The 69,865-nt window shown below is 40.8% G+C and overlaps 2 protein-coding genes across 3 annotated transcripts; both read left to right on the forward strand.

The window, feature by feature from the left end:
• The first annotated feature begins 634 nt into the window (after positions 1-634).
• moxd1l (monooxygenase, DBH-like 1, like) lies at positions 635-7,398 on the forward strand. The gene is made up of 13 exons (XM_053336686.1): positions 635-904; positions 1,110-1,256; positions 2,111-2,266; positions 2,436-2,519; positions 2,819-2,974; positions 3,118-3,220; positions 3,627-3,799; positions 3,920-4,008; positions 4,173-4,269; positions 5,025-5,084; positions 5,547-5,668; positions 5,790-5,850; positions 7,243-7,398. The coding sequence occupies exons 1-13, from the start codon at positions 635-637 to the stop codon at positions 7,396-7,398; spliced, it is 1,674 nt and encodes a 557-aa protein (XP_053192661.1).
• A 562-nt stretch (positions 7,399-7,960) lies between these two features.
• Positions 7,961-29,548, forward strand: rps6kc1 (ribosomal protein S6 kinase polypeptide 1). Of its 2 annotated transcripts, XM_053337136.1 has the most exons (16): positions 7,961-8,107; positions 9,081-9,116; positions 9,957-10,077; positions 10,541-10,656; positions 10,739-10,832; positions 10,935-10,988; positions 11,104-11,511; positions 12,287-12,411; positions 12,834-12,932; positions 15,045-15,092; positions 15,700-15,832; positions 17,358-19,007; positions 20,099-20,188; positions 25,472-25,554; positions 27,244-27,339; positions 27,974-29,548. In XM_053337136.1, exons 1-16 carry the CDS (start codon positions 8,006-8,008, stop codon positions 28,073-28,075), a joined length of 3,357 nt encoding a protein of 1,118 aa, XP_053193111.1. In that variant the 5' UTR covers positions 7,961-8,005; the 3' UTR covers positions 28,076-29,548. The 2 variants fall into 2 exon arrangements, 1 of the variants encoding a protein (XP_053193111.1); XR_008323302.1 differs by lacking the exon at positions 27,974-29,548 and having other exon boundaries at positions 25,472-25,938; positions 27,244-27,333.
• The last annotated feature ends 40,317 nt before the right edge of the window (positions 29,549-69,865 follow it).

Here is a 69,865-nt window from a genome sequence, read left to right on the forward strand (position 1 = left end):
TGACACCTCTGTAATCAAAGACATTCATTTTTGAGGAAGTACTTGACTTTGAAGCTAAAATTAAAATCATCACAAAAACAGAGTGTGACTTAGTTTACAGCAATTACAGCAGTGTCATAAAATGATTAGCTACTGGGAGAGGAAATAAGAACAAATTAAGCTTTGATTCACAAATATGTTTTCAGTTTTTGGACTTTTTCTCTGATCTTTTTGAAATTAAAAATTAAAACGTGAAGTTCAGAGGGAAAAATCACTATTTGCTGGAGCTGTTAACATCTGAGAGACATCTGAAATGTGACTCCGACACACTGCTTTATGTAAGATGTCAGAAGCCAAAAAAGTTGGAAACTAGTGGTGGAGTGGAAGTATAAAGTAGCATCAAATGGAAATACCGAAGTAAAGTACCTCAAAATTGTACTTAAGTACAGTACTTGAGTAAATAGTACATAGTTTCTTTCCACTTCTGGTATTTGTTCCTCTTCCAGGACAAATGCTAAATGACTGAGCACTTCTTGCCTACTGTATATCACTTGAGTTCATCTAGCAGTGCAGGTGTGTCGGAGGGTGGGAGGGTATTTGGTAACTCCACAGACAGTCAGCTCCACTAGAAGCAGTTCAACTACACAGAGACATCATGCTCTCTCTGCTTCCTTTTCTCTATCTGTCCCTGGTCTGGACAAAAGCAGCAGGGGCAACAGATCATGCACTGCCTTTCATGGAGTACCTGGACAGCAACGATCTGGTCTGCCTGAAGTGGGGTTTTGAATCTCTGCAAGGAATTATTACATTTAAACTGGTGGTCAACACAACTGGCTGGGTGGGCTTTGGCTTGAGTCCGAATGGAGGCATGAAGGGGTCAGATATTGTCATAGGTGGACTTGGAACCGATGGATCCTACTTCTCAGTAAGCTGTTACTTGATGTTCATTGTATAAATTTGTTTATATTTTGTTCCATACTTGACCCCCCCCCCCCCCACACACACACACACACACACACACAAAACAAGGGTACAAAGTTGATTTTTTCTGTGTTCAAAAGCACAACTGACTGTTCAGCCACTATTAGACTCTCTCTGTACTCTCTTAAGTTTTATCTTTTGTCCATTAGGATCGTCATGCCATAGGGAACTCTATGCCTGTAGTGGACAAGAAGCAGAGCTACACTCTCCTGTCTCTAACTGAGAGCGAAGGACAAACCATCATGACCTTCAAAAGGCCTATTCAGTTGTGCGATGATCAAGATTTCCACATCACTGTAAGACATTCAATTTTTCTCCTCCCTACTATTCTTCTGATGATTGTGAGTAATTAGATGCTGCCTACCACACCAACATCATTTTAAGTAAAGAAATATTGTTAAAGAACAGCAAGAGTTACTGTTGCTCTAAAAATGTTCTGTATACCTGAGTATTTAGGGAATTATTTGGTTTTTAGAGTTTCCTCAGGTGAAATTTTGTTGCTAAATTATTACTTTGAATTACTGATGCTTGATGTGAAAGAGTGGAAATCCTCACACTATATAACATACGAAAACTGATTTGTACATGTCAGGCTGGCTGAAACTTTAGACAGTAAAATCGCAACCATGTCTAATTTCAAAACTGCAATTATAAAACAAAACGCCCCCACCCCCCAACCCCCACCCCCACCGACGCTGCTGTTTCCATGGTAATAAAGACATGCCAATACCATTCATCAACTTCTTAAACTTTATTTGTTGTGTTAGAGATTTAACCCAAGTCACGAGTTCAATCTCTTTGTGTTCCTTTTCTTCACTGTAGGGTCTCATTATTTGTAATACTATAGTCCTTTGTATTGTTGTTCTTAAATTTCCCTTTGTCACTCTCACCTGAAGGTTCCTTTACAGTGATGTCAGATATGGAGACAATGGCAACAACAGAAATAAGCTCACAAGACTTTTCTTTCCACTGAACATATGAAATGCTATACAGTTTTGGTAATAAAACCTGAGTGCACCTGTTAAGATTTACATCAAACTATCACTGTGTGTATTGCTTCAATCAACAACAGCTTAATCCCCTAACCTTAACCCTAACCCTAACCCATATGATATATTACATGTTCACTACAATTGCCATCTTTTTATAGGCTAAACCCATTAAGCTGATATATGCCTATGGAACATCAGATGAGATTGCTTACCACGGGGTCCGCAGAGGAACCAAGCAGGTCAACCTGCTGAATTACATGCCCAGGACGACCCCACCCAACCTAGACAACTATCTCAGCGCCATAGTGGACAATGTAAGATTTTCCCTAATTGTCTGACAGGAAAAGTGAAAAACATTACAATTGTTAGTTAATTTTTTCAACAGTTTGAATGAATGTGTTGAACTATTACAAAATTATTCTGAGTAGTTGTCCAAATTAAAACATAGACAAAATGTGTTTTATTCACCTTCATCTTTTGCAGATCACTGTCCCTTCCAGTCACACCTACTACCACTGCAAGGTCATGAAGTTCCCATACTTAAATACAAAGCATCATATATATCTGGTAATATACATCAGATTTTTTTAACTCACTCAAGTGATTTTGGGGTGATTTGAGATTTCAAATGCAATACCAACCTGTACAGAATAGTAGTTAGAGTTTTAAAAAAAAATCAACTTTAATACTGTATCATTAAGTATCACGCAAGGTATATAAGATATAATATATACATTATTTTCCATATTTAATTACCCTTTCTTTCTTTCCTTTCTTCTTCTTCTTCTTCTTCTTCTCCTTCTCCTTCTCCTTCTCCTTCTTCTTTAAACCTTAAACCTTCTTAATCAAACTGTACTTTACCCCAGATTGAACCAGTGATTGAGCACCTTGACATTGTTCATCACATGCTGCTCTACAGCTGCCCCCCCTTTGTGACGCAACCATACGACAAGCCATGTTTCATGGGTGACATAGGGGACTACTGCTTCAATGTGGTGGCTACCTGGGGAGTGGGAGGAAGTGTGAGTGAGGATGAGGTTCTCTAGTCCTAGTCCATCTCTGAATCATCAGATTAATTTTGTTACCCACCCAGTTCATATCCATGTCAGTCATGTCAGTGTTGTGTTTGTGCAAGCTGATCTCCACTTTATCCCTAAAACTTCAGGTATTTGAGCTCCCAGAAAATGCTGGTATTCCTATCGGAGGTGAGGGCAGGGATACATACTATAGGTTGGAAATCCATTACAATAACCCAACCAATGAAACAGGTACATACTCCTACTGTCTTATATCACTGTAACATTAAATCTGTTTCTTGAATTATGATATTACAATACATGTCATACTTTGATTGACATTTATTAAGTCTCTGAAGGTTTTGAGGTATTATTGGTCTGTACAATAAATGTTACGAACACATATTGGGTACCCAAGTGATTTTGTATTGCATTTCCATAAAGTTGGGGACTATGCTCAAAATGTACCCTATAGCTGCACAATATTCACTATTTATAATTACACACACACACACACACACACACACACACACACACACACACACACACACACACACACACACACACATACACAGTATTACATAGAGTATAGTGCTGGTGCATCTTAATTTCATTATTCTGTCAGCTTCTTAACTCTTTCTCATCTATCTCTGTACAGGCAGGACAGACAGCTCAGGACTGAGACTGCACTACACAGACCAACTCCGGCAGCATGATGTGGGCACCCTCTTCACAGGGCTGCAGCCAATTGGACCTATTTCATACAATATCCCTCCAGGAGCACCTCAATTCCATAGTTATGGTGTGTGTAATACTACTCTCTTCTCTGAGGTATGTAGTGGTTCAGTGTGGATTTCAAAGGCAGAGTTGAATTTTAAGAGACAAGTTAATTTTTTAAATTAATTTTTGTTCATAACTGTGTAAATAATGGTCACTGCTTTACAAACCTAGTTCATGAATCATGGGACAGACATCCACGTGTTTTCTGTGATGTTGCACACTCACGTGGTTGGGAGGAAAGTCAGAGTTGGCCACTTCAGGTAAGAAAAAGAGGTTGGGTTTTAGCTTTATGTCAGTCAATATCTAAACTAAAAAAATTAAATACTAGAATGAGATATACATTTGAAACAAAACCAAGAGATAGTCTGCTTATGTAAAAACTCATCATAACAAATTGTTGGTTATTACTTCTTGATATTTGTAGAAATGGAAAGCAGATAGACTTCTTGGGCTTAGACGAGAACTACAACTTTGAAATTCAAGAGGCTGTCCGTTTGGGAAAAATCAAGACCATCAAGCCGGTGAGCCTCCATGAAGCTCCATGATTTTATTTCACTTGTTATTTCCCAAGAATGCACAGGTGCAACAAACTCCATTAATGATGATTGTTATATGAACAGCAAGCACTTCCTCGTTACACTTTGCAGTGATACTGTATGTGCACAAGTACTTAGTTACTTACTTACTTAGTTAAGTTAACTCAACTTACTTCTCAAGGAGTAGAAGAATAAAAATACTAGAACACCTATCCTAGTGTAAATGCTGCTACACTGATGTGCAAAATCTATTTTGTTTTTTTCCTTAAGTGCAATACCTCCTTTCAACTGTTGTTCCAGTACTTCATTAGAAACTCAGTCAGTAAACGTCTTAGCTGCTGCACATGTAAAACTCTGGTATCAGCATTTTCCCTAATTCTTTTCTAATGTAGCTTAAGTTTATTCAACTCAAGTTCCCTTTCTCTCTGCATCACCACCAGTGCCCTGTTCTTGATAAGAATAGTTATTGCAGATGGGAAATAGACAAAATAAGCTCTGATTATAAACCATTTTGAGTGGGTTACAAGTATATATTACGTCATGCGAAAGTGCAATTATTCACAATATCAGGGAGCAGAACTGCAGCATCTAAATGAAATACAGCCATCATGAAAAATGTCTGTTTTGAAAAAAGGTTGTATGCTATGGATTTTTGTTTTTTTTAGAAAGTTATTAGTTGAAACTATACAGTGTTATCGGTGTATAATTTACGATGCCACATTACTTGTCTTACACTACAGGGGGATGATATTGTTGTGGAGTGCACCTACAACACTGTCAATCGTACAGGATTCACAAAGGTGGGTCGACTAAATACTCTATGACCTAATGTCATCATTCAACATTCTGTGTGCTATAAATGAAATCAGTGATGTCCAAGTAATATCACAGAACTAACATGAATCAAATTGGCAGATTAATATTTTGCAATAAAATATGTACAAGTCAAATTGTAGTTATTGAAATTAAAAGCCGGGGATTGCACACATTAACACTGAACACCTGCCTCATTTAGTGAAGTTTGATTGAATAATGCTGCAATGAATATTGTGCACAATAGTATTCTTTGAAGACTAATTAAGTGCATTAAGCTGATATACAACACATGTAATATTCGAATATTAGAGAACATGCGTCTTGTAAATATATAATGCTGTTTTACACTTTGTGTTGAATTCATTCCCACATGTAAAAAAAAACAAACAAACATAAATAATCTCAAATCTGTACTTACTGCCCTATTTCATAATTTCTTCCTTCAGATGGGGTTAGCAACTACTGATGAGATGTGCCTGGCCTTCCTGGTCTACTATCCTGCAATCAGTATCCAGTCATGTGTTAGCTACCCAAATATGACACATCTATCAATGGACAAAAGCTATGAGTAAGACCTGATGCAGTCCATCACAGTTCTTCTGTCATTACTGCTGAGAGTAATCTGGCTCCAGTGCTGGTTTACAATCACTTTGCGAATAACATACATTATGTTATGTATCTTTTTGAAGAATTGCTGAGTATGAGAGTTTGCTGAAGGCTTTGCCACAAGTTCAGACGGTCTTTGATGATGTAAGTATTTCCTTGCTAAATCCACTCTGATAAAATATATTATAATGTTTTTCATCATATTTAAAACACATTAACACTAAACTTAATATTTTATCATTCATAAATGATCAAATCCTTTTCATGGCTTTAAAATGTTATAATTTCTTTAATTCAGTTCCCCACAAGTTTATTTAAAGTATTTTTTTTGTCTATTTCCAGAACCTACAATTTCAATAAAAAGCCAAATGTTTTTGTCTATGTAGTCTTTCAGCTATGCTTGTGCTGCTTTGAATGTGTCCAGTACATTTTTATTCTTTGTCCCACATAGAGTATAGAAAGTTTTAAACATTTATCTAGTGATTACGGATGCAGAGTTAAAGTATTATCTACATATACAGTACTGTGCAAAAGTCTTAGGCCATCAGTATACCATCATACAAACAGAAAATACAGGAACTATGTACACATAATGTAACATTAGTTATGAATTATTATGATTAATGAAGGTTCCATTCCATTTAAGTTTAAGAGAGCCAGGTTCCTGCTATTGCTTAAGTGTAAGAAGAGGTCCCACTAAATATCTGCCACTTTTCTTTTCTATTTTTTTCTTTCCGTTTTTTTAATACTGCATACATATTCCATGTATTTTATGATTGCATTCTATTAAAGAGACTGAGAAATAATTATATATGGTCATTATAGCATTGATAAAACAACAAATCTAATGGTGGCCTAAGACTTTTGCACAGTACTGTATATCTGCGGACTATAGGCAAAGTGATGAGGGACTTTGAGGTGTGTCAGCAGAAAAAGATGATGTGGAAATATAGATATTTAACTGAATTTGACAGATTTTCCTGCTATTTACAGATAATAATAATAATAATAATGATAATAATAATAATAATAATAATAATAATAATAATAATAATAAATTTGGGGGCCGGAGACACACAGTCCTCTCTGACAAGTCTTACCATTAGATGTGTTGTTTTAGCAATACTATAATGACCATATATAATTATTTCTCAGTCTCTTTATCAGAATACAACCAAAAATACAGGAAATGCAGTATTAAAAAACAGAAAAGAAAACAGCTTCTATAGGCTAAAGTGTGTAAGTATTCAGACCTCCCCTTACACTTGAGCAATAGCAGGAACCTAGCTCTCTTAAACCTAAATGGAATGGAGCCTCAATTAATAATATTAATTAAGAGAATTGTACATATTTCCTGTATTTTCTGTTTGTATGATGGTGGCGGCCTTTTGCATAGTACTGTATATGGTATTTAAGCCTCTGACAATAATTATAATAATAATAAGTAGTATTTGATGGTGTTTGTTTGATAGTTTTCTGCAGTATCATAAAAGCAATATTTTACACCCCTTTCCCCCCAATGTTTCTTTTTCACAGGCCAAACTCACACAGTACCCGAATGGCATGGTCAGGGAGTTGATGAAAACGCCGACTTTCACTTGTGAGGATTCCAATGGGTCCAGCAGACTAGGCACTTTCTGGATTTTGAACCCAGCAGCAGGAGTCATACTTCTCTGGATTGTATTAATGTGAAGTGCTTTTAGAAGCAACAGATCCATTACATTGCAATCTTTTCAATCACATCACTTGTTAATTAACCAGTTTCATTGCTGATTGTCATACTGATTTGATTGATTTACTTTGCTGTCTTACATCTCTGATTCATACAACATTCTTTAAATTACTTAAATTTCACCACGTATGAGGAGAATTATAAGTTCATTTTTAATCACACATTGTTTATTTAGGCTAAGATTTTTTTCATTGGCCAAATGAATGTATTAGAAAGATTACATAGCACTAATACATTTGCATTTATCGTTGTGTGTGTACTAGCATTTTAATTGTGACCAATATGCACTGTATGCATTCTTAAATACCCACGTTTTTGTGTGTAGATGAATTATATGGCAGAGACCAACAATCACTCATTCAATAAAAGAAATCTCGCAAACAATAAGACTTTATTATTTTGTAACAATCTTGAAAAATGAACAATATTAAGCACTTCCACCTGCAGTTCCACAGACTCTCCTGTGGGTGGAGCTCTCACTCCTTTGCCTGCTTGTCATTTTGCTGTCAAAGAATGAATGTGTACAGCTAGCCGGCTGGTAGCTTTGGCAATGTTGTTATTATCAGAATGATATCGCAGCGGGACAGCGGAGAACTTGCTCGGTTTTATACTGTCACAGACCCTAAGAAGCACCAGAAAGGCTATACTGTGTACAAAGTCACCGCAAGGGTAAGTAGAGAAAGAGAGAGAAGGGGATGGGGACTCTTTGACAGCTAGGCTAATGCTAGGTGTTGTTAGCTGTTTAGCTTGAGCTAAGCTAACAGTGGTAACCTCTTGGTGATTAGCTGACAGTGGAAGCAGCCTCTATGAACACCGCAGATGTAGCCAACAGACATATTAAGACCTGCTTATGTTTTAAAATATGGGTTTCTGCTCCTTGTGGGATGTCTGTAGCTGCTAACGTTACACTAGCAATATGAACCAGAATAACTGAATCCGTCCTGTACCGTGTTAACTGATAGATAGCTGACTAGTTTACGACAGGCGATTGCTATTCAAAACACATAACAATAACGAAGATAGCTTGTTCATATTGTCATTATTGTTTGAGGCACGTTTAAATGCATTGAAATAAGTGATTGACGTCCTTAAGCTGTCATAGTCTCAACATTATTAACATAAACTAAGTAAACTGTAGTTGTTTTGGGTATCTGGGCTATCATTTGTAAGAACAGCCCACCCATACTCGTAACCTAAAGCAATTCATAGATCATGTGATGGTAATTGAGGAAGTTGCTTCCCTGTGCAAATGAGTGTCATGTCCCTCAATTCATCTCTACTTGCACTTTTGGTTTGTGTGTGTGTGTCTGTGTGCTGTGATTTTACTTATGTATGGGCATAGACCCTGTTAAATAACTTAAAACTTCTGGACAGGATGAGTTTCTTTTTGGCTCCGCCTGCCTGCCACCCTGCTTGTTATGAATGTTGGTGATGTCTCCCTCTTACACTCAAGACTCCCATCACTCGCTTTATAATGCACTCATTGTCACACTCAGAGCTGTGTCCCTGCTCATGCTTTTCACAGCCCCACAAGAAGGTCTTTGCAGCAAAATCAGCAGCACTCACAGCTTTGCACTGTACTTGAAGGTAGGAGTTGCTCACATGGAAGTTTGTAAAGATTTCTTCTCCCACTTCCACACAGATAATCTCCAGGAAGAACCCAGAGGATGTCCAAGAGGTAGGACATGAAGCCATTATTTTATAGACTTTCCAAGACCAGTGTAATGTCACATTGCACTATTTGTAGTTTTATTAGCTCATATTTTATCATTTATAATAATATATGTTCGGCTCAGTTCCTCACAGATTAGAATTTTTAGCGCAAAGCTTCATTTAACTGTAGATGTAAGGGGAATTGTTGCATTGCTTATTTGCATGTGTTCATGATGAAATGTTTCTATTCTAAGGTATTTGAAGGCTTTTTTCACATTGTAAGTTCACTGTCTATATATATTTATACACTCCAGATCTTTAAAGTATTCCCCTTTATGATGGTGTGACTATATATAAAATATAGAAGAAAACACACATACAGTACATATCTTTATTTGACACACACACACAAACTCACAGAGGAATGCAGTCTTGCCTAGAAGCAGCGCTAATGAATCAGGCATGATGTCTATTACTGTCTGAGAAAGACAAGAGAGAAGCATACCTCCACTGCTGAACAGGATTCCTGTTTGCAAGTGGTGTTCAGCCTAGTTTGCCTCACACCAGCCGCCAAGACTTGTATTTCAACTTTAGGCATTTAACCTTTGTGTAAAGACCTTTTTGTTTTACCATGTTTGTGTTAGGATGTTGTGATTTGTATTTATAATTTTACTGCACAAGATGGTGGTGAAAAAAGTTAATGAAAAAAATGTTTTAACGTTGCAGCAGCACAGGAGCATAGCTGATTCATTTTGTTTTCATAACATAGAGTGGTTTAAATTAATTTTTAAAATGTTTGTAGTCTTGTTTAACACAACATAAGAATTGTCCTATATATATCTCTCTCCTCTCCCTATTTTTGTAGATAACGGTGTGGAAAAGATACAGTGATTTCCGGAAACTTCATCAAAACCTCTGGCAGCTGCACAGGAATGTATGTAGCCAGTCAGAGCTGTTTCCTCCCTTTGCCAAGGCCAAAGTCTTCGGTAAGGAATTTAATTTAAAGAGCACATTGCAGTAAACCTGCAAGATCATTTTAATCTGTATACTGCACTTGTATACAACTAATTTTATTGCATTACAATAATAAAGAATGGGGGTTTTGGGTTTAGATCTTGGAAACTACATATTTGTTCACTTTCTATTTCACGACACAGATGTGCTCTGTTTGGTGGAAATTTATGGTTTTGGTTTAGGTGATTGTTTAAAGACCAAAAGTCAGTTATATTATATTTATGTGTATGTTAACTGATGAAAGTAAAACTGTAGTAGTCAGAAGCTTTGCTCTAGGACAGTAACTTGAAAAGTAGGGATTACCTTGCCCCCTTGAGACAGCTCTGTGCACTGCTTCTACCAGCATCATCTGCTCTCACTTGACATTTGTTTAAGTTCTGTATTACTGTGTATGTGAGCCCATGTGTGTCTTTGTATCCATGTCTGTATGTGTAGGTCGTTTTGATGACTCAGTGATTGAGGAAAGGCGACAGTGCTCTGAGGATCTCCTACAGTTCTCTGCCAATATCCCTGCTCTCTACAGTAGTCAGCACATCCAAGATTTCTTCAAGGTAGATGAACACACAAACACATAAACACATACACAATCTGTAGACAAACTATGACTGGAAGGTTTTTTTAATTGTTTCCCAGGGAGGCGAGGTCCACGACAGCTCAGAGCTCATTGGACCTGCTGAGCCCTTTTCTGACTTCCTGGCAGACAGCTTGTCAGACTGTAGTTCTGATGGTAGGCGACATACAATTATTCCTCCTCAAAATCATTATTCCTCTTAATTTATTATCACTGTTAATTCGAACATGTTCAGAGATGTGTGGACATTTTTTTCAGTTCAAAGAGACATCAGCGGTGCAGATGATTTGACTATCACATCAGAGTATGGAGGTAGAGTAGTCTGAATCAGTTAGATTTCCTATTTTTTTCTTCATATATAGAGCTTGCTGTTAAGTGTGCATGTAATTATATGTCTGTATTAACAGTAACATTCTCTTCCCCCCAGGCCCGTCCAGTGACAGCGATCTGACCTCCCTGGCTGTGGACACAGACTCTTTGGCAGAGCTGGATGATGGCATGGCCTCAGGCCGCACCTCCCCAAACCAGCCACAGGGGGGAGCCACCAACATTAGCAGCAGCTACAGCCCTCGCTTGCCCTCCCTGCATGATCGACGCACCCCATCCCCTGCCGCAGCTTCTGCCTCCTCAGCCCCTAACCCAGAGGTCAGCTGGCCTGGCCGGACGCCACTCTTCTCTGGCAGTCTGAGGAAAGCCAAGGAACTGAAATCAGATTACCTAGACAAAGCCAGTGAGCTCATCACTTTGGCTGTAGAGAAGGAGAAAGTACAGGACTACCAGGCAGCTTTTTCCTGCTACCGTAGTGGAGTGGACCTGCTGCTGCAAGGAGTGCAAGGTCAGTTTGCTCGAGAGCTGCTTACTCTTTCAGTGGTGTCCATAAGAACGCTATTTAAGACCAAGAATAAAATACATACTTTGTTATTCTTTTTTTAGTTAGTATTATTATATTTTTTTAGCTAACCCACATAACTGACCTAAAGTTCAAAGAAAGAAGGGATAGTTATTCAAGTGCAGACGCATTATTGTTAAAACAGTATACAGGAGTTCTTCAGCTCTTTATATCTTCAAACTGAATTTGAATTACTTCAATAGAAATGTGCAGCAGTGACACAACTTTTTTGCAAAACAATTACAGTTTCTGGCACTGTAGGCCAGAGTTTAATGAAAAAGTCTCTGGAGCAGCACTTAAATTCATGACCAACAGTTATTTTACAGAGTAAGCTTATGTAGTGGATCCTTCCTGCCTAGTGAACATCCACTTCTTTCACACTTCATGTGTCAATTTTGTAATGAAAGTTTGTGGTCTCCAAGTCCAGATTCTCAAAGATGATGAAGCTCCCATGATAGCCGATGGTGATATCATACAACAGTTTTCATAAAGTAATATTCCACGTAGCTAAGAAGCACAATAATCTTCCAGCCCTGACCTCGCAAAGTGTGGAGAGGAAAACCTAAAAGACACCCCTTTTCTTTGGGGGTTCATTAGCTTGTTACAAAAATAACCTACCATTTTGTCAGTTAATATAATTCTAGTACAGAAACGTTCAACCCTGCTCTATTAAAACTGCTCCATAAACAAAAACTGTTGATCTCATTCACCCCTTTTTCAGGTGAACCCAGTTCCACGCGGCGAGAGGCGGTGAAGAAGAAGACTGCAGAGTACCTGATGCGTGCAGAGCAGATATCCAGTCAGCATCTGAGAATCGACATGGGTCAAGGGTCAACACAAACAGTGGTGAGTGGGAGGGAAATATTACTGGCCCATGTGCATCTATGTTAGATTATGCCAGTGTGTTTTATATGCATGAATCCACAAGTGTCCTCAAGCCACTTAAAACAGTGTATCAGAGTGGTTGGGTTTATTACAGGGGACAGCATCAGTGCACCTATCAGGAGATTGCTCGGCCTTACTGAAGATACAGATAATATCTTTGCCTTTTGCTTTTACACAACTTTGTTAGATAACCTACAATCTTGTCTCTAACAATTTTAATTTATTGTACATCTTGTTCTTAATAAACTTGCTCTCAAGACTACCGTATCAGTCATTGCAAGAGAGGGTCAAGATGCCTAATGAGTATGACATAAATGCATACCATAATTGCACTGTGAAATCTTTTTTGTTTGTTTGTTTGTTTGTTTGTTTGATTTTTCAAGGCAGTGGGGGCACAGTGCTGCCCCTCCACCAGCAGAGGAGGGCAGCAGAGTCCATCTGAGGAGTTGAGAACTTTCAGGGTGTTGGGAGTCATAGATAAGGTTGGTCTTATAAAAGTCTTTCAACTTTCAGCCAAACTTTGTGATTTGACTTTTCCCAGTCAATAATCACAGTCAACAATTTATACCCCCTGAGACAGCGAGTAAAGGACATGAAAAGAAAAATAAATGGATCACAATGTTAAGATCAGTAATCAGTGTTGTATGTGGCTTTGTAATGACATTCTTGTGGCTCAGCGTGCTATACTGCAATGATAATGGAAGGACCGAATGGAGAATAAATTTGATTTTATACCAGAATTATCTTCTTTCATATTATTGTTATATGGAAGGAGATCATTCTTATGGTGAAAACAAAACAATAACTGCGGCTTAACAAAATTAGGCCCAATTACACTTGGGTCCTGTGATTGCAGACATTTATCTATTTATTCATTGCCCCAACAGAATATGTGTGGATTGTATCCATCTTCAAATTTCTCCTCCTGGTGTCCTTTCCTTCTTCGAGCATCTCTTTTATCTGAAGTGATAAAACGTAATAGATTTACTGGATGGTATAGTAAGGGCTGAGTGTGTGTATGTTTAGCGCCAGTTATGACTACCACAAGGTCAGTTCAGGTTGCTGGTCCTCTCAACCAGCTGCCGAAGCAACTTCACCACTCAGCCATGAAATGACTTGGCAAGCAGCTCAGAGAGCGGCACACAACATTGAATCAATGATGCTCGTCCTACACACACACACACACACACACACACACACACACACACACATACATACACACACATACACACAAAACCCTAAGGAAAATGTTGACACAATACCAACATGTGTTACTCTACAGAGGTGCACGGAAAATCCACAATATGTTAAAAACAAAGTAGACAGACAACAAAAAAAAAACCCAAAACTGTCATGAGCGGAAAGTAAGCTATCCAGAAATGTCCCAGCTTTTCCTCTCCTCTTTCTCCTCCTCCTCCTCCTTTCACTTTTAATGGGGACAGAGGGGACAGATGGAGAGAGCTCCTCACCCTACTACCCCCCCCCTGCCCCTCCTCTCCGCTTCCCCCCTTCCCTGATGTTTGTGTCTTAATTATATTAGTGCCCTGGCTAGCACAGCCACTCTGTTTACTCACAGCTCCATTCATATCCATTTAGCCTGCACCTGTTTGGTCCCAGCCAGGGTCACATGGAGAGAACGCACCCACAAAACATACGCATGCACCACACCGTACACAAACACACACACACACACACACACACACACACCCACAAACACTGGGTCACACACATATGCTCAAGCTCCCCCCTGAGACGGTGATGGAGCACGAGAGCAATGGAGATGTCAGAGAGAAAAGGAGGGCTAAAAGAGGAAGGAAATAAAAATGTTAGGAAGAAGAGGAGAGAAGGGGAGAAAGTAAAAGGAAGTGACATAGGAGATTTAGCTCCTTTTTTGTTAGAATATTGGTACAGATGGAAGGAAAGTCAGGATTTAGAGTTGGTGCTGGTAGCCATTAATGTGAGATATTTTTCAAGTAAAACATCTGCTCCCAAATTGAAAAATGTTGACGCACAGAAAAGAAACTTGTGCATCTGAAAATATGAACATACATTTGAATGACCAGCCCTTCGTCTTGCATATTTTATATATCCTTATTTCTAAAGATATGTAATTTTGTATTCTGTCACCACTACACAGCTTTTAATTTTTTGTTTTGGCTATGTCACTTAATTGTCAATTATTCATTGAAATTATTTGATTAATCAAATAATATGTGAAATATATGTATATCTCGGTGTGGTAGTTTGTGAAAAAAATAAAGAATTAAATGATTATTGAAATAGTTGGGGATTAGATTTCTATCCATCGGCTATTCTATTTCAGCTCCGCTTTTGGTTAATATAGCATACAAACATCTATAAACTCCATTTAGTGTTTTGTGGCTGGGATTGGGTTTGGTTAACACAGCAGGGTCTGATGTGTTAATGCCAGTTTTCCACTATTATTTAGTCACCTACATTTATCTTACAGAGACCCTTGTGTGGGCCCTGACCCAGTCACTGAAAACACTGCTCTGGAGGACATAACTACTATATCATCTTAGACTGTGTATGTTTGATCCTACCTTGCAATTAATGGCACTCTTCCATCACAGGTTCTTTTGGTCATGGACAAGAGAACTCAAGAGACGTTCATCCTGAAAGTAAGTGTAGTCTGCGTGCATGCGTGTGTGTGCGTGTGTGTGTAAATCCTGCATCCTCGTCGTCCTGACTGTAAGTGTTAGTGTGAAGTGTGCCAGAAGCCCCTCTGTGTGACCGGTGTAATTGATTCTAATGGGCCTGTCCCTGTCAGCTCCTCTGCTCTCAGGTGTGAGACGTGTGCCAGACGCCAACGCACAGCGCGGGCACAGATGACTACACACACGGGCGCACACATTACAAGCATATCTACACACACGCTGCCAATGTGAACTTTACGTGTAGCACTGATGGATTTGTGTGGCTCTTTTAAAGTCACGCGCTGTATGTGGCTTGATGAATCCAGTGACTTTGGGTTGCCATGGGGCATAGCTGGCAACTCGTTAATGGGAGGTTTCTCCTTTGCCACATTCTCTTCCTCTTTTTTTTCTGCACCTTATTCTTTTTACAACCTAAATGCTCACCTTCCTCTTCCTCCTGTCACCTTCCTCTTCCTCCTGCCATCCATGCCCTCCTCATTTGGGTTAATTTTCCTTTTCTCCTCTTGTCCTTAAATGCACTTACTCTCACTTTAATTACTCACCGCCTCACCTCTTCTCCTTTTCCCTGCAGGGTCTGAGGAAGAGCAGTGACTGTGGGAGGACTAAGAGGACCATCATGCCTCACTCTGTGCCCCACATGGTGCAGCTGAAGAAGTTCATTGTCTCTGAAGACACTGTGTTCCTTTTGCTGCAGTATGCTGAAGGTAAGACACACATCTCATTTTTCCCTCCTTTGTCTTTTTTACCTCCCAACTGTCCTTTCCCCTCCTTCACCTGCTCCCTCTTTCTCTCTTCTCCCATCCCCTCCTCTGCCCTTGTTCTAGACAGATGTTTGATAGAGATGGGTGTGTGTCACAGGTCATTATTCTGAATACCAGGTGGCGCCATGCTTTATTAGCTATGCCAACACCTGGGCCTCCTTAAATCCCACTCACTCTAGGTTGTGTGTGTAGCTCATGTGTGTGGGTGAGTGCGTACAATGAAATGCAGGCATATTTTTTGATGCCCTGTAACCTATTCAATCTGGTGTACTCCATTACCACCGTGCACTAATATTAGTGGACAATATTGAATATCATACGGGGCTGTACGACATGATCTAATAAAGCTAATCAAATGCAAGAAAAGACACAGATTAACGACAGTTGCATCCCAGCACTGTGTTCCAAAAAACCAAGGCTTGATCCTTATTCTTCTATAAGATGCTGTTCTTAAACATAGTAGCTGATGGGTTTAATGAGAATAGACAGGCAGATGCAGAGAGGCAGTGACCTGAGTGACATTGGACAAAACAACATGTGGATGGTTTTACTTTCTAAACCATCGAGCTGCCCTGCTATCATTATCATCACTGTGAACTCCCTATCCATTCTCATCACACACAACAGATGCTGGCTTCCAATTGCTTTCACAGCTCTCTGTGTGTGCGTGTCTCTGTGTGTGTCTGTGTAGGCACATATAAGAGAGAGACAAGTTAGAATAGAATTTAGGAACTTAAAACACACATTCAGTAGCAATTGTTTTTGTTTACCTTTGTTACTCATTCATAAGTGTAAACTGATAAAGCATTTTTTCCCAAATAATCTCTGTATCTAAGAAGTCCCAAAAACCAATGTCTGTTTTGCTCAAGTGCTTTTTACATTTCCACCATTTGCATTTTCCAGAAGAACCATGAATATTAGGTAAACTATTATATTAGATGGAATGATAGCTGAGAGTGACTTTTTCTTTTTTTATATGGTGTCTTCAGATGCATTTGCATGAAGCCCATCCTTGCCATGGGCTTCATAGCAGGTTAATTTGGCCCTGTTTCCCCTGTAGCATGTAACTGCACTGAAATACTTTAAGTGGAGTAGTCTAGACATCTACTATATATAACTTTATTAAAACATCAACATGCCATCCCTAACCCAGTGTAGCTACTATTGGCACCCAGTGATTGCCTACTGTATAAATTAATGCTTTTATTTGACCAGTGTTGCTACCCCCAGAGCAGCCACTTTTTGGAGACAGATACTATGACCCAAGAACTAAATACTGATTTAGTTAAAACAGTTGGATTTGTGATGTTCCTAAAAAAAAAAAGACAAACAAAGAAAAATGTAATTACCCAGATATACCTTGGTTTTCTTTTTCTAGGTTTTGTCCTTCCTTTCCTTCTCTGTTTACCTACATAGTTAAATGTACTCTTCTTTATATTTTTCTAATGCTGTGTTCCTTCATCTTCAGGTGGAAAGTTGTGGTCTCACATTGGAAAGTACCTACGCACTTCCAGCCCAGAGGAGAGCTTTGATATTCCTTTCATCCAAAAGAGCCACACAACAGCTGTACACTCGCCACAAAACACTGTACCACAACGCGATATAGATTCAGCCAGTTCTGGCTCAGGGCCTGCTACTGGTTCTGATCCTGTCTCAGGGCTGCAGAATGAAGGGAAGGACCTCATCAAGTCCTCTCATAAAAGCATTCTCCCTACCAGGATTATCAAAAAAATTGGAGCCCAATCAGACTCTGGAGCCACCTCTGAGGAAGAGTGCACCAACAGTTATTTAACACTGTGCAATGAGTACGAACAAGAGAAAGTAGAACCAGATACACTAGAAGAAGAGGAAGAGAAGAGCGAACAAGAAATGTTGTCACTGGAAGTGCCCATTACTTCCTCACGTAGCCGCTCCCTACTCAGCAACGACAGCCTCTCTTCACCTATCAGCTCTCAGGAACTTGGCTTTTTCACCGAATCTTCAGACAAAAGTGGCCCCAACCATGAAAACGAGCAATGCTTTGGCACAGGACAGGACCGAAGCGAAGTCTTTAGTCCTTTGCCCTCGCCTGCTGTGCCTCTGTCTTTGGATCAGTCCAAACACACGCCAATGGAGTTTTTTCGAATAGACAGCAAAGACAGTGCAAGCGAGGTGACCTGCCTTGACTTGGGAACCTCACATAAACAGGTCCCCCTCTTTTCTACTTCTGACCTGGGCTCAGATGTCACTGAGGATCTTCCAGAGCTGGCTCAGGAGGTCAAGGGCCACAGTTCTGAGCTTTGGGGGTTAGATTGTAGTGATAAAGGTTCCAATGAATCAGTGCCAGTCATTTCATTCAAAGAGGCAGTAGTCGAAGATGAGGGTCACCCCCCAGACCTTTTGGTCAACCTGCCTGCAATGAGTGGGACTGTAGACTATTTACAGGAGGAATTAGAGACTTCAGGGGTGAGTGTGGGTCTCGAGGCCACAGCCTCTCCTCAAAAGTTCATCCAGCCCGATGTTCTGCAGCTTCACAGCCAGCCGGAGGATGAAGAGCAGCAGCCACTAGAGCAGGAGCATTCGTCTTTGTGTACAGTCTCTGATACTTGTGATACCAGTGCTGCATCTTCCTCTTGTTTGACTTCACTGTGGGGCGACTACAGCTTGGCTTATGGACAAAAGGCCTCTGAGAAGATGGGGGTTGATCCTTTATGTGAAAATAATGACCTCTTGCTTGATGCATGCATTCCAGTTACTGACTCTGTTAGTGAGAAACTAGAAACCAGCACAGGTGTAAACACAACCACAGACGTGGTTCCGAACCCCAGTGGGAACAGTGAAGGTTCAATCCCAGCCACAAACTGCACTGACACGTGTGCGGTGGTTCAGAGCTTATTAGATCTTGATGGTGAATCATCAAGAATTATTAGTAATACAGGTGGCAGCGCATTTGATAAAGAAGTATCGCGGCTGTTTGCAGAGCTGGACGAGCTGTCGTTGGCTGCATCCCAAGCTCGTATCCCGGAGGCGTTTGTACGATGCTGGGCCGTAGAGATGTTGACAGCCCTGGATTTTCTGCACCAAGAGGGCATCATCTGTCGAGACCTCAACCCCAACAACATCCTGCTCGACCACCAAGGTTAGAAAACCTTTTCTCTTCTCTTTTCTTGTGTTTTTTCTTAATGTTATAGACAATAATTTGTATAAAAGTTGAATGGACTGAGAACATGCAAACCTCTGCAAACAACTACTGAGCTTCTTTTAAAGACGAACAACGGCTAGACAGCTAAATGTTAAATGGTTACACTGTACTAAGCAAGAAACTTGGAAACTTGGGGCTAATCTTCTGATGGCTAGTGAACAAACTGAACTTCCCACAACTGAAAAAAACACAAGAATGATTAATTCTGCCAATTTATTTGCACTGAACAGAGGCTGCAGCAGAAACAATAACTTTGCGACTGTTAGGTTGTCTGTTGAGATTTTAACCAGGGGTATTTCAAACATAAATTGTTCAGAAAGGATCTAATGAAAATTCTTTTTTTCTAATTCATTTGTTGACATATGCTCATATTTCTCTTACACTAAACATTACACATATACTATGTGGATGTCACATTTGTTAACCAAATGCCTTTTCCAAGATATGAAGTTAACATCTCTGCTTATTGCACTCTTGAAGCTGGTTCCAGTCTTAAAACAGGATTTTCTTTGTCAAACCATGATCTAATCTATTTACCAAAATGAAGGCTCTTCCAGAAGAGAAAATGTTGTTTTACCAGGAGGTCACAGATTCCCCCTCAACTTCTTCTTTTGTGGTCCTACAATCATCTCTCTCCACCTCGTTATCAACAAGCGTCTAATTAGCTGAGTGGCTGTTTTCGTCTCCCTGGTGGTAATTATTGTTCTAAAGGGCCCATCAACGGAGTAGTGTGGTGCATCAGTCTGGCTAGCCCAGGCTAATGGCCACGGCTACCTAATGACACCATTAGTTCTAATGATAGTGTTAACGGGTAGCCGCTAAACAGGAGTAATCGCTGAGGCTGTGTGCTTGAAAAGCTTGCGGAGGGTTGCATAAAGGAACGGAGAAAGGAAGTGCTCCAAAGGTGAGCAAACAGTTTGAAAAGTAGAAAGTCAGAGTGACACTTGACCATGTGACTGATGAGAGGCTGAATGTAAAAAGACACACTTAAACTTTGAGCTGAATACTTTTCATTTCTTTCTCCTCAGGTCATGTTCAGCTTACTTATTTCTGTAGCTGGAGTGATGTGGAGGAATCATTTGACAAAGAGGCCTTTGCCAACATGTACTGTGCACCAGGTGAGACATGCATCCCTTTTCCTCTCTCCACTCATTCTACACGTCTTCATTTCATAATCTGTGTTTGTCAGTTAGTAGGTTTGTGTACGGTGAATTCTGTGTAGGCATGTAGGGCCATAAGTAAGCCACACATAAACCTCACAAACACCAATGTGCAATAAATCAACTTGTGCAATATTACTGTGAATATGACTTTTGTATGACAGAGTTCCCTTTAGTATGACTGAGTATGTATGTGTATGGTTGCGTGTGTAGCATGTATTTTATACAGCCAAACATGAATAAACTATCCAAGTGAACATAAATGATTTGTTCATTTTTACTTTTAATTGACAGAAATCTTTATGCAGGGGTGCTCTTTCCTTTCTGTTCTATAGTTTTGTTGCTGTTTTTAGATTAAAGAAAGCATATGTAAAAGACACACAAAGTATGCACCATGGCAGTGTTTAATTTATGTTGGATGAATTGGTTAATAGCTGCAGGATAAACTGGAAATAAACTGTTCTTTCAATGTCTTGCAGTCAGTTTTGAGAAGCTGGATCTTGTTGTAGTTCTCTAATTGTCCTGTAGAGTGTGCTGCTGTGCAACAGTGAAGCAATGGTATGGTAACCCTGTGTGTTGCCCCCAGCAGGCTTGTGGCAGCTCTGGCATGCTGTTTAAAAGCTGCCTAAAACAAACTGCTGCTAGACTACAACACCATGTCCCTACTTAGCACTTCTGTGTGTGGAGGGTGTGTGTATGTGTGTACACATAAACACGCACACACATTTGACATCTATGGGTGGATACCTTTTGCAATATGCTCCTGCTTTAAGTGTATGGATTCACACTCTGTTGGGTAACTAATGTGTGATGTGTTTAATTACATCTTTCTTAACTATGCAGGATTAAAAGAAAAACGTTAGCTGAAAACACTATATGTACTCTGAGACGTACACAATGACCCTCACACCCATTCACCCTCCCACGCACTTATGTTAAGCTATTCTCTCATATTCATCTGCGCTCTCTCAAGCCAGGAAGGTCACTTCAGATTTAAATCCTCCTTGTGTCTAGAATGTACAGTATGCCACTATTGTAATAAATCTGAAAGCAAAAAACTGCTCTATCTAATATCCAAAGTGTGCGTTTTTATTCCCTTAGCAACAGTGTGTTTAAAAGCCTACTAATGGAAATAAAAGCACATAGACATATGTTTCAGTGGCCAGCAGGAGATGACCTAAAGACAGAGGAGTAAAGCTCAGCACAAGGACCTGTATGCATAATGCAGCTTAAAAAGTGCTACACCTAGACATATTTCCACTTAAGTAATTGTGTAATTAATGTTACTGTTATTACAATGAGGGATTTTTATACAAGTGAAAATGTGGGGATAGGTTTGGCAGGGAGCTTGAAAATATATTAAATATATATATATTTTAAAATCTGGATTTTGACAAAATGTACAGTTAACTTTTAGTTTGTTATTACACCACATATTTTATGTTGCAACACATTTTCATTATCAGGATCATCTAGAAATGTATTTTTCATAAGTCAATTCAAATGTATGTCTTCAGATTTCCACGTTTACCAAAAGCATTCAATTTACTGTAAAATGATAGGGAGGGAGGGAGGGAAATTGGTCAAGAGGCCATGAGTGTGTTTTCATTTGATAACAGACTTAAGTGTTTAATCTATCATCAAAATTGTCTTGAAGTATTTAATTGTACATTGGTAAATTTACTTTAATGATTGCAAATTTTGATGTAGTTTAGTTTGATGACTAATATGGAAAAAATAGTTTGGACTCAGTGTCCGGGGGATGATGAGTGCGGTTGGAAAAAAGAAACGCAGGTGTAATCAAATGAATAGGAATGCACAACATCTTTCTCTTAACACAGTAAACATTATTAGAGGAAGAGAGGTAATGTAATGTTAGAGGGAATGTGTGAATCACATTTATTTCGTGTCCACATTCAGCTCACTCAAATCTTGACATGAACAGAGATGATTCAAGAACTTTTTATATAAATAAAATATGAATAAAAATAAAAATATGAATGTCAGCTCTTTAGTGAACTCAAGTGGGGGTAAAACTGACCTCAGCACAAGTGTGAAAGGTCTTGTTAGTTAAATGAGTGTTGAGCTCATGTGGATCAATGAATGAAATACATATTACCAGCCAGCAGGGGGTGTGTTATGCTGCTGTTGAGCGAAAAGACCACTTAACTGTCCTATTCAAACAACTTAGTCTCTTTTTCTTGTCCATCTTTTTCAGTTCACCTTTTCATTGTTATTGTTAAAGTTGGATATAATCATATTACAAAGAAATGAGTTCTGTTCTGTTTTGCTCACTTGTATTTACTCCATACTTCCTGACCCCTACAGCTGGTGCATACATATATCTGATGTATGTGCTTGTTAACACACACACACAAACGCAGAGGTTAGTGCGTGTGTGTCTCTCCTGCCCTTTTTATGTATTGCTGTTTATCCAGACAGGGTCAGCTCTAGCGATGGCTTCATTCCTGATGACAGATTTATGACTGTTTGCCAGAAAGCTAGCAGGGGGCCTGCTGTGACCGTATGTGCGTTTGTGTGTGCATGTGTGTGTGTGTAAGAAGGAGGGAAACATGTTTTCAAAGCGCACACATTCACACCCAAAAAACACGGGAGTGGACTCGGAAAAATACAGCAGCAGGGTATTAATCTGTTTATTCTGCACTTCTGCTTATTTACTTTCTCACCGTTTTGTCATCACTGATAAACATCAGATGGCAAATGTTTTGTTTCCTAGTAAGAAAAAAAATAAGCTGCTGATTGACAGGGTGGCAAACCTAATTTGAGCTGAAATGGGAATTGTTTATTGTTCTGTTTAAAGGGAACAAGGCCAAAACCGATTGTCTTCAGTGTTTAAGAAAAGGGAAATTCAGTATTCTTCCCCTCTGAGGTAACAAGTCAGTTACTGAGGACTCTGATGATACACGCTTTTGTTTTCAGTTTTTTTTCCTGTGTACCTGCTTAGCCACAGTGTGATCAAATGGAAGATAAACCTTACTTCCCCTTTTGGCACTGAGCTGTCATCTCAGTATTTTAAATAGCTCTTCAAGTAAGAAATTATACCATGAAAGCAATTCTGCTGCATGATTTGAATATGTTTTACTCTTTCCTCATAGTGAAGATGGGTCTTTGTTTATTTGGTTAAATCAACAATTTGCAGCAGTTAAACTGAGCTACTGCAGCTCGTAAGACACACTCTCATAGTCTTGGAACATCACATTGTACACCAATCCCTCCTTAGTTCCTACCTGCGTACTTTTAACTTCCTCTTTCAACAATGACTATCGGTTAAGTTTTTAGGGAAGTCGGTCTAAGAGGAGAAGAGAGAAAGTTCCTTATGGCCCCCAGGAGAGAGGAGATGGAGTGTGATTAAGATACAAAGCAGGAGGGAACTGCATTGTTTAGGGGAAAGGGAAGAAGAAGAGACCACGAGGTGAACACGCTGTATTGTTGTACCTCTTCAGTATTCTTTGTTTTCTTAGATTTCTCATGATACCTTTGAAAAGTGTTCAAGAAGTGAAAATGTCAGGTTGAAGTTTTATAGTAATTGTGTGCTCTCAAAGATCACATAGTGCACTTTGTAATAGTGGGGTTTGAATGACCCATGGCCTGTGGATGTGGTTAATTCCCCTTCCCATCCTCTTTCTCTCTATCTCCCTTTCTCCCTGCCTCACTCTGACAGAGCGGTAAGTGTAGCCAGCTCCACTGTACTCTCCCTGCAGCTCCTTAGACATTAATCCATTGTGATGACATCGACCTTGCTCTGAGACGTGTGCGTGTATGTGTGTGTGCGTGTGTGTCCAGTATCTCCCCTCCGGCTCATAACTACGCAGGTATCACTAGTCCGTTCAATGACGATCTTCTCTCCTTGACTGTCAAAACAGTAGTCCTGGGGAGCCCTGAAGACTGGCTGCTCAGTTGGCTGTGTGTATGTGATTGTGTGTCTGTGCATATGTGTGTGTGTGTGTATTTGTACAAAATGTGCAAGTAGTATCATAGCCCGCTCTAACCTTGGCTGCAAGAGAGCCACACAGGCCCCTGGAGTTACCGGCAGCCTCCAGGAGATGAGGGGTCTTTGTCTTTTATGCTCCCCCAGCTGAGGAGCCTGGTCTCTGGGCACACACAGCCATGACCCTGGGTCCCGGCCCTGTGGGTGACCGGGACCCCTCCCTCTGGAGAGAGCAGAGCAGAGGGAAGCTGAGCAGCACAAGAGGCCATCTGGTACCCAGCGGAGTAGCACACACACACACACACACACACTTTTGACTTTAGCAGATGAGTATCTCTTGTGGTTTCTATGTCTTACACACACACACAAGCACACAGTAGAGTCCCAACAGTCGAGCTTTCTGTCTCACTGCTTGTGTGCCCAACTGACTCGCATTGCTGCCATGGAGTAGACTTAAAGTGGACAGTTGTAAGTGGAAAAGTTCACCCTGAGAAGCTTCTGTAGTTTGTACATGTTTGTAGAAGCAAAGCATTTGTGTATATCCCTAATTTAAGACTAAGCAGAAGTCCAACAAGAGAGAATTTATTCAGAAGAGGAAGAAACAGTAAATGATGTCAGTGTAAATGCTCATGTTTAAATATTGTAAAAAAAAAACTGTATTGTCAAGAAATCAGGCTGTCAAGAAATAACATTTAAGGTAGACAAGTCAGAAGACTAGATTATTTCATGGAGCTAAAAATAAGTGCAGCAATGAGGAAAACTGAACAAAAATGTTATATAATTTGCTCTTGTGTTTCTGCTTTATATTTCTTGGTGTGTGTGTGTGTGTGTGTGTGTGTGTGTGTGTTGTGTGAGTGTGTGTATTTGCGTTTGAGGTCAGGTCATGCAGATGGTGTGAAGTTGCAGCACAGACGGTTTCCTCAATTTAACTGCTTTTTTATTATGCAAATCACCCCTTTATGAGACACACACTTGTTTGTGTGTGTGTGACTGTGTCCACGTTTTCGCACTCAGTTTCGTATCAGTTCAGTTAAATATGAAGTAATCTAAAGATGACATAGAGAAACTATTTTGGGAGTTTTAAAGCAAGATGGGTTAAAGGATGAAGTCATGTGAGGGATATGAAACATTTAGCAAGTAATCTTAAGATTATAACATATTTTTATTTGATTATTTTCTTATTTTACATCAGTAAATTGTTGTTGCCTGTTCTCCCTCAATACAATCTATTTTGCTGCATGTTAATAAATCGATTCATCTTGTGTCTTCCTCTCATTTTGCTCTTGTTTCAGAGGTTGGAGGCATCAGTGAGGAGACAGCTGCGTGTGATTGGTGGAGTTTGGGCGCCATCCTGTTTGAGCTTCTGACAGGCATGGTGAGTCAAAAAGTATTAAAAAAATGTGTCTTTGTTGCAAAGGTGTTGTGGGATGTCTGTAGGTGTCTTGGCTTTCAACTCTCTCACACTCTTTATGGTCTTGCCAGATCGTGTGTGATTCTGCGCGTGTGCCTGTATGTGTTTGAGCCAGCAGAGTTTGTTGCTTTTGGTGTGTTGTGTACAACGCACGCATGTGTGTGAGGTGCGTCTTGGCTGCCGTCTCTTACTCTGGTTCTCGGGGAGTGCCAGGGGTGTCGGTGTGACTTTCTCCCCCAGCCTGAGCTCCATCTGCTGGGCCAGGGGGTCAGCTCTCCCCGGGCCTCTTTGCTGGCTCCTGGAGCAGCGCCGGGCTTGGAGCACGCTGACCTCAGATGGGCATGGAAGGTGAAGTCCAGGGCAGCTCTCGAAGGTGCCACAACTCAGCTAGTCCCGGGTATGGGCTGTCTGAGGGACCATCTTTTAAGACAGGCTTGGGAGGAGGGGGAGCCTTTGTTTGGAAGACAACAGATATATATCCAGCTGCTACACAAGTCTGGATACACTTTCCCATTCTGTTGAGTGACATCGTGTGTTATCTATACTAATTACAACTTCATGCTGTCTTGAAGAACAAATACACACACAGTAGCACGCACAGACACCCTGTGCAGGTGCAGTTCAATTTGTTATTGTCGATTAAATTTGAATAAATTCTAACTGATTGCCAGGAGGCATATTTTCATATCAGCCATCAGTAGTACCCATCAATGGCCTAAACATGGGTCGGGGTGTTAGGTTGGTGTTATTATGTTGAACAATACACACCCACTTACCTGGGGAAAAAAACTCACACAGATGTCTCCTTTGATGATTATGTCTGGGTACGGCCCTGGCAAGGATACACACACACATACAGCGGCACACATAGTGTCTCTTGATCCTTGCAGGATAAGATCTTGCCTGGAGCAGTCTTGACTGCAGCTAGGAACCCAGCCAGATCTCCTGCAGCACGTATCAGCAGAGAGAGAGCGAGAGGCAACCGACCTAACTGATGGAAACACAAACACACAGTTCAGGCCTTTCACTTCCTGCACACGTTCTGTTCTAGCATTTTCAGATTGTCGGTGTAGATGCGCTTAAAGATGTGCTCTTACAACATACACTGATTACAGTCATTATTGTCAATTATTTTGACAATAGTGCTATATTCTGTGGTTATAAAAGCACTTACAGGTCTTGTGCTCCCTTTCTCTCACTTCTGAGATTATTTTGTACATTTTTATTTTTTTTACGAGTGCAACAATCCTTTGTTAACTGAGATGGCAGTTTGATCTGGCCAGATTTTAATTTAAAAAAACTGCTGAACGGTTGGCCCTTCCAGTAAACTTGCTCTGTATTCATGAACAAATAAACTATGTTTTTTCCATGTCATTTATTCTGTGACACTAACTCTTGTCTGACACACACGGCAGTTCCAAGAAAGAGCAACACTAGCGAAATCATGTCCTTGTTATAGTTGCTGTGATCAGTGTTGTTTCAGGTACTCTGACTCTTTGGTCTCCTCCTATTTGTCCATTCCCGGCACTTTCACACTGACCTAGGCTCTGCGGGTGTCAGTATATCTGTCCCCTCAGCTCTCAGACTGTCAGGTTTTCTGTGTTTGGATTGATGGTTATCTCTTCTTTCCACCCCCTCCTTCCCTCTCCACAGTCTCTGCTCCATTGCCATCCAGCGGGAATCGGTCGCCACACGGCTCTCAACATCCCTGAGTCTGTTTCAGAGGAGGCCAGATCACTGCTGGAGCAGGTGAGAGTCTAGTGTACTACTGATGTTTTCAGCCTTTGCATGTAATTAATTTAATCGAGTGACCCACCCAAAAAGTTGTTTCTGTATTTATTCAATTCCTTACAAAAGTTGAATGCTGTTGAAAGGGGAAATTGGAGAAAATGTGAATATGTTGACTGGTAACATAAACAGAGAATGTGTATGTATACCATTAATGACTTGCATCATGCTAATATCTTCAAGCTAATTGCAAAGCCTCAAAACTGGTAATCTTTAGATGTGTATTAATGTGGTTGGCCTGGACTTATCTGCTTCTAATGCAACACAAATCTGCCATGATTTAAATGTGTTTGTGCTTTGCTGTGAGGGATTGGATATATAAATACTATAGTATCCCTAATAACTTAAATAGTAATAATAATAATTTGATGAGTTTCAATCCATATAAAGTGCACATGCTAATGCTATATTCTGCAGCTGTCTTTATGCTGTAACAAAAAAAGATAACATATAGGTTTTGTGGTGCTGTTAAGCTTCTTAGTTCCCACGCCCCTGTACTGTAAATGTTTCTTCTTTGTCTCACTGGCTAAGAAAGGCTTTTATGTCATTTTTACATGTTGAATTGAAACTTCTTTTCTCATGTTATTCTGTGCAGTTGCTCCAGTACAACCCAATGGAGAGACTGGGGGCAGGAGTAGCAGGTGCAGATGATATCAAATCCCACCCCTTCTTTGCCAGAGTGGACTGGCCCAAGTAGATGCTGCGCTGCGCGGGACTGTGGAAACCAGAGCAACACGCTGGGGAAACAGACAGAACACAAACAGATCTAAAGTAAATCCACTTCTGTGCTCAGATGTATGTATATCTGCACAGATCTCCCATTTTGTGTGTGGCCATTGGATTTTTTTTATTTTTAATTAAGTTTGCCAACCAGCAGTATTACTTTCCTTGTAAATTGCTTCTTTCTTTATCTTATAGAAGACTTGATGTGTCAATTTCTTGGTGCAGGGAACACTTATCATGTTTGGTGCAATAATTTATACAGTAAATGCTTGTATGAGTGATGATCCACTACAACATTGTGTTTTTTGACTTTTACACTTCTCAAATAGTAGCTTTAAGCCAAAATGACACGACTGAAATTAATAGGTGAAATTTTTCTGTGTTTTATCCACATTTATGAAATAATGTGTTTCACCCATTCATACTGATACAGGCTTAAATCACCTTTGCTTTAGACCCATGTGCAATACGCTCATTTTGTTGCCATCTAAAACACTATCATTGCTCACACAGGTTGGCTGATGACTCTGCCAACAGCGCCCATTGAGATTAATGGAAGTGAGACGGGTTGAGCTTTTTATTTGATGCTAGGGTTGTGTTGCTACGATCTGGACAATTTCTCATTTGTAACAGCATTATTAATAACAGCAAGAGAGATGGACACTATGCAAGGTGAACGAACAAAATATGATGAGGCAGTAGACGAGTATTGTTGTGGAGTGAAGTATTTAATTATATTAAAATTATGGCTGGGAATAGAGCCAGTTTAATGTACAGCATAGGCATTCTCCCTGGGCCCAAAATACATCTTTGAAACTAGCCCTTTTTATGAATTATTTTATATTATGAATATCAGAGGAAACTCTGCACCAAACAACACTGCATTTTGTGCTTGCCAGAATATCATTTATGTAATATATTTAATACAATGGAGAAAATAAATTAAATAAGTAGTGTCTTGTCTTGTAAATACCCCTTTAAAGGACATAGTGCTGAGTGAATGGTATGCACAGGTGTCAAAGCTTCGATTACGTCTGTCAGGCATTTACTGCCTCATCAATCAAATCCTTTTTATTTGATTGTGTATGTTTTATATTTGAGCAACACATCCGCTAACTTGCCACACAGATCTTAAATGCTGATTTTATAATATCTATACTGACTAAAATGTATGGTAACATTTTCATGGTTACATTACATGCCATTTATCACTTCTACTTATATATCAAACGCAGCTTAATACATTTCTCTAACAGTACACAGATAATCACTCCACTGCACTGCACTATAATACATGTTGACTGACAGATACCTTAAATTACAAGGTCCATATTCTACCTATTAACCCTTTTTATCAGACACAAATCAAAGTGAGATCAGATTTTTTTTTCCCTGTTTCTATTAAAAGTTCACTCTTCTCTGTATGTCAGTGCACTCTGGAAAACAATAAAAGCACCTGGATGAGCACATTAACAACTTTGATGTTTCCCTTTTTTTTGGATTTCATACAAGGAGCTGCAAGTGTGTCGTGCTTTTTCTGAGGCCTCAGCCCCTCTGTTATCAGCAGGACTGATGATACTCCTAGAAAGCCGCTGTCACTCCTGCTGAGTGTCACCCTGACCGTAATATGAGCTGGCGCAAAGGCATGCAAATGCATACACATAGCACACTAAATCCTCAGCACTCATTGATAGAAACGGGGCCCTTTGGGATTCAGTTATGGTACCGCCAGCTTTCAAAAAATGTTGATAATTTGAAGATGCATTTGAGAAATGTGATTCAGCCCTTAAGTTTTCCATTAGGCAGCATTGTGTACCTGGATGTACACTCTCAATGTGTATTTACTGTACAGTGTCCATAATGATCAGGCAAAACTTGACTTCCCTTATGTCGTGTCTGTGATAATGAAGTCAACTAGGATCACATGTATGTTTTTGATCCAACTTAATTAGCTCAGATTGACTTGCTAATTGATTTCCCTGATTTATCTTAAGCCAATGACTTCAGGGAGAAAAGAGAAGTCCTTGACTCATCAGTTTGTGAGTTTGTGGATGTGGTCATTTGTCAGGGAAAAGTAACCACACATTTCCCATGTGGATAAATAACTTCACATAGCAACAAAACCATTAAGCCATGCTAGTGGCATGTCAGTCTGTTGGTTGGTTAGTTAACCACTTTTGTCCAATCAACAATTATTATTATTATTGGCATGAAATTCAATTTAATAGCACCACCATTAGTCCAGAATTTCAATTTGTCCAGTACCTGCAAAACTGACGATATCAGTCACAGCAGGATTTTTTGTTTTTGTTTCTAAATAGCCTCTGAATATCCTGTAGAGCTACAACAATTATTTGATTAATTGATCAACAGAACATTTATCTGCAACAATTTCAATAATGGAATAATCTTTTTGAGTTATTTTTTAAAAGAAAACAGTCCAGTTTTTTCTGATTCCAGCATCTCAAATGTGAATATTTTCTTCAGTGATCTTTAGCTTGTGGGCTGCTGTTTGGAACAAATGAAGACATTTAAGGATGTCACTTTGGGAAATATTTTTCACCTTCTTCTGACATTTTATAGACCAAACAACTTATCAATTAATATTGAAAGCAATCTTCAGCTAAATCAATAATGAACATAATCGTTAGTTGCAACCATGGCACCCAATAAAGTCACTTTTTTGTTTTAGAATATTTCACATCTTGAAGAAAACTCACTAGATCAAATGAACTGAACATGAACTCTGTCCTGTTTCTGTTACCTGAAGTGACACATGCTCATCTACACACACACACACACACACACACTCACACACAGACAGGTCAGGGGCGTTGTTAGTGTGCAGGGGTGTATTCCCTTGTGTCAGCCTCATTGCCACAGGGTCAAGAGTCTGGGCTGATTAGTGCTTGTCATAAGACCTGTCTCTCATTACACACACACTCAGGGCGAGAGGTTCACTTCAGCTCAGAGAAGAAACCTGTCAATCTTACTCAGTCAGCATGGATGTGAGATGTGCCTTCAGTGTGTTCACAATAGCAGCAGAATCACCTCAAGCATATTTTACACTGTACAGGAAGACTTGAACAGCTTTTAATACAAACCTACAATCTATTTTCCTGTGTATGAAGTGATTCAGCACATGATGTCCTGCCCTCTCAAAACTGGGCTCTATCTGCAGTGGTGGAAAGTAGCTAAGTACATTTAATCAAGTGCTGGACTTAGGCACAAATTTGAGGTGTTTTAATTTTTACTAAAGTATTTCCATTTTTTGCTACTTTACATTTCTACTCCACTATATTTGAGAGGGAAATGTAGTGCTTTTCACTCCACAACATTTATAAACTACAATAACTAGTTATATCTAGTTATATGACAGGTTACAGTTTTACTTTTGAAAAAGTATATGATGAGCTTATAAACAGCAACATATTGTTAAAGATTAAACCACTGGCTCCCAACCTTTTTGGCTTGTGAGCACCCCAAAAAATCTGTGTCTAGTATTAGTTTCTTAGCAAGGTCCAAGGAGGTCAATTTAAGTTTATAGAAAAATCTGAAAGAAAAAATGACATTAAGTGTTTTTCTCCTCCTCCAGATTTATTCTTTGACATATATGTGGGGGTCTGACACCCAGATTTGAAACCACTGGACTACCTAATAACTATATATTAAATAGTCAAAACCAGAGGGAGCCTTTTTCTGCAGAACAAGTATTTTTACTTTTGAAATGTTATATGTTGCTGAAAATAAATAGAATTTTAAATGAAGGACTGTAATGTTTAATGGAGTATTTGTACATTGTTGTTGTACTTTGAGTGGAGTACTTCTTCCACAGCACAGATTTGTCTCCTTAAAACACAAAGAACTAAGGTGCATGTGTTTTATGTGTGTGTGTGTCTTTGTGTGTGTACAAAGCCATAGGGAAGGATCCGTCTGGTCAGAGGCAAGATTAAGAGGACATGCCAAGGACTCCCATGATGCAATACAGGCCTCTCTCGTTGTGAGCCCTAAAAGCGTCACTCAGGCCTGCAGGCTGAATTGACCCCTTGAACCCCTCTGCAACTTCCTGGACTCCCTCTCTGTCGCCCTCTCTGTCTCTCTTTCTCTCTCTGTGGTCTTTTCCCACCTCGCTCTCTTCAAATGTTCCTCCCTTCAGCCCTTGCACCCACCGCTTTCACACACACAGGCACCGGCGAGCGGGCAGCAGCCAAATGGCCTGCCCTCTGCTTCATATTGCTGGTGGTCAGGTTTTGTTTTTGTCTTTGACGGTTTGACTTTCGTTCACAAAGCCCAGGAGGACTCCTATAGCCCAGGGAGGGACACACACACACGTACACACACACACATACATACATACACACACACACACACACACTTGTGCCAAGCTGAAGAGTTCCGCTTGGAGACCCCAGGCGTCTTCTCCAGCTTCTGTCAGAGCCATGATGTCATTATGAAGAGACACAATGCCTCTTCATTATCCCCCACATGCACACAAATACACACATTCACATCCTTACCACTGCACATGCACATGCACACACACACACACACACACACACACACACACACACAGACAAGCTGCATGGAAACAATGTTAAAAGCAGTGAGGTACAGGTGAACAGCACTGGTTTAGAAACCTTTAAAATGAATGCTCTATTTAAGTGGCATTTTTTATATCCTGAGTAGTGGTTCTTTAGGACTGATTTTAAGGATTTCATTCGTTCAACTTTAGGAAAAATAATTATTCCATAGACCTTTAATCAATTGGTTTTTATTGATGTACAGATCTTGAAACCTGTAAGACCATTAAACACAGCTGTAGCTTCAAGTTATACTTTCCTTATATTTAGATATTTGGATATGTCAGAAGTGACAGATTCAAATATTTCATTTTGCCCCAAGACTCCCTGTCCATTGCATCTACATTAAACAGAATGTGGTTTTTGTGGTATAACAAGGAGCAGCAGCTGGTGTCCAGTGTCCTCTTAGGAGGGGTTATAACCAAACAATATCAATAAACAGAGGAGAAAAGGAACCACAATAAACCTGCTGGAGTCCAGTTTTACAAAATCTTAATTTAGTCAAAACTGTGAGTTTATATATGTGTTTATTCTGTGTTAAATTCTGTATCAAATGGATCAAATTATATGATAATCTTAAGGTGAATAAGAGTTATTATCTAAACAGTTAACATCAATATTGCATATATATATATATTGCAGTATAAAAAATTGATATAAATTCATATCTTAGCAAAAATCATCAGGTCAAGATAAAAATAGAAGCCTAATTAAATCTCCTCTTGGTCTGACTTTAATTAACTGCTGTGATACTACGTGTCAAAGTGGGGAGGTCACTGCCCTCGTGCCTTGGGCTGTCGTGTGCCTTGATCTGAACAGATAGTACAAAGCAGGTCCCTCACCTCAGCTCCTGTGTAAGACTGGATAAATTAAAGTGAGTGCTCTGTGTGAGCCGTACTAGTGACAAGTTAACTGTGCAAGACATTTCAGTCTCAATATCTGTTGAAAAAAAGTATATAATGTCTGTAAACACAACCCAGAAATTAACCATAAATGGAGCTTAGGGGTGTTGTGATCTGACTAACAGGTCATTGACCTACAGTATTGTGTGATGGTGCATTACAGTGGTCCTTAATTTGCTGTGTGGCTGAATACTGTGATGCAATGTGTGTGAACACAATATAAAAGGATCATAGGGAGGTTGCCAGAAAAAGACACCCTAAAAATGTTATGCTTGACATGTATGACCTTTGACCCTGAGAGTAGTTCATCTTCAATCCCTTCTACTGCATCTCTAAGTATGTATTAGTCTGAGTATAAACTCCAGCATTATGGAAAAAGATCCCCTCATATTTCATGTTTATTTAAAACTTATGGACTGCCAAATCCACAGAAGTGTTTCAATGTGAAGCCGAGAAGTACAGTAAAACATCTGAGCTCTCTTCACAGTGCACACATTATGCAATAACGAGTAATAAAATTATACCTGAACACCTGAGAGAAAGAGAAGCTCCACATGCCAAACAGTTGAATAAGATCAAGAATTAAAATAAAATCATATCAAACTTTTTAAATGTATAAATTAAAATAAAAAAATTCTGATGAAATAAAAGTAAGAACTGAAAAATAAAATGATTAATCCACAATTTCGCATAAATATCAACATCACACGTAACAGTACAACTGGAAGTTTAGGAGGAGAGAATATGCTCATTTTATTCCAAGCTTGTTTTTATGTTGTTTTATATATAAAACAATAAATTATGGAATGTAATTTTGTTTTGTTTTTATCTGTGGTTTTATTTTACAGTATGGGTTTTTTTTCCGGATTGATTGAAATAGGAGCACCGTTGTCTCCACTGAGACCTGATTGTGTTGATTTGAAAGGGGGCAAAACACTACAAAGAGTGACCGAAGGAGTCATTTAGACTGTGTGGGACAACTACATTATATCTGTCTGTCTGGGACACTGGGGAAAAGTTGTGGGAGATCATTGTCGTGCATCAGTGATAACTGCTCAGGATGAAGAAAAAGGTTGGCAATTGTGTGCTTCGATAGCGTATTCTGTATTTTTATTTTTTTGTATGTTTTCCATGCATGTTTTTTTGAGTATTTGTTATCACTCTAAATGGGTGATTTGATTGACATTTGCATGACTGTACCCTCAGCTTTGTACATTTTGATGGGAGGTTAATTAAAGACAGGAAAACAGTCTCTGGGGATATAGTGAGAGTAAGTATAGCCTAAATGCCTGCTAACCCTGGGAGGTGTCCCAACTCCCTTCAAGTCAAATTACCCAAGGTGTCTTGCTGCATAAAGCGTCCTCCATATACCTCAACTTGAAGTGCCGGTTATTTTCCCTGCTCTGAGCGTTGTTCTACCTCACCTTCCCCGCCACATTGGATTTAGGGGTCTTTTTATATAACCCACATGTCTGCGTATGAGTCATGATACGAGAGGCTCATATGGTAAAGGAGTCCCAACCGGTGCCCAAAAGACGTGTCACTAGTAATACCTCCCCCCAAGACCTGAGGTGTCTCCTTTCGTTGCGCTGTGGGCCTCTGTGATCTGTGTGGAAGGGCGGCGCACCGGGGCCCAGGCATGCCGTTAGCTGCTCACTAACATAGCATTAGCTCCACAGTCATCTCAGTGAGCCTGTGCTGTCTCAACTATTTCCTCACGCTCGGCTACACACACCTTCTGTGGCTCCACACCGCTTGTTAGCCGCAGACCCCCTCTGTCATAAGAATGCCCTCCCCTCTCTCTTTCCCCCTGACTGTGTCTCCTCGTAGGCCTTTATTCTCCCTACCTCTCTTTCTCCCTCTTTCTCTCCCTGTCTCTCTATCAGGCAGCGGTTGAAAAGGCCTCAGCAGGGGCTCCTATTAGTGCAACACACACACACACACACATGCAAACAGCTCAAGGGCAAAAACATTTAACTATCCCACTAAGAAAAGAAAGAGCAGGAAAAATAACAGAGATACAGACAGAGAAAAAGAGAGAGTGCCATCAGATCACTTGTTCTTCTCCTTGTGTTTGGGTTTTGAGGTTGCCGTGGGCGACCTGGAGGGGACTGTGATGCCTGTTAAGGAGACGTTCCTGGGAATGCAGCTTGAACACCGCGCTGGGAGCAAGAATCTAGCCACTAATCTGTCTGTTCCTCCGAGGCGCAAGTCTTCTTGGCGATGAGATGCATTCTATTAACACATACACACACACACACACACACACACAAAGTTAAAGTCCCAGCCAGACGACATCTCCCTCACCCTCAGGGGAGCGACGGAAAGAGCAAAAGGGGAGGTTCAGAGGGAGGTTGGTGGGGGGGGGGGGGGGGAGGCTGGGGAAAAGTGGCAGCAGATTAGGGAGGTAGTTGACATCTCACACATCCTGACAGGAAATGAGGGGAGAACGAAGGGGTGTCAGGGAGGTGGAGAGGGGAAGAGTCGGGGCCAGATGAGATTAGGGAATGAGGAGAAAGAGGGAACGAAATGGGAGGGTAACTTTGATGTGCCAGGAGAGGTGAAGACGGTGTGAGACATAAGTGATGGGTGACAAGTGAGAAAGATGTCAAAAGGAAAAGAGAGCAGAGGAGAGGAGAGGAGGGGTTAGGTCATGACAAAGAAAGGCCAGAGAGTAAAATGGACTTCATGGTTGGTGATGCTTTCTCAGGTAGCGGGGGAGAAAGCTTAATGTCTGAGGGTGAGGGGTGAAGGGGGTGAGAGGTGGGGTTAGTGGGGCATGGAGCAGGGTTCTTGAGGGAATGTGGAGGATCCTTGGAGTCCTGGCACCTTATGGCATGGCCTGCAGTCAAACAGATGCTGCAGGCCTTGCCAGCCTTGAGCAGGGGCACAGATGACACCATTTAGAAGCAAAGGAGGGACGTGCCTTGTCTTACCGAGCACCGTAGGACCATGTGTGTGTGCGGACCTGTCTCTCAAAGAAAAGAGAACGTGAGTTGTTTGTTTATGTTATGCTAATGCCTATCAGTTGTCTTTTGTTGATTGTACCATTCTGCAGATTTAGGCCATGATGCCGTACCAGATACACCTGTTCTTAAATGTGTGTATATTGCGAAAAAGAAAAGTGGTCCACATTTGCCTTAATGATTGAACCCACATTCATCTCATTCTTTTGAAGCATTTTGCCTATTTTTGGAAGATGAGGCAACAGCAAGAAAACACCAGACAACCATGTACAACTTAAAGGGGCATCCTGCCTATTTTACACATCGGTTTTAATAGATGTTATTTCGACTTATGATCATGCAATTTCTGTCATCATTTTTTTGTTTGCTATTTTCATGGATGTAACTACCAAGCAAGAAGAAGACTTTAAACTGTTTACTGCCAGTATCGACCATTCTTTTTTATATATATATATATTTCAGTTTTGAGTCCACTTGTGAGATACTAAATTCAGAACTCATTTAACAAGCATAAAAATAGGAAAAAAAACAGAACATGTGTCGACAGAGTAATAACTGGTATTTTTCATCTACCTAACGCTAATCTCTCCTCTGTTTCTCTTCACAAATCACACCTGCATGTTTAAGGAAGGTAGACAGGTTAGAAAAAAAATCTTAACTTGAGAATCTATGCCTCTGTTTTGGAAAACTACCGACTCTAGTGGGTGGAAGCATGAAGTAAGTGGAAGAAGAGCAGCGCCAAACTCACTCCTCGCTGTCTATTCTCTCTCCTCCATCTCTATTTTTTCAAGTGTAAGTGATAATATCCTCCCTTTTTCTACCTCTCACTGGCTTGAGTGATTTGCTAAGGCGGTGTGTTCATGTGTGTGTATGAGTACATGTGTGTGTATGCGTCTCACATTAGCCTTTTTCCATTAAAGCAATTTCGCCGCCCATTGTATTCCTGAAGAGGACCTGGGAAGTCACTAATGGTGCCTTGCGTCCACACTTGCGCGCTCGCACACACACCGCAGCACATGCACACGGCAGAACATCTCTCAGCGCGTGCTATCATCACCTGTCGCCTGATTGCTGTAAAACACACACATTAGCATAGAATGAGACACATTATCACTCCTGATTATGGGACGCTAAGAGGTTTCACAGGAAAAAAAAAGACCTCACACCTTTTCTCCACAATGCCTGCTGCTAGTGAGATAAATGCATGTTGTCTAACATCTCTGACGCTACCGAAACAGCCTGAAGACTCTGCTGATGGATTTAATGGCCTCTTGTTGTCCATGTTCATACCTGCTCAGATTTGTTATGTCAATACTAATTTTTTTTAATTCAGATGGTGCTGTGATCTGGCTGTCACCATCAAAACATGAACTGTATGTTTCCAGGTGTTTTGAAAGTAGAGTGAAAAGCGGCTGGCTATTTCAATAGCTTATTACTTAATTTAAAGGGTCAAATCTGAGTAGGAACAGAACAGACAGACAGATATATATGCACACACACACACACACACACACACACACACACACACACACACACACACACACACACACCACATCCATGAGAGAGGTGACGGCACATGGTTAGCAGGTGGCCTCCTCTTCCCTGTCCTGATGAGTACAGGAAATGTCTGCCGTATACGATGGAGGCAGCAGACACTTGTTTAAGGCAAAGGTCATCCCTCTTTACTCTTTGCACTGTTTTCTTAAGTCTGGGGTTCCTGATGAGGTCTCGCCACTTTCAAAAGCTCTCACTCATTTTAGGGGTGGAGGAGGAACCGTAGGAAGGAGGGAAGATGCTGTCATTAACAAGTTTTAACTATTTTTCTTTGTCTTTCCGGTTTTTCCTCACCAGCAGCCTGGAAGCTGGAGGAAGACCGTGTCTGGATCCCTAAATAGCCTGGCAGGGTCACAAGGTGATGGGGGGGGGAAGACTTTGGGCTAAGATGGGAATTCCCTTGCATGTAGGTGTAGTTCATAGTCTGTTGATTCAAACAGAAAAGGAATTTGGGAAGAACATTTAGTCACTTTCTTGTTCAGAATTATATGAATATCTTTAGAACTGTCATATTTATGGATTTAAAATAAAGCTACAGCCAACAGCTGATTAGATTAGCTTTGCATAAAGACTGAAAACAGAGGTAAACAGCTAGCCTGGCCTCAAACATAATCTGCCTAACTGCACCTCTAACACTCAGCAATGAATATGTTATAACTCATTTGTTTAAAAAGAAACCAAAAGTGTAAAAACTGATAAGTAGTGATTTTACTAGGGGATATGTATGAAATTGATGTTGTTAGTCTTTATGCTAAGCTAAGCTAAAAGCACAAAATGAAACATTTTCCAAAAGATGCAGCTGGAAAGGACAGAGAAAGTGTTTTTTAAAGAGATTTTAAAAAGCATGAGAGAAAATGAAAAAGAGTTAGTTTAGATTTCCTTGTCACTTAGTAACTTCATTTGCTCACCTGTCACCCTGCACACACACACACACACACTCACACAGAGGTCTGTGATAATGACATAATTGTCCCAGAGCACACAGCCATGCAAATAGGGAAGATGGCTTGTGTTGCCATCCGTAGGTCTCTGCCATCTATTTCCATTATTCTAATGCACTGCAACTGATGACCTGCTCTCACACAATTAACAGTCAGCGAGTGAGGGAGAGAGAGAGAGAGAGAGAGAGAGAGAGAGAGAGAGAGAGAGAGAGAGAGAGAGAGAGAGGGAGAGAGAGAGAGAGAGAGAGAGAGAGAGAATGTGTCGTATTTGAGAAAAGCATTTTTCTGCCCTCATTTTCCTGCACTGATCTTCTGTACCAGCTGTAACACTCTAACATATGGTAACTTTTCCTCTCCCGTTTTTGTTTGACTTTTGTCATCTCTTCATCCATCCCTGGAGGCAGATTCAGAGCTTGTTGAACTTAGTAGAAAGAAAAAAACTGTGGAAATATTCCTCACTTTGCTGGCCAGACTTTCCAGGTCATTCTCTTTTCCATATTCTTCTCTGTGGCTCTTTATGCTGCCTTATTTTCTGTGTGTGTGTGTGTGTGTGTGTGTGTGTGTGTGTGTGTGTGTGTGTATATGTGTGTGTGTGTGTGTTACTGTCTGTGTGTGTGTGCTTGTGCACGTGCGTGCGTTTGTGATCTTGGAAGAATGGGCTGTTGATTCTGGTCTGTTCCTTGGCTCCCCGTCTCATGGTCTTGGCCCAGGTCTGATCCCTGTGATTGGATCGGGGGCTTTTGTGGTGGCTGATGGGACAGAATTAAGCCAAGTGGCACACACTGAGCACGCTCCATGGCGGGCAGATGGACGGAAAGTGAAAGAGCTGTGATTTCTCATTGTGTCCCGCCGTCTTTTGGGGTGTGTGTGATACCCCCAGAGCACATCGTCCATCCAAAAGCTCTATTCTCCAATCAGTGGCCACCGCTTCCTGGGTCCAGAGACACGCCTCTCCAAGATTTCATCTCTGTATCAGACCACAACTGGGTTGTAAGCAGCTTAGAGAAGAATAATGCAGGGCAAGATAGAGCTGCTCAGTCTTTGTTTAAGGCTCTGTCACAACTGTGCAATACACCGACTTACTTCAAGAGAGAAACTGAATATTCATGATGTTTCACCCGCAAAAGTTTTCAGTGAAATTTATAACTGAACAAGTTTTTCTTTGAAAATAATGTGCAGCAAATAACTCTTAAATTATAATGTTGTTATTTATGTGAAGTCGCTGGATCAGTGCACTTGCAGTTGGGTCCAGCTGTTGACAATGAGCTTGTATGCTCAAGAGATTTAGGAAATAAACAGACGCCCAAAATGTCTGTTTAAACATATTTCAAACCCGATTAAAAATATATAAAGGGGTTAAATGACTGAGGCGGTAGAAGTTCACACAGATCATATTTAACCTCCTACTTCCAGAGTCACCCCAATGTGCCCGACCCCACAGCTTATCCTCAATGGGATTTACACCACAAGTGTGTGTAATAGTTATTTGACCCACTGGTTTCCTATGCATACATATGCAAGTGCGTTTGGGTGAATGTGCCGATTACAGCAGATTACTTACACCCATGTAAAAACAGGAATTAGTTCCAAATAAGAACTGCTTAAAGGGCCTAAAAACGTCAAAGATAATCATTAGACCAAGGGGAACATCACTCATTGCATCACGCAAACACCCTCTCTCACTATTACATATTAAAAAGGAGTAAATACCCCTACCCCGCCTTTCTCCATCCCCTCCACCCCTCCTGAAACTAGTAAACTGAGCTGTCGGCAGCGGTGCTTAACTGCTCCTCTGATCTGGACATTAGCGAGGGGGCTTTGGAGTTTTATTTTAAGGGGGGGAATCCTGTGTAAGGCCCAAAAAGCCTGGAGTTCTAGCCAGGAAAGTTGAACAAAATGCTTTCCACCAAGCCCCTCTTCTGTCCAGGACTGATTCAGGCAGAACCTTTTGTGTCCTTCTGAGAGCTGAGTGACTATAGGGGGAGAAAGAGAAGAAGAAAGAGAGAGCATAGGAGATAACAGTGGTAACATAACGTCCTCAGTAAAGGTTGAGTGATCTACTTAGAACGGCCATGGCAGGCCTGGCCAGCAGAAGCCAGATAGATGCCTGAGCAGGCTGGCCGAGGACCAGACACCCCTTTAAATCTGCTACTATGGCTAATCTCTAATCTGGAGATTTACTCTATCTGTTCCCGTCTCCCTCTGTTTCTCTCTCTGTTTCTACTTCTCCACATTTATAAATGGAGCAATCTGTGAGTATTTCAAAAATGCATTTATCCCCAAAATGTGTTATTAAAGACTGTCTAATTCCCTGCACATCCCTCAGCTACTCTAGCCCCAACCCCCCTAACCAAGCCCCAACAATACAAACACTCACTCGCACACACATACACACACACACACACTCCCAATTTTTTGCAGATGGTCACATAATGCACAATCAGCCAAACAAGACGGTTGATTTTAGGGTGGAATGTTGGACTCCCTTTCCCTTGGAGGGCATCCTTGGTGGACATTGCTCGCTAGAAGCCATTAGATGTTTAGCTGCCTGCAGTGAGCCAGCAACAGTCAAAACCAATCCTGAATCTTTGCTTAACTGGAACATGTACGAGTCCAAAAACTGAGGAGGATGGGCTCATCTGCCTGACATAATGTAGTGGGATCACAGAAAGACATATTAGGTGATGACTACACACTTTGCAACAAATAAAGCTCTAAAAAGCTTTTTTTTGTTGTTGTTTTGTTCATGTTTTGTGCAAGTTGTTGGTCTTCTAATGAGCATTGTAGATATTTTCTGGTGTTCATGCCTCATGAAATATATTTCCCTTTAGTGGCAACAAAAGCACCTTTCCCCCAGAAGCGCTCAACACATGGCAGTCTTGAAACTTGCATGAGGACATGATGTGTCATAATAATTAGGAGGTGGACAAAAGACCATCTATTCAACATGGAAATGTATGCAGTGCCCTTCTTTCTCTATGAAGCTAAATTCAGGGATTTTCCTTATTTATATAATGTTTTTTGTCCTTCAAGTCCAGATTCATTCAATTAATTTCCATCGAACCTCCATCGAGGATGGGCAAATGTGAACTGACACTAATGTGTCGCAGGTCAAGACAGGAAGGGTCTCGCCTAATGTGCATCTTCTTCTGTGCTCTCCTCTGTGCCACCGCCAAAAAAACAATGCATCCCTCCTCCCTTGTTCCTGCTTCCCCATACTTAGGCCCTCGCAGCAATTATGCCCAATCACAGGGCCTCAATAGGAAGCAACCAGGGCTTGTTTGTGCCTCTGCGGTCATTAAGAGGGGGGCGAAGAAAGGAATTAATGACTTAATTGAGGAGGAGAGAAAAGGGGGAAATCACACAGACTCTGGGAGCGGAGGGAAGAGTATGAATGGGGCGCCTGGAACGCTCCTGGAGCAGGGGATTGTGGGATTGCTGAAGTGTGTCAAGATTTTGGTCGTCCTCCAGAGCAGATGGCGGCTTGTCGTTCGCATACCATCTATTCTCCTCTTTGTCAACCCAGAACGGCTTCTTTTGTTCCTCCCCATTGCTTTGCTGCAAAAGTTCATGAGCTGAGAGAAGAAAAAAAGAAAAAAAAACCAACACAACAAAACTGAAACATTGGTCCAGTTTGCACCAGATCAACAGTCTGAACGTCTCTCTTGCGCTTGCTCTCTCTCTCTCTCTCTCCCTCCTAAAGTTTTGACCAAATCAGAAAGGATGCTGTGTCTAAAGTATTGGTGTGCCAGGCTTGGCACATTGCTATTCATTCCTCTCTAATGTGGCACGGTCCCCCCACTGCCAAGCCTCCGCTCCTGCTCCACAGACTCCTGATTACTGTGGATAAACACGCAGGAGGAGATCCCCCTCCTCTCCTCCATCCACACCAACTGAGACTTGAGAGATATGCTACCTCCAGGAAATTCTGGCTCGGTTCGCTCTTGCAATTTCTCTTCCTATCCAAGATTTCAAACCGATAAAGTAATCAGGAGGAAACTGAAAAACAGCTTGCTGACTATTCAGCACTGTCCACACCTCTGAAATTCTCCTCTTTGATTGTTGCATAAAATGGGGACGGATGTAAGCCCAAGGGTCTACAGAGCTGAAGATAGCAAGCTGAGGTGCTTTAAACAGTTTCCTTTTTTTCTTTTTTCTTTCATCTGTCCTGATTCCTGGAAGCATTCCTTCTGTAAACACTGACTGAAAAAAAACAACTGAGGCTTATTTGGAAAATGGCTAGCACCTTTGCAGGGCTGAATAATTAATGTATGCTAATGCTAACAATGTATTAGTTATTCAAATGTGATCCTTTTAGACAACAGCACTGTTTACCCCCTATTACTCTCTCTGATCACCCACTCCAAAAGGGAAGCACATAAAGAGAAGAAAGCAAAGGAAGAGAGGAGAGATGAGTGTATGTGACACTAGCAGACACCAGCCAACACAACAAAGAAACACAGTGAGATTAGCATGACAGAGAATATGAGCGCTTCACACATTAATACACAACATGAACTATAGCCATAACCCTCGGGGGCCTGATGCAATATGCATCTCCTTTACCTCCTTCAATCTCTCTCTTTTCACGTCTCTCAGTCGTCTTTTTTAAACACATCTCTCTAGTCTTTTCTGTTCTCTGCTTGTCTCCTCTCCTTCTCTTTCCCACCCCTCTGCTCTTTCTCAGTAGACGTCTGAAGAGCCCTTCAGCCCAGAGGAGATGGGGACTGGTCTTACCCAGGGCAGGGGCCACTGTGTGTGGGATGGCACAGGAGGAGAGGAGAGGGCTCTCTGTCTGGAGGATGTAAGGATGGTTATGTGTCTGAATGTTGGGAGAGGAGGGCCTCCCATTGATAGATTAAGGACCAGGTTGGCTGTACTTGAGGACTATGGCTCTCTATCACAGGAGGTGAGACTGGAGAGCCAGGTCACACATTAGCATGTGTTTTGTTTTCGGGTCTGCTGTCCCAGAGTCCGTTACTCGGTTACTCAACAACCTGGGGGATGTAGAAGAGGGTTAACCTGCCGTCTTGTTTGCTGAGCTGTATTTACACAGTATTTCAAGCTTATGGAAAATATCTAAATATTTCTAACACACAGACATACATATGAGGAAATGGGATTTATTAAAATGTTGCTACCCTATAGTGTCAAACTGGGTCTTTGTAAATGAGAAACCTAGATCACCACGGTACTAAATATAATTTAGCAAATCCAAACTGTTTTATTTGACACTCCCACAGGAGGCTCATCTAGAAATGAATAAATAAAGATACAGAATAGCAACAGGTTAAAAAAAACCCAAGAAAAAACATTTTACTTAACGTGATGGTCAAATGAAGAAAGCTTTTTAAACGTGGTACTTCTTAAAATTTCCAAACAACAGAAAATAAACCTGGCATAGTTGAATACAATTAAGTAAATGGTACCAAAACTTAAAATTCATTAATGCAGATTGATTGTCTTCTGTAAGTATGAATGGTGGAAAGACAGTTGACAATCTATCACTTGTGCTTAAATGACTGACCTAAGAGTTGAGGCTTGTGTGTCTGTAATTTAGGAATTGGTTTACACCTGTGTATCAGTAGGGTTTTGTTGGTGAACTTAGTCTAAAGAGGTTTTAAATGTGCAAACTTCACAAGCACAAGCAATTGATCAAACCAACTCTGTGTCAAAATGAGTGTACGTGGGTTATACACAAAACTGTGTACACACTGTTTATTTTTCTTGCCTCGTCAGACTTCCCAGACTCTAACCACATAGGTTGATTGTACCATGCACTCAAGGACGACCCATAGGAGCATTTTCCAGTCTGCCGTCTCTGTGGGTACTTTCCAAAACTGTTTAAAAAAATCACTGTTAATATAGAAGGTGTGACAATGCTGTGGTTAAAGTCTGGTTAGACTTAGGCATAAAAACCATTGGGTCAAAGTTAGGGAAAGTCATAGTTTGGGTTAAAATGATCACTTGAAATGTGGTGTGGGTTAAAGTTACCACTTCCTCAAAGTTAGGCAACCTTTGTTGTCATGACAACAGTAAACACCATGATAATCGTAGTTACAGTTTTTAAAAATTTGTCCCAACCCGCAGTGGGCAACATGACACTCTCAGTTGGAAACGGGAAGCGAACAGCGGTCTCCTGCAGCTAAATCCACTTTTTGCCATCTATGGCCCAATCCCAATATCCCCCCTAAGGCCTAAACCCTGAACCTTCACAGACTTAATTGATGTCAACTGGCAAGTGCTTGAGTGCGAGAAGCTGCAAGGGCTCGAAATGGTATAAATAGAAATGGGACAGCACTTTGCGACATATCACCTTGACAACACCAAAACATGTTACATACAATTGTAGGTTTGGAACTTTTTAATTTTGCATTTTTTTCTTATTAATTATTAATTAGTCTTTAGTGAGCTCAGTTGAACAAAAACAGAAAAAGACAAAATAGTAAAATCACTTACTCATAAAGCACATAATAAATTAAACAAAGTATAAAACAGATAAAACAGGTCATATCCCACCCATAAAATAATAATGACCACGACCGTCAAGTAAGGGACTGACTGATATGAATGTCTTCCAGGTTCTTACATTACAGAGTGGATGACTGTATCATTAAGCAAAACATCAGAGAAATGGTAGGTGTATAATGTGACACAGGCTTGCATTGCTCTGATTCCATGTGTTTGTAGCAACATCTCAAATCCTTGTTAATGTAGTGTTTCTTTGTAAATGTAGGCATACCAGTTCACCCAATATGCCAAGCTGAACATCCATATACCTTTCCCTTACCCTTACCCTCGTAACCCCATTTAAAGTCACAACACTATGAATTGTGGGTAATTCCCACAGGCAAAGTCTTCGGTAATGCAAACAACAAAAACTTACAAAAAGTGTTCTTTATGCATAAGATATCTATGAGGGAGCCCTCATGCACTTGGTGATTTGACAATGGGACACCTCAAAGTCCATGAGTGTGGACATTGGGATTGGGCCTATCTATCTAGCCATCAACCTCAACATTTTGTTATCCACACATTCTCTGCAATCAAAATTCAAATATTTGTATGAATGAGACATGCTTCAGTAGTTCGGGTTGTGCTTTGCAGAAACAATACCTTTTCAAGGGTCTTTAAAACATATTTTCATGCCAGCATCCATCCGCGAGTCGCTTTCATTTGCAAGTCCGCTGTGTTAAGACCGCCTGAAGCAAGCTCCTCAAGGTGATTCAGTCTGGGCAAGTATCTGAACCTCCCTGAAGCTGCACGCACAAAAGATCAACGCTTCTGTGAAAATGCAAGCGCAGCTGACTTTACCCCGACAACCCCCACCCCCCCATCAAAGATGGGCTTGAATTAGGTGCAATTAAGGTATTTCCACATAGCAGAGCCATGGCTTCACCATTACAAATAATCGCCCACTAACTTCACACGTTGTCACTCAGCAGCAACAAGGTCAAAGATGTGAAGCTGACCTTTTTAAAAAAAAAATGTACATGCCAATCACGACAACAGTAAAATCCCACTAAGGGGCTGTGAAACAAAGTCATTTAAATGCTGAAAGCTATAGACCCCCCTCCTCCGTTTCCCCTTTTGATAATCATATCAGTAATAGAGTCTTTTGTTTGATAATGAGAGATGCTATTCCTGATCGGGAATAATAATACACGGCTATTACAGTTTCATCTGTTGGGATTGAATGAATAACAATGCTTCGTGCAATATTCAGCGTCCCATTAAAACACACACATCCTGTATGTCTGTAATTGTGGGGTTGATTCTGAAGTGGCCAGCCACCTTGGTCAGGCGACATGGAGAGGAAAGCAAAGGTCCTTCGAGTTATTGTTACGGGTATAACAATGAAGTCGATTTGGAGTGTTAATCATATGCTTTCGTCCAGCAATAAAGTCCTGCCTGTGTTCACCCTCTGATGAGACTGTTTTGATGCTAATTTTACAGTGGTATAATAATTAAGTTAATGACATGCAGTGCTTTGCATGTGATTTAAGAGAACATGTTTGTGGTGCTGGGAAAGATTGGCACTTGTAATGAGTGACTCAGTCCTTGCTGTTTACAAAAGTTGGAGAGGTTGAGATCACAATTCACTGTGATAATTATAGTGTACTGTAAATGTTCCAAATGGGACATTCAGGGAATTTCAAAGTTTTAGCACATACTGTATAAGAAAAATTAAAGTATAGTAGATCTACGCAATTTGATAATACTGGTTTTTCATCATATCTCTATGCTGCAACCTGTGAGAGTTAAAAACTGAAACTGAAACAAGAAAACTGTACAACAAATCCACAACTTTCTGCTGTTCCTGCTGCCTGCCAGTTTTAATAACTCCAGCTGCAACTGCCAAAACACTGATTCGCAATCTGACAAAACTGGATGATGACAAAAACCACATTCTTAACTCAAAACACTGTGCCGATGCTTGAGATAGAATTTCTCTCCTTTGTGGGATGGATGATAATAGGTGAAAACAAAGAATAGGGGTGTAAAATGCTTCAGCTGAGCGTGATTACAGCTGTGGCCATCATTAGGCAGCCTCTTTAATGTAATTGATGGAGTGGATTCTCATAGCAGACCTCAATAGACTGGGCAGGGTCTCCTCGTTTATTTGGACTCATCTGCATTTGGTCTGTGTGTATGTGTGTGTGTGGTGTTTATGTGTGCTTGCAGGCATGAGGTAGAGCCAGAGTGTGCAATAATTATGACTTCACACTCTTCAGACACTTAGAGAAAAGAGCAAAACAAAGCGCAGTAATCAGTGTGTGTGTGTGTGTGTGTGTGTGTGTGTGTGTGTGTGTGTGTGTGTGTGTGTGTGTGTGTGTGTGTGTGTGTGTGTGTGTGTGTGAGGTTTGGTACATTCCAAGTGCAATTGTGCAAATGTGGTCTCAGTGTCTACTCTCTGTATGTGTTTACACGCACATGCTTCTGTGCTTATGTATGTGCAGCTACCGTGCACAAGTGAGTCCCATGAGTGTGTGTGTGTGTGTGTGTGTGTGTGTGAGAGAGAGAGAGAGACAGAGAGACAGAGAGAGGGAGAGAGACTGTTTGCATTTGCTCAAGGATCCTGACCCTTCAGAAATGACACGTTTTCTCTATCTACCCCATCCTTTCCCCACACATTAGGTGCTTACAAAAGACAGAGCACTAATGCATCATCTAATTGGCCTAGGCTCCTGCCTCTGCCTCTCCCTCCATCACTCTATTAGCTCAGTAATTACCCATATGCCTCGGCGAGGCGGGCGTCCAGATAATGGCCGCCTCAAGGGCCCTTGAGCGCGGCAGAGAGGGGCCGCAGTCTGTCGCCGCGGGAACACAGCAAGCTCTCCAAACTATCCCAGCACCGCACTGGGAAAAACCACAATGGGGAAGGAGTTTGGCAACTTTGTCCCCCCCCCCCACCACTACCACCACCACCCTCTCCCAAAAAGAAAAAAGAGTTAGGTGTTGAGGGAGTGGAAATGCAAATTGGGGGCTGTTCAAATTGGATGTTGTCTGTTTAGCTAATGTGCATTTCTGTGTCATATGAAAGAAGCCAGGACATTTCTTAAAAGATAAATGGGGATTCTTCACATCTGTTTAAAGGAAAATACTCCAGCTCAGTATCCTTTCAATGTGTCCACATTGGAGGAAAAGTGTAGGACTGTAGTGTTCGGGGTGGGCAAATAGCGTGTCAGGCTCTCATGCAGGAGATCACAGTTTGGGTGCAACTGTAACAGATTTCTGTCTTTTTATCAACCTTAACCACAATCTTTCTTTGACCTTAACCCAAACGCTTTAGTTGTCATAACCTTGGTTGCTACAGCCATAATCGTTTATATAATAACACACCATAGTTTCCATGCTCTGATATGGAAGAAAGTGCAAATATAGTATGAGAAATGCCTGTATTAGATCACCAGACCTTATTAATCTGGGGTATTGCAGATCTGTCTACCTCAAGGGATCAGCTATGCATCGTCTCCTTTCGATGGCCGAAACACAAAACCTTCTATCTGCAGGATTTTCTGATTTCACTTTGGATGATCAGAACAGGGAAGGATTCTCATATTCAGTCTGTCTGCAAGATAATCCTGCCCTTCGTCAGATATAAGGTTTTGCGTTTCGGCCATCACTTTGCAAGTGTGCGCACACTGTCCACAACATCTACTGTGCTCATACTCGCACGAGTCATGCTCTTGTCCGTTTGTAAGTTGCCCTTCCACTCGAGTGAGCACTGTGGACAAATTTACGGCAAGCAAACGGGAAGGCTGCTGTTGAAGAGGAAAGCAGGAAATGCTTAATGTGATGGTTCCTTGTTTAAGCACATTTTTGGGCAGCATATGTATTGTCTTCTACTTGCTTCCTTGTTCTGCTCATCTTTATAAATACACTGGTTATCTTATTGCCAATGAAGTGACTGAGTTGGGGGTACTGGAGTACAATGCACCAACAAATTTGTTGTTCTGGTTTGTGAGTGTGTGTGTGAGAAGCATGAAACAGGCCTCAGACATTCTTGGCTTGTGATGGGGTTGAATACTCACATATCAAATGTACTTTGTTGCTGTAAGCATTTGTTCTTGTTCAGTCCAAAAATATGAAGTTCAGCGTTCAGCGTAAAATTAGGCAGTAGTCTGAACTAGCCAAATTATGGGCATGTTTGTCCTGTAAATAGCATGTAGTGTATAGTATAGTGTATAGTGAAGTATATTACTTAAAGCAATAAACCTCCATGCAACAAACAACACATATCCCTATGCCACAGCTCAGCACTGTCACAGTGAGGTAATTTTGTACTAAAAATATATCACTGTGGTAGATATATCTCTGCTGTGAACAGTGTACTAGTATTAGAATGGTATTAGTAGATAGAATTAGTATGGACAGAAATTATTATAGCAACCAATTATTATCTCAGCATAACGACCACATGTAAGTATTTTATTGGATAGACTTAAAAACCCAGAATCTATCCATTCAACTCCCTGCCTCTCTCCCCTTCCTACTGAAACTCTTTTAATCTTATATCCTTAGAAAATGGAAATCATAATTCTCCAATCTTCAATCTTTAGCCTCTTAATTGAAATCACATAATCTGTCACAGAATAGAGCTGGTCGCCCTCATCCCATCCCCAAATGACACTTCCAAAAGGAGTACAACAAAGAGCTTCTTAAATAATTCCCCGGCTCTCGGCATCATATAATATGGATTACAAAGCGCTCTCCCTCTTTCTCTCTCCACCTCCCACACTTGTTCCCTCAATCTGGGATATGGTCTCATCCCTCCATCCTACCCAAGGCAGATTTGGTCACACTCAAGCTGACCAGGCAGCATTATCTGTTTTTAAAATCAGATAAATATATAAATAAACCATGCAGCAGTAATGCTAATATATGCCCTAAGAGGGTCTAAGGCTTCAGATCTGTGGACTTAATCTGGGTTTTGGGGAGGTATCTTCCCTTGGCCGTTCAGAGATTTGCGAGATCACTGTCAGTCCTGGGCTGGGTGAATTATCTTTGCGTATTGTGTTAATCTGTTGGCATGCAGACTGTGGTGGACTAAGGTTCAAGTGGGAAGGATTAGGGGAGATCTGAGCAAAGCTGATGCAGGCAGCCTTCTCAAAAACGTCCCGTGCATTCTGGCCCCTCTGTGGGTTTTTGCACACTGACCAAAGGGACCACTGAAGCATGGTCTCGGTCTCTCTCACTCTCTCTCTCTCTCTCTCTCTCTCTCTCTCTCTCTCTCTCTCTCTCTCTCTCTCTCTCTCTCTCTCTCTCTCTCTCTCTCATACACACTCACACACAAAGATACACACAAATCGCCTTCATTCCACACTCTCCATTCCAGATAATTCCCCTCTTAAAATCTCCCCTCAGACCAACCACTGCGAGTGCAGCACCCAAAATGCAAAAACCAGTGGCCATGCCCACTCCACAAATCCCAAAACCTTTTAGAGCTACTTGACAGAGAGAAATCCATCTGGAGAGGATATCCATCGTCCATTACTTAGAGACTAATGTCTAGTTTTAACTCAGCAGTGTTTATTTACATTTTAGCATCTAAATAAAGCACATTTTGTGCCCCAAACTCACCCCAGTTATACCTGGTTAAGAAGTTTCTACCACACAGCCAGAACACGGACAAGGTTTGTAACTTTGTTAATTGTTCGTTGTCAGTTCAATAACCCAGCACTTTGTGTCGGACTCTCCATGATTATCTCTGGAGAGTGATAAAATCACTTCAGGTAAATGAGTGATTGGACTGGAGGACCGCTGAAGTACAACTTAGCAGTCCTTTAGCAGCTTCTGTTTGCTAAATGGAGCCATGGAGTTGGGAGGATGAGGAGGCTGGAGAGGTCAGAGGGGTCCATATGGACCAGCAATTGGACGACTCTCGGAGGGACGAGCAACCAATCACGTTCTCTACAAATCCTTGACCCCGAGACCGGGAGATCCAGCAGAAGAGCCAGGATTTCATTTCCACCAATCACTTGGCTTCAATGAAAGCTAATTGAACAATTCTAATCTCTCCAATCGTTTTATTTGGTTTAAGTTCTCTGTGACAGGAATAACAGTGTTGGAGGTGCACTTGTCCATATGGAAATGTAAGAAAAAAATCTGCTCCTGTGGAGATCATTGGCGGGTCACCCAGGAGAAATGGATTGCTTTGAGTCTCAGGAAAACCAGATGAATAAAATCTAACAACTTCACTCTGGCTCCACATAACATAAAAAATAATCTTATTATTAATATATTCAGCATTCATTTATAATTCAGAAAAACTGGGTATTGTTACAAATGCATTCTGAATACAGAGAGACTAATGAGTACACTAACTAAGACACTAAAAAAGACAAATCATTTTTGCATTTATCTAGTTTAATCAACCAAATGTCTTCGTTTTGGTTCCGTCTCACAATCCTGATTTATTAGAGGCATAATCTTCTGGGTCTTTCTGCCTGCATTGATAAGGTTAATAGGTCTCTAATACAGTAATTGTCTAGTCAGGGAGGAAGGAGACCAAAAAATTTTAATTAAGGAGCAAGTGGCTTTTCCCTCTCCTCACTTCCCCTGTACTCCGACCCTTAAATTATCTTCCATGTAGCAAGACTTCCAGAGCAGTTGTTTCATCATGTCTCCAATTAAACAAGCGGACAGTTGGACAAAGTCGCTGGCTAATTTCTTTTTTTCCCCCTTAGAACAACAGAACATTTGTGATCCATGAGCGGGCAATAAGGACACTAATAAAATCAAATTAGCAATGACCACAGGACTCCTTGATTGATTCTTGTCTGATATTGTTTTCCACAAATGTAATTAGGTTCAACTCTGGATACTAATGTGGCTCCTCATTTCATCACTGTGGCATCAGTTTGCTCTCTTCATATTGCTTACTAAATGCCCCATAATTAGCTCTATCGCCAATTATTATTGTCCTATTTTTTAGAGATATTTTCTGAACAAATCTCAGAAAGAAAATGCATTTAAAGGAGAAATGATCAAGGACTTTTAAGTCTGGCAGACAACTTACAGGGAAAGACAAAGACTCGATTAGCATTAATGTCAAACAATTAAAGCAGGAGTATTCAAAAAGGAAAGGATCTTATTAGCTGGAGAAAAACAGAATGAGAGAGACCATTTCTCGGTTGCTTAAGCCTCAGGATTACTCAACCTTCAGTGGTGAAGAGGAACAATGTGGCTTTTAAAAACCCATTTTGGAGAGAAGCGTCTGGTTGACAATTATATGCCTCTAAGCTGTTTAATAGGTGGTCGGGAGAGGTCTTTAAGATCCTCATTCAGGACTAGTGATCTGGGCCATGGTGTTTGAGGCATTTCGGAGTGTGTGTGTGTGTCTGTGTGGTGGGTATGGGGGGTATGAGAAGGGTTTTAGGAAGAGCTTGACATAAGAAAGAGAGAAAGGACAGAGGGGGAGAGAGAGTTTTAAGCCTGCTAAGCAGATCAGTGTCTTTGTGTGCGGTCAACAGAGGCACTTGAAACTTTTCGTGGGCCCCAGCTGTCTGGAGCTAATTCTTCCTTTTAATTTCCTTTGTACAGAGATGAGGAAAAGACCGAAGAAGAGCATTTATGAAATTCTTACAAAGCTTTTTTTTAGCCTCTACACTTGTTGAAATATTTTACAGCAAAAATGTTACATATCAAGGGACGAGGGTCCATGAAACCGATGGGACCAGGCAAATCTGAGATATAGAACAAACTGATGACTAAAGTTATTTATGGGGCTTCTAAAGCAATGTTAAATCTAAATTAACAGATAAAATGTTAACTGTTTCTGACCCCTTTTGACTTCTTAAAGCAGCCTGTTTGTGTTTACAGATTGATTTAAAAAAAAAAAAAAAAAGAAACAGTCAATAATCTGTTTTCCCAAATGATTTTTAATCACCCTTTCAAATATTTGTGCCGTCGCTTGTGTGGAGTCGTGTCCTTTAGGATTTGAGATGGCCACAAACAACAGGAGGAAAAAAAAGGCACAGCCAGGAAAAAGATCAACAAACAGTCGAAGCACAGAGACAGAACAGTTTGAGGATGAGCGCTGCTAATCCTGACCTCGGCTAATGCTAATGCAAATGCGTGTTTATCAAATATGTAATCGACATTAGTTAGAAAAACAAGGATCTGCCAGCACTCTGCTCTTTGTTCCGTGATTGTGGAAGAGGGAGATTAAGATGGGCTTTAGTGATGCTCAGATGGATGGAAGGAGAGACGGATGGAGGGACGGCTGGATGCACTTATGCTCACTGTCAAGAAAAAAGTGAACCTTTACAGTTGAATCTGCCTCTTTTTCATTTGTGCTCAGCTGAACTCAATCCAGTCTGTGTTCATTTTGTCAGATTTTGAATTCATGTCGGTGTTTTGACAAAATGTATATTTGTTTTAATGATATTTATTGCATTGAATGTAATTGAGAGTGAAATTTGTATGCATTTTTCATTTTTATCTTCTTCTGTCTCGTGATAGCTTAGCATTAATCGTAGCCTAAAGACTATTTCTTGGAAGTAAGTGTTCCCAGGCCAGAAATAGTACTTTTTTCACTTTGTTTTTTGTACTGATTAAACAAATGAGACATAACCTCTTAATTAATTAACTTTAGCGGTGCTGGTAGGCTGATTTTGTTACATTTAGACCAAGCCAGACAAGCAGTTTCACCTTATCCAGACTTTCTGCTAAGCTAAGCTAACCGGCTGCTGGCTGTAGTTTTTATCAACCTTTCCTTCGAGCGCTCCACCACAGAACAAATATTTCACAAAATCTGGGAACTGTTCCTGTAAATTTTACAGTTACCATGATTGCAGGTGTAGTTCACACCCACAGCCCCCATGTTACTCTGCAGTAATACACCAAACTCCCCTTAATTCACTCGTGTTCACTGAAATACTCTTCACTGCCACGGTTTAGCTTGAACAGCTTAAATAACATTCCTTTAGCAAACATCTATAATTGATCATCACTGGCACACATTCATACTGATAGCAACATGAAAGCTAGCCAACTGAAAGTAAGGTAAATGATAAATCCCAAGCATGTGATAATGTTATGTTAACGTTAGTTTAACTTTTTAGAAATGTTGGCGTTTTATCCCAGCAGTGTACCCTTTCTTGTCAAATTTTCAGTGGGATTATAGATTATTTTAGCCTGTGAATACATTACGCTTTTCCTCCAAGAGCCAATAATGCAAGCTTGTGTTAGTAGCAGTAATACAACCTTACTAAAATGTGTGGCGACGATGTTTTTCCACAAGTCACTGAGTAAGATTTTGTGTCATAATAGTAATATGTTAATTTCCCTCCCATTCATCTCATGTCAAAAAGATTGTCAGCTAATATTTTTTGTTAGTTTTCATCGATGAAAGTAACACTGCATCTGCCATCATGCAATGTAATCACTTTCAAACAAATTTCAAACAAAAAAAAGGCATATCGCACTTTTTTTAAAGAATAAAGCCTTTAACTAAAACTGTTATGCCAGTGTGTACAGATAAAACATATATCACATTAAACGTCACACATTTTCCAGTGTTTGGGGAATGTTGTCAGTAGTGTTGCAGGGCAGTTTTTTGTTGTCAAATGTTTACAGGATGACACAGGGGCACAACTCTTGCCAGTTTGTGCCTCCCCTGGGCACCCGGAGAAACAGAGGTAACCTATTTTCTTTGGCAAGGTTGAGCAGTCACACGGAGATTGTGTTTGTGTTGTTTGATTGCATAGCTCCTTTAGGCTCTCTTACCTTGCTGCCTCCATCTATCCTTTCTCCTCTTTTACCCTCCCTCTTTCTCCTTTTCTCTCAGTAACCACTTCTATCTCTTCCTGTTCTCTTTTTCTCTTGTCTCCATATTTCCTTATTCCCTTTTGGCCTCCTCTTCCTTTCTCTCCCTCCATCTTTCTTTTCCTCTGTCCAATGCCACACGGGGATAAAGGAGAGGTCTTGCTGTGCTGTGTGCTTTCCTGCCTGGTTGCAGGGTTTGTTGTTAGTAAATGAGGTCATTAGAAGACACTCTGACCTAACCAAAGGCATTTGTTCTGCATGCTGTATTTTTTTACCCTCTTTTTCTCAGTATAAATATACACCTTTGATGGAGCGGCCAGATGCTGGGATCATTAACATGTCATTATATCAACCAACAAATTAGTGTGAAAAATTCCTTTCCATATTCCTTTCACCTCTCTTACCATTAGATAAAGTACAGTCTGTGTCATAGCTTCATATCATTATGCTACAAATAACTTTAAATCTGCATGTACCCAGTCTAGTATTGGCTCTTTCTCCTGCTCAGTAACTTGGTCACTTTCAGATGCTATCTCCCTTCTTATCTCCATTCAGTTCTGACCTCTCCCCTTGATGTTTTGGTGTATCTTGGAGTAGGGTGACACTGCCAGGCGAGCCTCAGGGCCTTTGAGTCCTCTCTATGTGGCACATATCCAGATCCCTGATGACACCTGTGAGTCTTGGCAGAGCTCCTGGTTTACAGTAGCTGTTTGCAGGCTTTTATGTCAAACAAAACACCAACACAATGTGTTCTCTCTCACTGTACTTCAACAATTCCCCACTCCCAAATGACTCCAGCCCACTTTCTCCTGCACTCAAAGTGGCCACAGCTCTTTCTGCAATCATATGCTACTGTAAACACTGCCAGTGAATCAGTCTTTTTCTCACCATGTCAACGGGTTTTAATTATTGGTGAATGTCAAGGATGTCTGCTGGGTCCATCTCATTTCTCTCAGAGCCAAACTCATTTCTTGTGTTGTGTAACATCGTCCCCCATTGTCAGAGCGCACTCATAAACATACTTCATAAGCAGCATCTCTGAAGTGTATTCCATTGTTCCTCAAGTGGGGAGACGAGTGTTGCTGCTCTCCAAATGGACATTGGCGCATCTCCTGAAACAATACGGTTCCCGCACCACACATCACTCGCATGCGTTTAAAAACGCCAGACCTTGACCACTTACGCCTGGAAAGAAAATTACCTGAACACAAAGCGGGAGCTCTTGTCTACACCCTAAAACACATCATAGCACTCTTGTCATAGCAAGTGGAGGGTCTATTATAAACAATTATTTTAGCCCTTCACGGACAGTTTGGTCTTTGTGATGCATTGTGTTTTGGAGCGAAGAAGTACGGGCAGTAATCAATGGAGGAGCCGTGCGGTCAAGGCAAGGCTGCCGGATGATCTAAACACATACAGTACATGCGTGGGAGTGAAGGGTGTGGAGGTGCTGTGAGTAAGAAATTGATGTACGATGTACGCATGAAGGCTGATTATAAAACGGCCACAAAGAATACCGGTTCCTGATTGGCAGGCTGAGGGAAAATCATGCTGTAAAATCGCTGTAAAATATTAAACTTCAGTAACCATGGAAACAGTACTTTGTGCTAAATCACCAGTAAATAAATTACAAAATAAATTGTGGTTTAAGATGACTTAATCAAATTTGAACAGATCTTTTCTTTTTGCCACTGATTAGCAGGTACGGTATATACATGATAATACATGCCAGGGTGTTCTGATATAATAAATAATGGACTCTTTGATACTGTATCCAGTTCTCTATTGACGTTACAAATAATTTTTGTATTTCAGGACACTTGATACTTGCATTCTGTCTTGCAATGCATACGCTCCTTAGATGTGTGTGCATAATACCCCCAGCTGTTTAGCAGTTTCTGTAAAGCTACTTCTGTGTACATAACAGCACCTGTAATGTAGCAGCTGTGTAGCATGCACACAAGATACTATACATCAATGCTTGAAAATATCATCATAGAAAAATAAAATAATCAACTTTGACTTTTCCTCGATTAAAGAGGATTGATCACTTCAAGAAGTTGAGTAAACTGCATTACATGAGCTCTTTTATTTGCACCCACTTCTTGTATAAAAGGATATTTAAAGGTATCCTATATGTGCACATTTATGACATAATGCACATTTCTCACACACACCAACTCTTGTCCCATGCTTACTGACTTTCATCCAAACTACATACAGTATTGTCACATTAAACTATAAAGGTTTGTCTATTTTGTTTACTCTTTTATCTACAGGTTGTAAAATAACAATTGTCAACTTTGTAATATACAATATGAGACTGGTAAAATCAGCATACTCCTCAATGCAAATCTGCAGTTTAATCAGGGGAACAAGAAATCAGATTTCACTTTATATAGTTGTTGCATTTTTACATCAATTTTAAGTCTACTTTTATGTCTTTTATATGTTCTCCTGTTCAGTTAGTTCAGATATGAGATGTATAGATGTGAAGATATAAAGACACCACACATAAAGGGAAGGAGATCAAGCATGACTATGAGGAAGGGTTCATAAGGGTATGATAGAAATATGGCAAAGAGAAAGAAGGACAGAGATAAGAGACAAAAAGCGAGAAAAGAGAGGTGTGAGACGCGTGGGTGGACACTGGGCATGGTGGCAATAGGCACGGGGGCTTAATGAGAGGTGAGCCAGAGGAGAAACGGAGCAAGGACAGACAGAGAGAAGGTAGCAGGGAGAGGGAGAGGTGAGAAGGAGGGAGTGAGTGATAGATGGTGCAACGGGAGAGGGGGGAATAGAGGAAGAGAGGGAGGACAGGACTCTGGAAAACAGAAGCAGTAAACAAAAAGCCAAGAATAGAGTCCAGGTGTGAAAAGTGAAGAAACAGGGGATGGAGACAAGGATGGAGAGGACGGGATAGAGGAGGACACCTAACGACGAGCAAGGCAGGGTTAGTTAGAGTTGTCCTCCAAGTTAAAGCCATGCTTCAGATGGCAACGGAAGGACTAGAAAGAGGAAAACATCTGGTACATTAATAAAACTTTATGATGGGAAAGAATGATTAAATCAGAAGTCAGGTGGCATGAAATTATAGAAGTTAATACAAGAAACTAAATTCCGACATCATATAGGATAATCTCTAGATTAAGGTGGATTTATTCATTTTAATTTAAACAAAGAGCTTTTTTAACATTGCATGTGACTAAAAAGCAATCTTTTACAAGTCACACTTAACCCTCATCACATCAAACATTCCCTTATAGTTGCTCTTATTCAATTTTTGTAATGTTTGAATGTTCCACTGGATTGGAGCAAATATTGAGTTGCTTAACTCTTAAAATGTTAAACCTAAAGACATTTGATAACTGCAAACAGCAACATTTTTGGATTTTTGAAAATAAGACACCATATGTTACAGAGAATAGTGTTGCTAAACAAAGAAACTCATTCTTCAGACACAAAGGAAAACGAGAAAGGGACAAATAGAAACTTGGCTCTGTCCCAACTTGTGAAGGAGTTTGGGACAGCACCATGCCCTCCCCCCCTTCCATCTCCCCCTATAAAGGTGATGTATGGCCAGGGGACGGATGTGCCCTTGTCAGAGCCCTGTGTCTGAAAATGCTGATGGATGGAGGGATAGAGAGGAGAAGGCGAAGGAGGAGAAGGAATGCAGGTGATAGGGAGATGACAGTGATGAAGCATGGGTGCGCCACACCGCCACATCTCAGACAGCTGTTTAGCGACGGGGGCTAAGACTCTAAATGTGTGTGTGTGTGTGTGTGCGTGTGTGGAGGGTGTAGGAGACAGGGGACACGTATGTGGAGAAAGTTGCACTGTGGTTGTGCAAGATAGGTGGAAAAGTAGTTACACGTGGACATGAAGGACATGAAAGAAATTTCCTTATCATTTAACTGAACATAGTCTGCATACAATCTGTTGGCTTGGTGCAGCAAAGAGGTAGCATCTCCCCTCTTTGTATCTCATGTCCTTCAAGGCCTGGCTGTAGCCTCCAGGCAAGCCTCAGGCTCCAAGGCCTCCCTCCGTGTGGCAGGATACCAGATCGGACTCAGACACACACAGCTGTAGCCCAGGGGCCTTCGCTCCTCCCGGAGAATGACACTCAAACTCCCCATAGCCAGATTTAAGTGCAACAGTAAGTGATTATGTGTGTGTATCTCTTGTATCTGTGTGTTTGTGCCTGTGACATGTAGCCCACAGCCAGCAGGTATCCAAGGACCCTTTCAAATTAGAAACGGGGGGGATTAGCCAATTCCCCTCTGAGCCCGATGGGTTTCCGAGCAAGGACTCTGGGAATATCAGGAATATCTGTCACAGTGGAGCACCGCGGAACATCAGAGCAGCAGTCATAAATCACACAGCTTGTCCTGCTCATCATCCACTAGCCACAGGTTACAATGTCTGAGGTTAACTACAAATCAAGAATGGAGTAGAAAAGAACAAAAATGAGCAATCAGTTCACAATAGCTGCTCAAGTTTTTATGAGCAATACCCTGAATTCCTATCCCTTTTAGAGATATTATATAAGTGACCCCTGACCCGCCATGCCAAAGGAGACAAAAACAGACACTTTCAAGGGCAATTACAGTATTTTGGTTTTGTGTTTCGGTAAACTGCTCCTGAAGAAGATCTCCATGCAATTAAGAATACTTCCAGAAAGCTTCATTTAGTCTCACACAGAGAAAAGTGATGATTTGCACAAAACTGTAATTTATTTAGAAAGCTTCTTTCTTTTTCTTTCTTTCTTTCTTGGCACATGGTCTGAAACAACATATCAAAGTTGGGCATGAAATCATAATTAAAGGTCACCTCAGCAACTTTTTCCAGGGCTTTCTTTGATATGCCATTACCTTCTTCAGCAGATGGGGTTTGTACAATTGCCATGTCTCTGTTGTCCTGAGATTCGTGATTTTACAACATCTGACAAAAGTTGAATTCTTTTAAATGCATGTATCATGTTGCAAACTACTGTCGGAACAAGTTTCTTAGTTTCACAAATAAGTGCATTTTAAGCCAATTAAGACAGCTTTACTTAGTAGTGTGTTGATGAACTCAGATGAATGGCATTCACAAAATGCAACTGATAAGCAGGTGTTGTTGCTTGATCGTAACATTCCTACAGGAGGGTGTATGGTAGTAGGTAGAAAGGTTTTGAAAGAAAAGGAGGGAGAGCTGAAGCCAAAACAGGTATGTTAAAAAAAACAAGAAATATAGTGGGAGGATGTGGAAAGGAAAAATGGGGCAAGTTTAATTGAGGACTGGAAGAGAGAGAGATGTAGTTGAGGGGTAATGTTTAGAAGAGGAGGGGCAAGAGAGAGGTCCTGGCTTGGGACAGTGAACTGGAAGTGTGTGCATGTGTGTGATGTGCGTGCGCGTGTGTGTGTGTGGAAAATGCACTTGTGACACAGAGCAGTATTGACAGGCAGGGCTGATGCCCCTGAGAAAACCTTCAGAATTCAATCTCATTGATTCCCACAGAAAAGTGGAGGACGCTGCCTCTGGTCTATACCCTGAGTCAGTACACACACACACACACACACACACACACACACACACACACACACACATATATATACGCACACACATACAGAAACACACGCTCATATACTTAATTTCATAAGGCAGAAATTCAGCATGAAAAAGTATATTTATTCACATATTGCTCGAAATACATAGAATATTTTAACTCCATCTGACTACAAATGTTTGACACAAGAAAAAGAAACTTAATCTATTCTTTGCTTTTTCAAACATTCATCGAACCACCCCTGAATCTGTCTGAGCCCTCTGAGTGTTTTCATGCTGAGTGCTAATCTGACTCATTTCTATAGCTCCTACACTTAGGACTTTATTACATTGTTAATGCCTTCGCTTTTGTGAAAGTATGTCTGATAGAGTGAATATATCCACATGAGTCTGCTCATACATAGATGTATGCACTCTGTGTGTGTGTGTGTGTGTGTGTGTGTCTGTGTGTGCGTGTGTGTGTGAGAAACAAATGAGGAGGAGGAAGAGATTGTGGTGGGTGTTGAAGGGGTGGTGGTGGTGGTGATTGGGGGGGTGGGGGGTGGATGGGTGGCAGAGAGTCCATGTGTTGTATGACCTTGGTCACTGCTGAGGGGACCTAGTTTCTTGCCAAGCCAATCAATAAGCTAAACAGGCGGAGGATGGCTATTTGGAGCATGGGAAGCCAAACTCAAATACTGATAGGTTATCTGCCTGTCCCAGCACCACTTCTGTGCAAATATTGGACCAGCACATTTTTCACGGTGACTTGCATTTGGAAAAAAAAAAAAGAAAGAGACAGAGAGGAGCGGGGGGGTGGGGGGGTGGGTGGTTGTAGAACAGACATGGTTGAGCGGATAAGTTGCTGGGTGAAATCTCCCTCTTCCCCCCACCCTCTCTCTCACCCCCTCTTCTTACACCCCTAAACCTTCAACCAACAAGTGCATCTCTTTCTCTGTGTGTGTGTGTGTCTTTTTGTCTCCCAGGGACAAATGTACAAATATACAATACAGTGTACACAAAAAGCAAACAAAATGTAAAGTAGTGAATAACAACATAACAGTCACTACTTGGATGTGACAGAAATTCATCTTTTTTCTCTAAGTTTCCACTAGAAAATCCTCGTACCACTTCATACAAAGGCACCCTTTATAAAAGATTTAATGGCTTTATTAGCTGTTAATCCTTTATTTATGCATCATAAATCAATAAAAATCATTAAGGAAATTTTGGGGAAAATCTCAGATTGCCGATCATTTATAAAGTGATCTTATAATAATCCAAGTTGGCAGTGATATATGTGAAAAAGCTGTTAAATGGTTAACGAGACTGATAATGACTGAATTGCCATTTCATTTTCACTTGTGTTTGAATCTCTCAAAAAGTTGCACATGTAAGCAATGATTTGGAGATTTGGAAGTGATTAATTAAAGAGCTAAAAGGACAAAGCAAAATGTGCTAGTGGAGGTTAAACACCAACCAAATTCACAATATCGGGTTAGAATAAAGATTTAGTGAGTGAACAAGCAAGTTTGCCTGTGTGGGTGATTGAAAGTGTGTTTGAGAGAGAGAGAGAGACAATGGTGTATCTCTAAGTGATCTGTAGATGATGGCAGCTGGATCTGATCAATAATGGATGAGTGACACATGCCAACCACTGTATCACAACCACTCTGGAGGGACACTAGACAGGCCAATGAGTGTGTGTGTGTGTGTGTGTGTGTGTGTGTGTGTGTGTGTGTGAGTGCGTGTGTGTGTGTGCGTGTGTGAGTGTGTGTGTAAGTACAAATGTGTGAACGCAACAGTGAGACCCCCGAGACTATTCAAAGCTCAGAGAAAGACAGAAAAAGTAACAGATAGACAGAAGGAAGGAGGGTGAGCTGATTGGAGGGGGGGGGGGCTTTTCCCATCAGGTGTAGCACTCAAAGCCAGCTCGCGTTGGTACAGTGGAGACTGAAACAATGACTTCAAGAGCAGCGCGCAGCAAAACCACATTAATTATTAGAGAGGAGCGATCAAAGCACAACTGTGACATGAAATAAATGAATTAAAGCTGGGAGAAAAAAAAAAATATCGCCATCTGGACGAAGGGTTTCAAATCCCAGAAACAGAAACAATTCACTGCCTACATGCCTGCCTTGGTTTTGTTTTTCCTTTTTCTGTTTTTGTTTTTCAGAAGAATATTTTTGCAGTATGTCAGCTGAACTAAATTTAACAATTACTTGTATATATTTGTCTCATTGTTTGAAACTGTTCTTCTGCCTGTTCTTGCTCTCTGTAAAGACACATTTAGATAACAAAAATGTTCTTAGCTACGGTACAGCTGCGTTTTTGGCTAGCAGCACGAAAAACTACAAATCAAGGTTTTTGAACCGATTCAAGCGAGCTGTTTCCCCTTGCTTTTAGTCCAGCTCTGTAGTCCATACTAAGTAAAAAAAGTACAATATTTTGGACAATACACTTATTTGCTTTCCTTCCCAGAGTTACATGCATTATCTATAATACTCTGAGGTCTACAAAGTACAGAGCTAGCGCCTTAAGGTGATTAGCCTAGCTTAGCATAAAAACTGGAAGCAATAGGAAACGGCTAGCTTGGCTCACTCCAAAGCTCAAATATCTGCCTACCAATCCTCTAAAGCTTACACTCATTGTGTTTGTTTAATCCATATAAATGTAAAACGACAATGTGTGGCTCTACAGGACGTTACATGTACACTGAGTCTTGTTGCCAGAAAACAGTGCCTTAATACGTGGTACTGGCCTCAGTTTAACTCTCAGAAAGAAAACAATTTATTGTTTCCATTTAGACCTTGAAGTGCTGGTGGAGGCTTCATTTTAGTGGAGGCATGTGATTACAGATTGTATGTGTTTGGTAACAGAGATGCCCCCTTTCTCCTGTCTGTCTGCAGCGCTGGCTGGCTGGAATGGTGTGATGTTGTCTTCCTGTTTCTCCTCCACTCGGGTCTGGCTGCCGTCCCTTGCCTCTCTCTTTCCAACTATCTCACTCTCTCCCTATCTCGCTCTCTCTCTTTTTCTCCCTCTCTCTTTCTCTTTCCATTTCTCTCGTTCTCTCTCCCTGACACTGGGCACTGCTCCCCTCCCTGACCATCTGGGCCTCTCCTCCACGAAAGTGTGTGTGCGTGTGTGTGTGTGTGTGTGTGCGTGTGTGTGTTTGTGCACACGTACACATGCAGACAGGATTGTACACAAGTGTGAGCGAGAGTTTGAGAGCAGTTTCTCCTCAAGAGGGCATATACGTGTATGTCTATGTTTGTGTATTGTGTGTGTGTGTGTGTGTCTGTGTGTGTGTCTCTGTGTGTGTGTGTGTGTGTGTGTGTGTGTGGGTGCAGTAGAGGGGTCTTCCTTCGCCAGGTGGACAGCTGCTACTTAGCAGCCTTACAGCTCAGCCAGCAAAGTGAGGGAAAGCTGGCGGACTTAACCCTTTATTCTCCAAAACAATATGTAACGTGGACAACACACTGATGTGTGTGTGCTGATGTGTCTGTTATTATTGTACGTGCTTGTGTGTGTTGCCAATTACTTATACTTGTGCAGTGATATGTAATGTATGGTGAGTCTATGCAAATACTTTTTTTTTCTTTTTATGTGTGTGTATACTGTATGTGTCAGTGTAATGTGTGGAGGTGGTTAGGTTTTATACTGCAAGTGTAGTATTTGTATGTTTTAAGTAGTACACAGAAACTTAAAGGAGACAATTTTTCAAGTCTGTCCAAAACCGACCGTCAGGTGCCCAAATGAACACTGATTAATCTTTTGTTCTATTGTTCATTCTGGCCATTCAGAAATCACTTCATAATTAACTTTAAATGTAAGTGATCATTCTGTGCAGAAATGTATCTTAAAGCTTATTTGAACCTAATGTGAGATCTTTTAAAGTTACAGTCTAAACAGGAAAACACATGTCTGTCAAGACACAAACTAAACTTACTAAAAAGACTGTAACTCTGGAAGATATCCACTTAATTTTAATAACTCAGACGGCTGAAGCCCAATATCATCTTCATCTTCTTTCATTTCTTGTAAGTGATCATTACTTTTTTTTCTGCATCTATGTTTTGTTTCAATATGTCATCACTGCATTTGAAATTATGATGCTGCTAACATTAATGCAAAGCAACCACAATATGTTAAAAGACACATCATATGCACTGCAGTGTGTTTATGCATGTGTGTGTGTGCGCACGTGTGTGCTTGTGTGTGCGTGTGTGTGTGTGTGTGTGTGTGTGTGTGTGTGTGTGTGAAGAACATATACACTGACTACGCAATCTCTGGGTCTGTGTGTATTGTGCATGTGTATGATCTGTGTGTTTGTGAGCCTGGCAGTCAGATTTAATACTCTTATCCATCCCAGCGGTCCTGTCTTTGTCTAGTCTTTAAATGGAGGTTTAGTCTCTGCATCGCAGGCCTGGCTGGATGAGCTTAATCAAACCATTAGAGTCCTGAGCTCTGAGGAGCATCTCACCACCTCCTACTGAGATCTGCTTTAAGACATGGTGGCAGAGCCATGAACACTCAAACCTCTGGATTAGATCGGCTCTCAACGACTTAGCGGTGTCCATCTCGCTTTCTCTCCTCTCTGTCAGGCTTTATCTGTCTGTCGGACTAAAAGCAATTTCTTTAAAGGCCTTTTAAAAGAGTCTTAGGGTAAATGCAGGCAAGCAATGGTAAAGTACAAACACTGACATACTGTGCTGGACTTTCTCACAGGTCAGGAAGGGATTATTGATTACAAGGACAACATGTACCTTAACTTTTTAACCACTTTAGAATCCAACCCTCTTTGGTATTCACCAGAAAACTAGATTTGAGTACTCTTATATGGAGTAGGATGTATAGGTATTCTGGGACATGCAAGGGACAATTTGTGTTGATTAATGACCTACATGCATCCCAAAAACTAATCCTGTGTCCTTGAAAGTACAAAACTCCCACTCCCTAAAAATCTGGAACTTGTATACAGCCATCATACAGTTAGTCCCCAACAGTGTTCCTATATCCTGGTTTTGCACGGGCTCTATTCTTAATTGATTTCACATGTGACAACTGTGGATTGTCTTTCTGAAATGTTCCCTATATGGCCAGTCTGCAAATGATGAGTAGTGACAATGCCTGTTTTGTCCCTGGCCTCTTTTCTTGGCTGCTTATGTTTCAGTGTTCTTGCATTGATAAGCAGTATTGTAACGCATTCTTCCCTGGCCTCAGAGGAGGATGGGTATTAGTGTTTTCTGAAGAGTCCGGAGTCCACTTCCTCCACAGCCTTCGTCCAAGGGAGACAAGCTTATCAAAGTACTTCCCCTCAGTCCGGCTGATGCGCCATGTTAAAAGATTAGAAACAGTGGCTTAATTTGAAGGGAGAGCTTTGGAAATATCAAGAAGAGGCCATCATCCCTTGTGTTTAGTTTGTAGGAAGTGGATATAGATATCCTTCATTGTCAACCTTCAATGTGACATTTGTTTGAAAAAAAGGGAAAGGGAAAAAGAAATAGGACATATTCTAAAGCTTTACTGTGTTGCAGGAATTAAACAAACGCAAAAAAGGGATAAAATCGGCTTAGACTGTTGAGACAAGTACATCTAAGAGAATGCACAAAAGGAGGGGTGTAAACGGCGGATTCTTCCCGGCTAAAAACTTATCAAGCACAGGCTTTGTGCTCAATCCATTTAAGTGAGTCCCTAACACGCCCCTATTGTATGCCTTTAATGGTCGAAAAGTGACTTGTGCAGGGCTATCGCCTCTTCATGGGGATTACAGCTAAGTGCTTAAGTTGTAGTGAAACCCGGATTTACTGATGGCAAAGAGAAAAGGGCGAGGGAGGGAGGGCAGAAAAAGGACCCTTACCAAGGATTTGTGTCAGGATCGCACTGTTCCCCTTGTCTGTCTGTGGCAGAGTTGAGAGAGGACAACTGGTGTTCACATGCAAGCCAGCACACAGACGCACACACGTAACAATGCTTTTGCACAACATCCTTTTACTCTGCATGTCTGTTTTTTCCTTATGATCCCTTTCCGTCTGTTCCCCTCTCTCTCTCTCTCTCTCTCTCTCTCTCTCTCGCCCCCCTCTTTTGCTCTCTCTCACTCTCATTCCCTGTTTTAATTAATTTCTAGCTGTGCTGCCGTATGAGACTTGGCCCTGGAAGTGTCTGCTCCTGCAATTTCAGCCCTCATCTCCTGCGGCTGCCAGAAAATGACTCAATGCTCCTTGCATTTCAAGAAAGAGAGACAAACAAGGCAGAAATGAGAAAGACAGAGATATACTGTATACACTAATTAAATGTAATGATTCATAAAGGTGCTCAGTGTGTGAAGTTTACTGAGTTCGTCTTTTTTAACTAACTATAATCCCAATCACCTGTTTAGAAACTTTGCCAGCAGCTTTGCCTCGATTCTCTCATAAGCAATTAAGGGCCACTTTAGTGATTTTGTATTGCACTTCCATAAACTTAGGACACTTGTAAAGGCTAGTGTATGCTTAAAATAAACTATTTCATAGAATCTTCTCACCACATCTAATAGAGAACAGAAGATATTTATTGTTCTTGCAAACGACCATACTCAAGAGCAGGTGAAAAGCCTGCCATCATAAAGAGGAGCGTGACACGAGTTTTTCAAATCAGGATAACAGTGCTTACATTTGGACAGGCTTTCCTCCAAGCAGTCATGGTGTTGCACTCAGGTATTAAAAGTAAAAGTGTCAAATGTAGAATTTAAAAAAAGAAGAAAAGAGAAGTAGGTGTGTTTATTGACTTGATGGTTTCAGACAGTTCATTTGAAGTTAACTGACACCTTGAGACATGGATTAATGAAAGAATAGTGAAAATTAGTGCTGCTGAGGCCGAGACATCCTGACTTTTGTTTTTGCTAGCATTGGTTCAAAATGCTACATCCTACACTTCCCACAGGGCAACTTGATAATATCTTTAAAATGTTGTAGTCTTCAACAAAAAGCATTAGTAACTTTAGAAAGCTACTCCCAGACACGCAGTACAAAGGACATTAACTGTTTTCAAGCTGTGTAGTACTCCCTGTAACTAGTAAATTGAGAGACAGAAACCAGTGGAGTGGCCCTTTAAATAAATTAAATAACTGGATTTAAACAGATAGTGCAGTGTGTTATGTGTGTTTTCAACACAGGAAGTGGATGCTTGTCATCTACTTGTGCCACTGGCAAAGCTATAAAAGCACTGTGACTTTCAGGCACGAGTGATATGATACACATCCATTTCAAAAGGAAGAGTTCATGATGATACTGATGATAGAAGAGTGTGCAGGTGACAGAGAGAGACCGTCTCCTTGAGCATTGTGGGCTTGTGTGTCTGTTCCCTGAGCCAACAAACTACACCAAGGTAAACTCAGGAGCACCTGCCCCTATTGTCACACACTCACCCACCCACACTCACACACCTTTCCCTTGAGCACACAACACCCAATACTGAGTAAAGATGAAGAAAGGGCCAAGCCCTACATGAGGCAAAGGCCGCCTATTCAAATAAAGATGTAAACCCTGTAAGTCTTTTCTCTCATTAAGCCTTGATATATTCCTCAAAGCTACTGAGGCCCATTGTGTGTCTCTACCTTTGTTGTGTTGTGTTTAAGCAGGCTGATGATTATAATGATGATGATGATGATGATGATGATGATAATGATGACGGCCATGGCAATGGCTTAAGGAGAAGCAGCTGCCGAGGGGTTGAGAGAAGTACAGACAATCGGCATGTTTACTCAAGAAAAGGTACACTTTGGATGTTCAAAGTGACAGCTGCTGAATGGTGACTGACGTGTGTGTGTGTGTGTGTGTGTGTGTGTGTGTGTGTATACAGTGTTTAAGGGTGCCTTCAGGTTGATCTAATACAATCTGCAATTAGTGCTTCAGCTTCTTGACTGATTTGACTTCACCTCTATGTCCTATCTCATTTGAAGGTTTAAATGTACATTATATGCCTACAATAATGCTCTGTGACATTAAATTAAGTGAGTAAACAAGATGAGCAGGTGAAATATTTCAGCACATATCTGTACTCCAAATGCATAGTAGAAATAAGAAATGCACCTTCTCAATCCTATACAAAGTCATAACTGATATTCTGTAGTGAGTGGCTACAAGCTGTAGTTATTTATAGATAACTTTAACAACCTATTCACTGCCTTTGAGTGTGGCTGCTAGTGATCCCATAGGCATTAATTAACTTAACTACAACGGGCTCATTTCAGCAAACTGACTCCGCACTAAAGCAGGGATGTTCTTTGACCAAATCAGAAGATGAAAGTGTTAATAGCTGTTCTGAATGGCCACACTTAAAGGTGGGGTGAAAACTCTGCCATCATAGAGAGGAAGGAGATGGGATATGATTAAATACAGGGATAACAGAGCATTTGTCTTTCCTCTAAAGCATTCATGCACTGCCACGCATCTGACCAATTGCTGTGCCAGAGATACATGTCACATTGTCGGTTTCAGAAAGTTGCACAAATTTTTGGATGCATATTGTCAGATGAATGGGGGTTGGGGGAGGAGGGCTATTCAACCATCTGACAAGCACTTTGCCTCTAGACTTGATCAGTCAAGTTGCTTGCTAATAAAACCACCTGCCAGTGTTATGGGCAGAAGTCCAATTTCTTAAAATAAATAGATTTACTAAAAGCCATGTTAATTTGTTAAACACATTGGCTCCTGAAACCATATATAAACCATATATCTTTTTATAGAAGTTCATTTGTAATATTAACAACTACTACTTATTTTACCCTGGCTAAAAAAGATATGATTTACATAACACTGCAAAATGCCATCTAAGCAGTTGCTTTTTAAAAAATACAGTGCAGAACATAGATAATCCGGTCTATTCCAGCTAGTTGACAGATTTAACTTTTTATGACCTATAATTAAAACTGCATGCAGAGAAACATCCTCACGTTTGTACCACTATGGGTAGAAACAAAGATTAATCAAACAAAAATAGAGGCTGATATTCATTCACACAGAATTAAAGATTAACGTTTGTGA

Source organism: Scomber japonicus, chromosome 17 (assembly GCF_027409825.1).
Source record: "Scomber japonicus isolate fScoJap1 chromosome 17, fScoJap1.pri, whole genome shotgun sequence".
NCBI lineage: Eukaryota > Metazoa > Chordata > Actinopteri > Scombriformes > Scombridae > Scomber > Scomber japonicus.

Bases quoted from the DNA above. Each gene is read 5' to 3' on its own strand.
- moxd1l (XM_053336686.1), top strand. From the start codon at position 635: ATGCTCTCTCTGCTTCCTTTTCTCTATCTGTCCCTGGTCTGGACAAAA. The intron at 2,520-2,818 runs GTAATATACATC...ACTTTACCCCAG, and splicing joins CAAAGCATCATATATATCTG to ATTGAACCAGTGATTGAGCA. The intron at 4,270-5,024 runs GTGAGCCTCCAT...CTTACACTACAG, and splicing joins AAATCAAGACCATCAAGCCG to GGGGATGATATTGTTGTGGA.
- rps6kc1 (XM_053337136.1), top strand. From the start codon at position 8,006: ATGATATCGCAGCGGGACAGCGGAGAACTTGCTCGGTTTTATACTGTC. The intron at 15,093-15,699 runs GTAAGTGTAGTC...TTTTCCCTGCAG, and splicing joins AAGAGACGTTCATCCTGAAA to GGTCTGAGGAAGAGCAGTGA. The intron at 25,555-27,243 runs GTGAGTCAAAAA...CCCTCTCCACAG, and splicing joins TTGAGCTTCTGACAGGCATG to TCTCTGCTCCATTGCCATCC.